This window comes from Lygodium microphyllum, chromosome 22 (genome assembly GCF_053477565.2).
Source record: "Lygodium microphyllum isolate KBCC chromosome 22, Lygodium_microphyllum_v1.1.10, whole genome shotgun sequence".
NCBI lineage: Eukaryota > Viridiplantae > Streptophyta > Polypodiopsida > Schizaeales > Lygodiaceae > Lygodium > Lygodium microphyllum.
The window spans coordinates 68,418,712-68,490,800 of NC_141156.1; the positions used below are offsets into that span (position 1 = coordinate 68,418,712).

General features: G+C 41.4%; 1 protein-coding gene across 2 annotated transcripts; it reads right to left on the minus strand.

The window, feature by feature from the left end:
- Positions 1 to 4,294: 4,294 nt before the first annotated feature.
- Positions 4,295 to 34,555, minus strand: LOC148017260 (autophagy-related protein 18c-like). Of its 2 annotated transcripts, none has more exons than XM_087662516.1 (4): positions 33,546 to 34,553; positions 33,105 to 33,366; positions 5,093 to 5,219; positions 4,295 to 4,892 (listed from the first exon to the last, which is right to left on the minus strand). In XM_087662516.1, exons 1-4 carry the CDS (start codon positions 34,278 to 34,280, stop codon positions 4,760 to 4,762), a joined length of 1,257 nt encoding a protein of 418 aa, XP_087518642.1. In that variant the 5' UTR covers positions 34,281 to 34,553; the 3' UTR covers positions 4,295 to 4,759. The 2 variants fall into 2 exon arrangements, 1 of the variants encoding a protein (XP_087518642.1); XR_015687845.1 differs by lacking the exon at positions 4,295 to 4,892 and adding an exon at positions 6,285 to 6,385 and having other exon boundaries at positions 33,546 to 34,555.
- Positions 34,556 to 72,089: the final 37,534 nt, after the last annotated feature.

Here is a 72,089-nt window from a genome sequence, read left to right on the forward strand (position 1 = left end):
CCCAATACCTTTATTATTTAACCAGATAGTCAAATCTTGTTGTCTTACTTAAAGGTAGAGTCTACTCTAAATACTATATAAGCTACCTTCCCAAATCCCACTTTTAGATTTAGTCTCGTGGTCAAATATTTATCACTTATTTAAAAATAAAACTTAGGAAATTTCCAAATTCTCTAATATGGTGTTCATAAGGCTTGTATCAAAGCTTTAAAGGTTTAACTATCCTGGATGATCCACTAGCATGGCAATTTTCCATAGGTATACACATTGTGTGGGTTCAAAGGTCAATTGAAAGAAACATGGGCTATTCTATGAGATGATAAGGAACCACACATGAACGAGCTATCTTGAGCTTGCAACTAGTCACTCCTTAATCTTCTTAGCTAAAACCAACACCTTCACCTTGAGATCCTAAGAATACATATAGTATTGCCTGAGAGTCCATAAACTATGATTCACGCACTTAATTTCACAGGTGGCCTAGCTTGGAGCCTTGTAAAAGTCTCACATACGCATAGCTTTGCCTTGAGAGTAAGTGCCAAGTGCTCCTAAGATAACCTTTGAATCCAATTAGACTGAATCCCACATCCATTTCAAGGGGAAAAATTAAAGTGAGTGATACAATTGCATATTCCACAAGTGACAAGAACTTATAGGTTAGCCTACGGCCTTCGACCTTATTAAATCACTCATTCAAAAGGATATGCAACACAATCCTTGAATCAGAGACATTAAAATGTGAGAGAAGGTGAAGATACTAGCATGATAGCAATCTCAAACCATTGCATGACAGAAAAATTGGAGGTCATAGAATTGGTTCACCAATGCAAGGCATTTAGAGTAACTTGTTTGATATTACACATAGAACCATCACAACACATGCAAAGTGAGAGCTAGGACAAGAATCATCAATTTGGCAAATATACCTTATGCATTCATTATTGGTAGCTTCATGTATGCTATGGTAGATACATATCCAAACATTGTTTATATAGTGAAATTTATTAGCATGTTTATAGAAAACCTTGGCACAAAGCTTTTGGAAGCAATGATGAGTATCATGAGATATTAAAATTCATACAAGAGCTATATGAATTTTCTTTAAAAGGAAGATTGCATCTATTCTTGGATATGCACATTTAGATTTTATAGGCACCCTATCATAGATTTTGTATTCACGTTCACAAGAGGTTTTCATTGGTCTCTAGATTGTATCCATGTTTGCGTCCTTGACTATCACTAATGCCTAATATGCTTTTTCCATTAATGCATACAAGAATTTGGCTTACTCATCTTGTAAGAGATTTGACCCATTTTTCATAATGTTAATAGTGCCATTCAATTGGCATGAAAACTTATCTTTCATGCAAAGACAAAGCTTATTGAAGTGAAGTATCACTCCATATGGAAGTTATTGAGAACAAGTATATTAAACTTATCAAAACTCACACAAATAACCAAGCAAATCTTACAAAGAGCTTACCCTCTTCATATACTATAGCATGTTGAGACAGGTATCAAATAGTATCTTCATTGGTTATCTTTTAAAAGTGCATCAGCTTCTAAGTAGGAGGTTATTGAGGTAAAGGCCAATGGCCTAAGGCTAGATACGCACCCCTTATATATGTACACAATATACATTTATATACAAGTGGAGATAATAGAAAATAAGGATAATTGAGTATCCACAAATCCTTCTTTGTGCTCTCTCTTATGCTCTTTCTCTATCTTACTTGTGGCTCCTCATCCTATGGTGAGAGCAACTAAGGACATTTCACTAGAAGTTTGAGTAGATTCAAAAGCAAGGCTCATGGAAATCACTCCCATTGAGAGTGTTGGTTTGTGGGAGTAGGTCACTTGTGATTTGTGCAAGCTTTGAATAAGGATGCCAACCTTTGGCGCCTGTCATGTGTTGCCTACTATGCAAGAGTAATATTTGGCACCTATCATGTGTTGTCTACCATGCAAGAGCATTCCAACTCTCTTGTTCAATTAGTCTTTTGCTTATTTGCTTACTTATTTCATGTGTAGAAGTTAGTTTATGATCACTACCCTTTACATAATTTTTGGATGTTGACTTTATAGTCTAGATGCACTGTGTGTTAGATAGTGTTAAAACTAAAAGCACTCAAATTGAAACCTCACAAGTCTACTTCAATTTGGAGGGTCTATATGGAGATATTGTTGGTAGCCTTTGAGAGGAAAAGAGTTCATTTTGGAAACGAAATTTCTAATATTTTGGGTCAAAAGGAGATACAATGCACCAAATAAGATAAAAAGATACTAAACAATACTAATTTCATATAGCGAATTAAAGTAGAAGGCAAACCCTACTTCAAAAAAAGGATAGCCAAGAAAAAGCTTTCATCATGAGAATTTTACAAGGACTAGTTTCTACTTAATTATAAACCCCCAAATAATAAAACCATTTACAAATGTCTCATATGTTCATTTATAGATTACACTAGCCCTAACCATAGTATTCTTTTATGGTTGTCAAAAGGCAAGTCTTCTCATCACAAAAAATTCTAATATCATGTCCACTTTAGTATATATGTCATATCACATCTATCACGATCATCTTAGTATACATCTCCAATTCCTAGTCTACATCAATCATTACATTGGTTGAACTTAGGGCTACAAAAGATTCTCATATATATTTACAATGGTTGCTTTACAATACATCTTGTGTATTGTCTATCATGGTTATATTGGCATATACATCTTTAAATCCTAGTTTAAATCTATCACCACCTCACCTAACCCAAAGCTTACTCTAAGGTATTGATACATTTGCAACATTCCACCAACATTGATCTATACTAGTTGAATTGAAACAAATTATTTGAAATTCTCCTATACACGTCTTGTTTTTATTGCCCTTATCAACCCACCTTTATCCTTTCATTTTGACCCTTAAGCATAATTGAGGTAGCTTTAAGATTCATATTCCCTTCTCTTAACATGGATAAACACCTTGTAAAATGTCTCAAACAATCCAAATTTGCAGTAATAATTAGTCAATAATTATGAGTAATACAAAAAGTGGAACATCAAGATGGGCATCCAATCCAAATATGAGGAAAAAGACCTACATCATATCGTAATGAATAATGCTCATATCCCTAATAACAAACAAAACCCCTATTGCTATCATACACACAACCCAAAAATGCTTTCAATATAAAGCTTTGAACTCAAATGTATTTAAAATAATTATTAAAATCAAGCAATTAGGCATGAGAATCTTAACAAGATCAAAGAGGACACAAGGCATGGCTCAAGCAAACTAGCCACCTCCTTATGCACAATATCCTCAACTGACCATGTAATACACAATATCCTCAACTGAGCATGTAACAAAGTAAAAAATGTTAAGCTATACCTTGAGCTACCTCTTTATCCTTGCACTAGTGTGCTCACAATAGGTGACCCAAATAAATTCACTCATTTATCTTTATTCACTCATTTTGTGGTTAAATAGACTTTGTATAGCTACATGCATGAGATTAGCAAATATGTTGTGTTAGAGGCCACAAAGTAGAAATGCCTTCACATCTCTTATCCATGATCAAGAACAAAAACTTGTAACAAATAGCCTATATTATGAATGACCAACCCAAGTTAAAGACAGAAGAGACATATTGAACCATATTGTCAAGGAGAGGACTGAGGATAGAAAAAGAGGAGAGAGAAGACTGCGGAAGAGAGAAAAGAGAAATAAAAGAGAGAGAGAGTGACAAGGAAAGAGAGACAAAAAATGAAAAAAGGAAGCCATGAAAGCGAGAGAGAGAGAGAGAGAGAGAGAAAATGAATGAGACTTGTTATTATTATCTGATGGAAAAAAAATATCAAGTCCCTTACATCTTATATACCCGCCAGTGTAACATGTATTTTTCCTCCATTATTTTATTCCCGTATTTTCCCTTGTATTCCCCTTCTCTTACACATATGGCAAGTAAAGCAAGAAGAGCCATCACATTACTATGCTATACAATTGCCCACGATAGAGAGATTGCTAAGACAATACAATCAGATTGGGAAATGCAATGTCCTAATTATGCACATAAAAGAGAAATCTAAACTTATGCATATGATATTTTACAATTGCTTCTTGAGATGTGACACTTACACACTTCAGCAAAACGGTAATTAGACCTCGTTGCATGTGAATGTGAACAAACTAACTTTTTGAATTTATGTATACTGAAGGGGGGAGTTAGAAGCAAAGAATTAGCATTAATTTATTTACACCATTTTCCCTCATCATGTACCACATATCACACCTCAGTTAGGACTGGGAAATAAAATGGACGGCTCACTTTTACAGCCTGTGAATTGAATCAATCATAGCAAGGGATGACAACATACATTCATGCAGAATTATGGGTGAATTTCTTAGTTACAGGTAAGTAAATCCACAGATATCAACAGTCCGCTTGATGCATTAACTAACTGGACCTCACAAAATATGCAAGGCTCAATTATTGGGTCATAACCAAGGAATTGAAATCATGATTGAAACGATACAGCCTTTGATACCTGGACAAATGAGGCTCACGTTAAGACTCGAAGTATCCCAAGTTGAACTTAGAAATGCAATTAACAGGTGTTGATGGCCATATATACTGCGCTGCATAGTCTGACCTTAACAGAACACAACAAATCTGTGCGCTAGATGCAATGTCCCCTTCCATGGGTACCCTTGGGGATAATAATCTGGCAGTTACCTATGAAGTTAATTTCAACTCCTGAATTATTTTTCCGACATTACTGGTTCAATTCCACCAGATAATGAGACTGGATTGGCATCAGGCTTCAAGAATCTTGCAACTTCCTGCTGCTTCATTGCTCCTCCATGGATAGGATCAAAGGCACACTTGTAAAAACTGCACTTGCAACACCATACACAACATGTTTTACATTTCACACAAAAATAATCTAAAGCAATCGGACACAAATAAGAGAAAATTTAATTAGCACTATTTATCTACTGCTAGAGGAGCTCATAACCAAGCAATCTTTACACATCATAATGACTATCTCAAACTATCGCATGAGTAAGATCTTGGATTCAGTCAACACTTACCTTCCATCCAGACCAACAATGACAATTGTTGTCTTGTCAGCTCCAAAAGCCACCAGAGTTCTTACATCCTCAGGCAACCGATACTGAGCAAAAGACCACTCTGAACTAAAATAACTTGGAAGCACACCTGAACAAATCAATAATCATCACCTTCATGAGATTACTGCATTTCTAAGATGCAGTGCAAAGATTCAAAATTCCCAACAAAAAACTATGTAAAAAGCAACTTAAACAAGGCAGACAAATTTTTGAAAATTAAACATGAAAATTTCAGAGACCCTGCCAAAATGATGGAAAGAATGCTAGTAATGAGCGACAAAGCAAGAGAAGGAAAGGAGGAGAGCACCAAGATGCGAAGAGTAATGCTCGTGCTTGCATGTGTATGCGTGTGTGTATAAGCTTAAACTCAAAATACAGTAAGTAAACGATCTGTTAAATCACTTCCGTGAAGTCAAATTTCTTTGCTCCTATGTCCAAGATGCAAAAATGCAAGCAGGGTCTTTCTTCAAATTTTGTGCCAAAAAATGTGGATGTATTTGTTAGAATTGCCTGCTAAGGCATATGCTTTTAATGGTATGTTGGCATGGTGAATCATCATTCCAAAATTTCTCGTAGTTAGAGTTAAGAGCTGGTTTAGTTCAGTTTAAGAGATCACTTTTTTGTTAGTCCTCATGTGTTACACTTCTCATGTTCCTCTGTAGCTCTGGTATAAATGCTCCTTTATAAATGGGCACTTTTCACATTCTAGCTGGAGAAGATTTTTTTCCCATGTGAACACACATCAGTGGGTGTGGTACTTTAGTACCTTAGGGATTGTACATTGATTATCATTCTTAAATTAGTGGATATGATGTTCCAACAACTCTCTCCTCTCTTGTTGTTCACTTGTTCACTATGAAAGTGTGTAAGTGTATGTGCAGCCAAATCCTAACTTATGGTGCTATCAAAGCAGTCGTCGGCTATAAAAACCTCACAGAAAACCCCCCCTAAAAACCACAAAAGAAAGTTCAACATTTGTCAAAATTCAAAACATACCTATGCATAAGGTTATGCTTGGATAAATCTCAATTCAGAAATGATTTTTTGCATAAGGTTATGCTGAAGATTGTCCGATTATCAAAAAATATTTGAGGCTTTTGTGAAGTTTGTCTAATTCATAAAAATTGAGGCGAAATTCATAATGTAAAATGACCTTTGGGGACATTGGAGCAGCCTTTTCAGCTATGAAATCATCAATTGTGCACAAAATTGTGAGTTTTTTGAGCTTTTCCTTGCTTTTTCATGTTGTTGCACCTTCACATACACATTGAGCAGCATTAGTGTAAACATTAAAACATACACAGCAAGCAATGACAACATACAATGTCTTGCTAAACATGTCTAGGAATTCGAATAAATTGGATGGCACAAATTATCCAATGTGGGCATATAAGATGAAGCATGTTTTGGTTGTCAAATAACATTGACCTATTGTATCTAGTTTCGAGGTTAGCCAAATAGGCCTTGTTGCACAGAATGTTGCAAGCTTATCCAATTCATCCACTATCACCAACTAGATCTTCAGCTCCTACTCCTACTGCAACTCCCACCACTGATCAATTGAGATGGCATGGGAGAGAGGCCCATACACATCCTTTGATTGCATTTTTATGCAAGAGACATGTTATTCTGCATATCCAATCGTGCACAAGGATGCTTAAGATAAACTTGCCTCTTTGTATCATGTGCACAATGAGGCTCATGTAGCCTATTCGCATACAAAGCTTGAGATGGAAGCACATGATAGAGGATGCCTACATTGCAGGTACGAAGGACCTAACAAAGTAGCTTACTAACATTGATGAGATTACATCTAATGCTTCTCTTGTTTCTACTATCTTGGCTAGCCTATCTGAGTCATATGTCATAGAAGAATCACTCCAACATGAATATGGAAAATCAAGCATTTACAACCAACAATAATAACAAAGGAAAATCATGATAGCCATCAAACCCACAAGGTAAAGGCAAATTAGCCCATTCCACAAACTCTTCAAGGACCAAAGATGTGGGTACCAAAAAGAAGAGATGCAGTTGTTGCAAGAGAAAGGGACATGTCATTGAGAAATGCAAAAAAAGGATTGCTAGTGAAAAGAGGCCATTAATAATTGTTACTGAAAATTCAGTAAGACTAAAGGATGCAGAAGCACATTTAGCAAGTTCGGATATTGGCCAATCTTATGCTTTTTTTGTGTGGTGTTTCTATGATCATTCTTTCCATGCATATGGTTTGTCAATGACTAAAAATAGCAATACAAGGTATTTTGACAATGGTGCCTCAAAGCACATTACCTCCTATTATAACTTGTTTGTATCATATACACATGTTCAAAAGGCAGAGATCAATTATATATGCTAATAATGCTTTGTATGCAATCTAAGGCATTGAATAGATTCCCATAATGGGAAAATTATCATGCTTCAAAAGCTCAATGTATATGGCCTAGCATAAAGAAACACTTGCATTCCGTTTCAACCATTGCATGTTGGTTTTGTAGTTTAAATTTCACATGGATTGATACAATGTTTATGCCCACAATAATAAAGATCTCCTCACTGTCACTAGCACATTTTATAACCACCTATATCAGCTTCATATGTATGAAAAAAGAGCATCAAAGGATGCATCACATGTTGATACCACTATTATGGATGACACCGAGTTATGGCCTACTCAATTTAGTCATCTCAACTATGGCAATTTGCTTCATTTGAGGGTTAAAAAATATGGTGCTTGATCTTCCTCTTTGAAAGCAACTAGTTAATATATGTTGATTGCATTCTTGGCAAAATGCATCATGATTCATTTTTGAAAAAGGAATCTATGCATACAGATCAAATTTACAACTTATACATAGTAATGTTTGTGGACCCATGCGTGTCTGATTCATTGAAGGATCTTGTACTTTGTAACCTTCATTGTTGACATGATACATCTTGTTGGGTGTATGCATAGAGGCACAAATCAAAGATATTTGCTTACTTTAAAGCTTTCTTAGCCATGGCTAAAAATAGCAGTAGTTGCAAGTTGGTTACTCTCCATACAAATCAAGGGGAGTAATACATGTCACATAAATTCAACACACTAATGGCTAAAAGAGCCATTATACATTAGTGTACTACGCCTTATACACTTCCAAAAAATGGTGTGGCTGAAAGAAAAAATAGAACTCTTATGGAGATGGCAAGTTATATGCTTACAATAAGTTGCCAGCAAATTTTCGCTTGGTACTATCTTGTGTACAATATATGTACTAAATTGCAACCCCACAAAAGCTTTGAGTGATTGTATACCTTATGAGGCTTGGCATGGCCAAAAGCCAATTGAGACTCACATATCTTTAGCTACCTATCATTTGCATGGGGACAATATAAATCTAGCAAATGCATTTTCATTGGTTACATTGCAAAAAGCAAAGGGTACCATTTTTATCAACCATCTACAAACAAAGTTTTTGTGAGTAGAGATATGATGCTTGTTGAAAATGCAAGTCAGTTCTTTATTAATTGCAAAGATTAGTGACTTGTGGACCAATACATCCAAAATTTTGGCTCGATGTTATCATGTGCAATGTATATGCTAAATAGAGCCCCACAAAAGCTTTAGTGATTGTACGCTAGTCCTCCACCTGAATTTAGCTGAAATTCACCTTAAGCCCTTAAAAATCCAAGTCTTGGAGCCTCCAATTTCTGGCACGTTTCTCGAGGCTTCTACTAAACCCTAATTTCTACTGTAAATTAGAGTTTACAACAGAGAAATTTGCAATTTCTCAACCTCCAAGGGTCCAAATGCTGAGATCTTTGGAGCAAGGCTGTAAAATGGCTGGGAGATGAGAGAGAAAGCTGTAGAGAGAGAAAATTCAGAGTTTCTTCGCGAGGAATTGAAGAAAGACTGTCATTTACCCCTACTACCCTGTCTCAACAGCCTGTAGATGCAAAGAACTGAAGAAAATCAATCATTTATTGCTGTCGCCCTGTCTCAATAACCTATAGATGGTGTCACCTGCTGTTGATTGATCTTCTCCAGCCCCTTGCCGCCTCAAAAGGTCCTCCCAATGGCTGCAAATTAGACCAGAGCATATCCTCTCTCTCTCTTGCAGATTGAATACGCTAAAATGCCTCTCCAACCTCTAAAAACGTTTTTCAGTCTTACATGGGCATTTTTGACAAGTGACAACCTTCCCAAATGATTTTTCCAGCCTTATCCATAATTAAATATTAATTTTAATTTTCAACCTTTAATTACTAAAAATTAATCTAATAATTATTTCGATGCCCAAAAAAATAATCTGACAAGCCAATAATTAAATTGGCTAGGCATCTTCCATTTTCGAGTATCTCTGTGTCATCTTTGACCATCAAATTGACGTTAGGTACCATTAAACGCCGCTTCTCTAGTGTCACCAACCGACACTTATGGTCAAATGAATGACCTAGACCAACAACTGGCACCAAATACCACCAAGTACCTGTGCGACATTTAAGTATCCAATCCCAAGAATAGATGAGCTACTTGACAGGCTGCAAGGGGCAAAAATCTTTTCCAAGATTAATCTCTGATCTAGTTATTACCAAATAAGAATTAAGGAAGAAGGTATCCCCAAAACTACCTTCAATATCAGATATAGTCATTTTGAATTTCATATAATGTCTTTCGGTCTAACTAATGCCCCTGCTACATTTAACAAATTAATGCATGACATTTTTTTATCTTATCTTGATGAGTTTATCCTTGTCTTCTTTAATGACATCCTAACATACTCCAAGAGAGACGAAGACCATGAGCGGTTAGCCTCAATATTGCACTAACTCACACATACACACACACACACAGTTATGGATATATATTTTTGAAACCTCACTTAACATGTGAATTGATTTTTAATCACATGATTAAGTAAATGTTGCACAAGTGAGGTGCAACTGGGATTAAAGTAAATTTACGAGCCCGGGACCTAAGGAAATCATGGGATGTCAAAGGCAATCTGTTTATTAAAAGTTTTATGCTTTTTTTTTGTTCGCACTCAAGACTTTTATTATAGTAGAGAGAAGTGATCGCAATTTGCCACAATCTTTTAGAAGTGATCGCACTCAAGACTATGTTTTCTCTATGCAAAACCTAGCATATCTTCACATGGTATTAGAGCCGCTACTCTTTAGTATCCTATGGTATTGTGGAGGCTTGGTTTGTGCGAGATACACAAACGACATGTAACCATTCCACAATGTCTTAGACTTCTCCCCCTTGAGATCCCACTATGCCTTTTCAGGCTTCTCCATCACTAGAGGCCCTAAGGAGCCATTATGGACTCAACTTAGCATTGCACTCCACTTCTGCATCCAACACATTGGAGTTGGGTCTTACATATTTGCTCCCATTTCCTTCTCTTTCCCTCCACCCCATTGTTGAGCTCAAATATGCATTAAATGCTGATTAGCCTCTTGAACAGCCCCAAAAATGCTTATTAAATGAAAAGAAAACCCTAGAACGGCAAGCGATTCGAGAGAGTTAAAACAAGGAGAGATTCTAAACTATTGAGGACCCAAAATTTTTATAAATAGGCATGCTACTCTCCATTTAGTCTCAATATTGTTTTTGCACATTTCAGGTGATCTAGCTTCACTGCCCACACCCCATTCACGAAGAACGTCTCTGCCGAGGCTGCCCGACATTGTCTCCATCCATCCGACACCTGTTTCCAACCTCTATCGTGCAATCTACATTAATTTCTACAACATTTGTTGATCAGTCACATCGTCTACAACTGATGACCTAGTGAACTGTTGCATTTATGATCCTTTGTTGCCGTAAGGATTGCCACATCATCATACCTACGTTTTTTCTGTTGTTAGCCTATCCGCATCATCAAACCTGTGTTTTGCTACCGTTAACCTGCCACATCATCATCAGTAGCTGCATTTGCTAATTTTCTCTCTGCTCTACCTATCTGACACTCATCCAGCATCATCCATTACTGCGTTTGCTGATGTCCCTCTAGTGACCGAGAGGCACGAAGATCGAGACAATCGGTGTTCGTTAGCAGCAGCGAGACAAAGAGTGAGAGAGAGCAGAGTAGAGAGTGCACGATTTGTGGGTACAAATGACGAGTGTACCACTTTAGGTTTTTCAGATAGATATGTATGTGTAAGTACAAGTGCTAAGGGTATGTTCACACCCGAGTACATTAAAAGGCACGAGGATCTTTATTTCCAGCAACCTCCCACCTAACGATAATGTGCCTTAAGAGGAGAAAAGAATCAGCTAAGTCTAGGTATGTACAAAGCTGAAATACATATATCTATCCAACTCCCATCATTTGTCGGCAATAAACAAACCGCTCTGCTGAAAGACCCTTCATGAGAAGGTCTCCCGGATTATCATCTGTATGCACTTTGACAAGCTCAATGCTCTTGCTGTCAAGTACATCTTTAATGAAGTGGTACTTCACCTGTATGTGATTCATCTTCACATGAAAGACGGGATTCCGTGCTAGCATGATAACACTCTGACTGTCACAATGGAGAACAGGTAACTCAATAATGCCAAGCTCTCCCACCAAACGTGAAAGCCATAAAGCCTCCTTGCATGCCTCAGTGGCAGCCACATACTCTACCTCTGTAGTACACAATGCAACACACTTTTGTAGCCTAGAGATCCAAGAGACTGCTCCTCCTGTGAAAGTAAACACATACCCAAAAGTGGACTTTTTGCAATCCGCATGACCAACATAGTCTGCATCCGTAAAGCCAACAACAGATGCCTTCTACTTTCCAAAGCAGATGCACAACTCCTTTGTGCCTTTAAGGTATCTCATAATACCTTTCACTGCTTCTCAATGCTTTTTACCAGGGTTTGCCATGTATTTGCTAACCACTCCCACTACAAAGGCAATGTCAGGACGCGTAGCGACCATAGCATACATCAAATTGCCAACAGCTGAAGCATATGGTATCTAAGCCATTTCAGCCTTCTCATCATCAAATGTAGGGCTATCCTCTACACTGAGTTTCACATATGGAGGCAATGGAACGCCAATTGTTTTCCCCCCCTCCATATTGAAATGCTACAAAACCTTGGAGATATACTCCTGTTGAGATAGATAGAGCAATCCTTTTGACCTATCTCTGAGTATTCGCATGCCAAGAATGTGATTTGCATCACCAAGATCCTTCATAACAAAGCTGCCGTGAAGACTTTGCTTCTGTGAGTTCAAGACATGAGTATCCCTGTCAGCAATCAACATGTCATCAACATACAAAACCAAGATAATCAGACTGCCATCTACTACCTTTTTAGTGTACAAGCAGTGATCCACTTGACTTCTATGGAAACCTTGAGATTGCATAAATGTATCAAACTTATAATACCATTCTCTTGGCGCTTGTTTCAGCCCATGCAGACTCCTTTTAAGTTGACATACCATTTTCTATTTCCCTTTTTCCATAAACCCTTCAAGCTACTGCATATATATGTCTTCATGCAGATCACCATGTAAAAATGCAGTCTTTACATCCATCTGTATGAGCTCCATATCTTCAGCTACAATCAAGCCCAAAAAGGTTCTCAATGTAGTCATTTTGACCACGGGAGAGAAGATTTCATCAAAGCCAATTCCATGTTCCTGCTTGTACCCCTTCACAACCAATCTTGCTTTGTACTTTGGTGAGAAACCAAAAGTGACCTTCATCTTGTAAACCCATTTGCATGAAAGTGTTTTCTACCCTTTAGGCAATTACACCAAGTCCCAAGTGCCATTTTCTCAAGAGATTCCATTTCTGACAACATGACTTTATACCATTTCTTGTTGTCCTGTCTGTCTATTGCTTCCTTGAAGCAAGACGGTTCACCACAGTCTGTCAACATGACCTAATCAACCACATTGTTTGCACCAAGAATGAATCTATCAGGTTATCTAGTAACCTTAGAAGATCTCCTAACCCAGTGATCATTGTTTGCTGGCTATTGAGCATTTTCAGCTTACTATCCTGGCATTTCAGCCTGCAAATCAGCATTAACAACTTGTTGTCCTGGCTGTTTCTACACATGTAGTAGCTCATTATCATGGGCAATAGCTGGCTGATCATTTCCAACATTATTTTCTGCATTCACAGGTTCATTTACAGCAGGTATTTGCTGCTGTACAGCGAGTACATTTTGTTGTCCAAAAGGTATTTCTTCCCGGAATACAACACTATGGACCTCCTCAATCTTTTTGGGCTATTTATGCATGCAATCTTCCTGGAAAATAACATCATTGCTGCATACTAATTTCCTTTTCTCGGGTTTCCATAATCTATATCCCATTTCACCCTCGTCACCATATCCTAGGAAAATGCATTTATAGGACTTTGGCTCAAGTTTGCTGCGTTTTTCTTTACAAATGTGCACAAAAGCCTCGCAACCAAACACTTTCAAGTGAGCATATGAAGATGGCTTGCCCGACCACGCTTCTTGGGGAAATTCCCCCCCCCCCCCCCCCCCACAAAGACCTATTTGGTGACCGATTAATTAAGTGTACGGCTATCATAACAGCCTCTGCCCAAAAGCCATGGGGTAATGCAACATGAGATAGCATCGTACGAACCTTATCCTGTATGGTCCGATTCATACGCTCTGCAACTCCATTTTAGGGTGGATTATGACGGGCAGTGAGCTCCCTCTTTTTTCCTTTGCTGTCACAAAATGCCTAAAAGGCCTTGGACACATACTCCCCACCATTGTCAAAGCGAAGACACTTAAGTATCTTATCAGTCTGATTCTCAACCAATGCCAAGAATTTTTTAAACTTGTCAAGCACTTCATCCTTGCTACAAATAGGATAAACACATACCTTCCGTATAGCATCATCGACAAATGTGACAAAATATTTCTTTCCCCCTCAAGATAATCCTGGCATTTGACATACATCGGAATGTACTAACTCTAGAGGAGAAGATTTCAACGAAAGAGACTTTTTATGAGACATTTGTGCATGTTTACCATAAATACAATGATCACAATGCTCAAAATCAGCATAATGAAGACAAGGTAAGTAACCCAAACGAGAGAGCACTTTCATTCTAGTTTGACTCATGTGTCCCAACCGGCCATGCCACAAAGAAACACTTGGCTGCTCGGTCACGGCAACAACATGATCACTCACACTAGATACATGGAGAAGATACAAGGTATCACTTTTACAACCTCTGACAATCACTGTAGATCCCTTACAGATCTTCCATTTCCCATCACCAAAGGTGGTATGAAATCCATCATCATCTAGCTGCCCTGTGCTAATCAAGCTCTCCTTGAGCTGAGGTACATGCCGTACATGCTGAAGTGTGAAGATACAACCATGCTGAAACTGTAACTACACACGGCCAATACCTGCAATGTCACATGCATAGTTGTCCCCAAGATGGACAACACCATGTCGACCCTCTGTATAGGCAAAGAACCACTCACGATGAGGGGTGACATGAAAGGAAGCACCTGAATCGAGAATCCAAGTATGCATGTCATCATCTATATCTACAAGTAAAGCATGTGCACCAAAGTGTGAAGAGACCAAAAGCATGTCATTCCCACCGTTGCTGTCATGAGTGACTACATTTACCTCTTCAATTTTGACGCTACTCTTCTTAGATTGACCCTCTTTCTTCTTTTCCTTGCTATCATCTGTCTTCTTGCCCTTTCTTTTCTCTTTCTTCCATTTGTAGCAATCACGTTTAAAGTGACCCTCTTGCCACAATGATGGCATTCAACATCTTTGCCACGTGATTTACTGCGTCCCTTGCCGTCATATTTGCCCTTTTGCTGTGATCTACCCCTAGTATGCAAAGCACTGGAAGACTTGTTGGATGCATTGTTCTGCCGATTCATCTCTTCCATAAGTAGAGCTGTAAACGCCCCGAACAACGTAGTATGCTTAACAATTATGATATTCGCTTGTTTTCGAGATCTATTATAAAAGAGAATGAACACTTAAAGCTGAAAATGAAAATTACTCACAAAATTACAGCCATGAAAATGTAAAAGTAATGGAGACAAGATTTGAGGGTTGAAGATGGGCAACCCCCCTCTCCCCCCCCCGAAGGAATGTATTTCTGCTCAACCCAAGTCCCTTAGGGAAGAGCTCAGTTACAATCAACCTGAGAGTGAGGAGAAGTAATTCTCACTCTCACAAGGTCATGCAAAGATGTACAAACACACATGCATTATCTATTATGCAATGATAAGAACTGATTTCTTTACAGTATGAGAGAAGAAAGAGGGAAAATCAGCCTTTCTCCATCGTTGAACAGCAGTACATGGATAGGGCTTGCTTCTTGTTGCTAAAATGGAAGAAAGAGCTTGAGAAGGAGGTGTTGTAATGAATTTACAGGCTTTCTGTCCTGTAAAACAGCAGTGATAGAAGAGGAAATATGGAGGAATTTGATAATGGAAAAGTGGGGGATGATAATGGGGATGGATGGGGCCAGTTTCTGGCTATCTGTGGGTACTGTACATGAGTTTACAGCAAAGAAAAATTATGCCGAATGAAGAAAAACGAGCTCTTATTTATAGAAGAGGGAAGAGCTAGTACAAAAGGGGAAAGTGGAGTAGCACAAGACAAGTGTCCAGCCACATGTCATGAGATGTGACAAGTGGTGGGACACTTGGAAACTTGTGTGATAAGTGTCTTGACACTTGTCTCTTCTCTATGACCTTTCTTTTTGGGCTGAATACTGTTAAGAATAGAAACAACCAAATTTAGTAAGCACAGTCAGAGTACAGAACTTACTATTTTTAGAATGACATCCCTATTTTTTAGGACTAGCATTTTTAGGCTAATTCGAGGCTCCTAAAATTTAGGGACCTCCTAAAATTTAGGAGGCCCCCCAATATGGGTGTCATATGAAAGCTTTTTCCATGTACATCGCAAAAACGGTATCAGAATCTTCATGTGACTTTCCTATGCAAAGAAATGTGCATTTCAAGCTTTCAGCCCACACATGCACATTGTACAAGCATTTTATGATCATGCCATCTTGTTGATTGTAACTGTCTGTTCTAGCGGATCTAGCCCACACTTCAAGGCATCAATCCTTTCTGTGTGCGAGTCTAACCTTGATATGCGTGAGTTCTGGTCACAAATGCCCAATCGGGCCATATAGGTGGAAGTATGAACTATCTTTTCTCTAACCCACCGCGTAGGTCCACCATAACCTGTGACCACTCATCAGTCGCCAGCTCCAATGCACTTTTCTTTATATCTAATTAGTGCAAAGGAAACAAATTTAATAAATCATTATATAGACAAATTAATGAAAAAGGATACAAATTCTGTTTCTATAGAGTTGTGACAGCCCTCTGGCTTTTATTCAGCTGTCCTTAGCTGAAAAGCTTCTTGATATGGCTGAAGAATGTCCGGGTAATCCTTCATGAATTTTTCATCTACCCACTATGCATCTGTCGTGGGTAGATTCTTGAATTTTAGTAAGAATTTTCGTGTCACAAGGCCACTTCTCGTGGTTCGATCCTTGTGAAACAAAATTTGTTCAAGTTCCAAGAGTTGCTTTGTTTCTTCAACTTCTGGGGGATCTTCAGTAATGGTTTCCTTTGGTTCTGGTCTTATGTAAGGTTTTAGCAAACTTACATGAAAAGCATTGTGTATTTTCCAATGAGCAGGAAGCTCAAGTCGATAAGAAACTTCATTTATTTTCTCAATCACTTTGAAGGGCCCAAAGTATCTACTGGAGAGCTTTGGAAAAGATGAATTTTGACCGGAACCTTGTTTGAGCCTGCTTTTATCAAATTTTAGCAAGACATATTGACCTTTTTCAAAAGCCAAAGGTCTTCTTCGTTTATCTGCTTGCTTCTTTTGTCGCTCTTAGGCAACTTTGATAGTGGCTCGAACTTGATCCATTGCTGTTTTTAAATCTAAAGCAAACTCATCAGCAGCAAAAATCTTATCTTTAGAGCGAATAATTGGAGGAGGAATCACTTTACCCTGTACTATTTCATTTGGAGCTTTCCCTATGGATGAGTGCACTGTATTATTGTAAGCAAACTCCAATAATGGAAGATATTTCTCCCATTGTGACTTATGTTCACTAACATAAGCTTTCAACATATCCAAAAGAGTGAGATTCATCACCTCTGTTCGGCCGTCAGTTTGAGGATGAAAAGCTGAGGAGAACTTTAAAGTGGTTCCCAAATTCTCAAATAAAGCACGCCAAAAGTTACTTGTGAATTCGGAGTCTCTATCTGAAATGATCTCAGAAGGCATACCATGTAATCTGAAGATATGTTGAATGAAAAGTCTTGCAGCTTGTGCAGATTTCAATGTTTTATGACATTGAATAAAATGTGATTGTTTGCTGAATCGATCAATTATGACCCAAATCATATCATGACCTTGAGGTGTTCTTGGAATACCTGAGATGAAATCCATTGTGATAGATTCCCATGGATCTTTGGGGACTGGAAGAGATTGCAACAATCCTAGAATCTTCTGCCTATCATACTTGGATTTTTGGCATACCAGACAAGCCTCAATGAAGTTATATATATCTCTTCGTAATGTCGGCCAATAAAAGTAGCGCTCAATTGCACTTAGAGTGGCTGCCCTCCCTCTATGCCCTGCATAAGGGGATTCATGACTTTCTTTAAGCACCTTTTGTCGAACAGGAAGAGTGACACAAAGGCGATTGTTCATGAGAAGGTAACCGTCTTTGATGAAATAATCTGGATGAGAACCTCCTTGCTGTAAATTTGACCAAATTGCTGCAAAATCAATATCTTCATCATAAGTATTCTTCATCGTTTGAAAATCTTCATGATGAGCCACAGTAATAGTTGCAATGTGAGGCACTCTAGAAAGTGCATCAACAACTATATTTTGTTTCCCAGGAGTGTACATAATTTGAAAATGAAACATAGACAAGAAATTTTCCCATCTTGCATGTTTCTCCTGCAAATGCTTTTAAGTCTTGAAATACTTCAAGCTCTGATGATCAGTTTTAATAAGGAATTCATTGCCTAAAAGATAATGTTTTCATATCTTCAAAGCATGAACCACTGCTAAGAGCTCCTTTTCATAAATGTCATACCTTTTCTCCACATCATTTAGACGGCGACTTTCAAAGGCTGCGGCATGGCCTTCTTGATTTAGCACTGCACCAATACAATCACCGCAAGCATCTGCTTCCACCACAAATGGTTTTACCAAATCTGGAATGATAAGAACAGGTCTAGAAGTAAGAGTTGTTTTCAGCCTTGTGAAGGCTGCCTTCTCTTTTTCCTTCCATTGGAAAGAGATCTTCTTCTTTGTAAGGTCATGAAGTGGAGAAGCCATATGTGCAAAATGCTTGATGAAGCGGCGGTAATAAAAGCGTAAGCCAAGAAACGATCGCACCTCATGTACATCATGAAGATGAGGCCATTCTTGGATTATCCTGATCTTTTCAGGATCCATTTGAATCCCTTCAGAAGAGATGACATGCCCAAGGTAATTTATTTTATGCATGAAAATTTCACTCTTTTTACCATTTACCAAGAGTTGATTTTGTTGAAGTAATTGTAGAACAATCTCCAAGTGTTGATGATGCTCCTCTTCATTCTTGCTAAAGACAAGAATATCATCAAAGAAAGTACCGACATATTGTCAATGCTCTCTAAAGATGCGCTCCATCATTCGATTAAAGGTGGCTGGTGCATTGGTTAATCCGAAAGGAACCACCAAGAATTCATAAAGACCGTATGAAGTGCGGAAAGCAGTTTTGTATACATCTTGTGGTATTACCCTAATTTGATGATAACCACTCTTTAAATCAATGCGGCTGAAAACCTTTGAGCCTCCTAGATGATCCAAAATGTCGTCAATTCTGAGGAATAGGAAACCGATTCTTCACAGTGATTTTGTTGAGGGATCGATAATCAATGCACATCCTAAATGTGCCATCTTTCTTTTGAACAAGAAGAACCGGTGAACAAAATGGTGAGCTACTTGGCCTAATTAGCCCACGGTTGAGTAGATCTTCGACTTGCTTTTTGATTTCTTCTTGTTGAGGACGGCTCACACGGTATGGTGCTATGTTAGGAGGAGAACTGCCCGGAATAATATCAATATGATGGTCTTCTGGCCTTTCTGGGGGAAGCTGATAAGGAAGATCTTCCGAAAAACAATCTTTATACTTTTCCAAGAGCTGAAGTTGCTCTTGGTTTTCAGCATTCATATTATCTTTTACATCAGTGACATAAAGCAAACAACATTGAACACAATCCTTAATTGCTCTAGAGACTTGCATATGGCTTACCATAGGTATGGTGTCTCCAGAAACTCCAGCTTGGATCTCGTACTTCTTGCCTTTGTTGGTGAGTTCTACCTTCTTTTTCTGAGAGAAGATGGTTAAATCTACTCTATGATTCCAGGGCATGCCAAGAATCACATCGCAACCATCAAGGTCTCCGATACAGAAGGTATCTTCGTCACTGTAGCCTTGAATTTGAAACTTGAGCTTGCCAATGTAAGGTGTCACAGTCTTCACTGTGTCACCTTCATCGGCATTTAAAGCTTGGCGAACTTCTGCCGGAGTGTCCATCTCTTCATTTTTTAATCCAAGCTCTTTAGCTAATTGCAAGGAAATGACATTTTCATTCACCCCAAGATCTATCAAGAATAGTGCTTGCTTACCTTGCACCTGTCCCCAAGCTTTTAATCATTTGCGCATCTCTGGAGTGTGAGTTGTATTTGCAACTACATCACTGATAGCATTGATTTTCACTGGCGACTTAGGCTTGTTGCCAGAAACCTTGCTTTATCCTTTGTTTGGACATTCCTTCGCTATGTGGCCTGTTTGTCCACATTTAAAGCACTTTCCTTCTTTCATGAAGCGTTGCCTTTCTTCTTCGGAAAGTTGCTTTGCTTGTGGGTATAGATTGGAGCGAAATTGAGGAGCATTAGGAGGTGCATAGGGCTTCATCTTCTTTTGATTTTATGGCTGCTTTTGCCGCTGTTTTTGTCCTTCATTTGGGGCTGAATACTCCTCATCATCAGCTACTCTCTTCTTATCATTCTTTTGGAATGATTTGTTGCCATTGTGCTCCATTTCCCATGTCTCAACATGGTCAATGAGTTCCCTGAGACTAGAACAATGATAATGATTAAGAGCAGTACGAAGTTTAAAATGCAAACCTCCTTGAAACTTCCTAAGCTTTTCCGAACTGCTGATCTTCTTGAAATGTTGGACCTTCAAAAGTAACTCCCAAAATCTCTTGGTATAGTCACCAAGTGACTCATTTTTCCTTTGCCAAAGCCGATCCCATTCCATTTTTACATCTCTTTTGAAATGAATAGGAAGAAATTGGCTTTGTATCATGCGAACAAAGGACCGCCATGATTTTGGGACAGCATGATCATATTCCAACCCCGTCCACCAAGTATGGACTAAGTCAGTTAAATTTAAAGCTGCAAACTTAATCTTTTCTTTTTCTTTATACTTGTCACGACCATACAAAATTTGAAATTGACGAATAAACTTCAGAAGAAGATCAGGATTAACTTGATCTTCTTTTCAAGTTGAGATAGTGACTTAGTCTTCTTCTTCTTCTTATGCCTTCGTCCATGCCCGGATCTTGAGGTTGAAGATGATGAAGTGCTTGATGGGGATGAAGATGGAGACGAGGGTGAAGAATGTCGACGCCTTTGACGATGATGAGGTCTTCTACGAGAAGGGTGTGACTCTTCGTCACTAGAAGAGGGTCCATCAGAGTAGGCGCCAGATGACTTTGAAGAAGAGGATGAGCTTCGACGCGATCTCTTTCTTTGTCTTGAAGTAGAATGGGACTGCCTCTTAGAAGTAGTTGGACTTCTTGATCGGCTCCTTTCATTGGTATGGCTTTGTCTCCTTGAAGCAGATGGGCTTCTTTCCTTGAATTCTTTGGGATTCTCAACTTTTTCTAGTTTGAGAAGTTGGTCACGAATTTGCTAATTCTCCTCTCTAAGACTTTGAATGGCTTGAAGGATAGCACTTGACTGATCCATTGAGATTCTAAGAAAAATATGCTCAAGCACTCAATGCAAGGGCTGAAAACAAACAAACTTATAATTGTAAGCACTACCAGTGTTGGGGTGAGGACCGAGCCAAAGCTCTGATACCACTGTAAACGCCCCGAACAACATAGTATGCTTAACAATTATGATATTCGCTGGTTTTCGAGATCTATTATAAAAGAGAATGAACACTTAAAGCTGAAAATGAAAATTACTCACAAAATTACAGCCATGAAAATGTAAAAGTAATGGAGACAAGATTGAGGGTTGAAGATGGGCAACCCCCCTCCCCCCCCCCCTCCCGAAGGAATGTATTTCTGCTCAACCTAAGTCCCTTAGGGAAGAGCTCAGTTACAATCAACCTGAGAGTGAGGAGAAGTAATTCTCACTCTCACAAGATCATGCAAAGATGTACAAACACATGCATTATCTATTATGCAATGATAAGAACTGATTTCTTTACAGTATGAGAGAAGAAAGAGGGGAAATCAGCCTTTCTCCATCGTTGAACAGCAGTACATGGATAGGGCTTGCTTCTTATTGCTAAAATGGAAGAAAGAGCTTGAGAAGGAGGTGTTGTAATGAATTTACAGGCTTGCTGTCCTGTAAAACAGCAGTGATAGAAGAGGGAATATGGAGGAATTTGATAATGGAAAAGTGGGGGATGATGATGGGGATGGATGGGGCCAGTTTCTGGCTATCTGTGGGTGCTATACATGAGTTTACAGCAAAGAAAAATGATGCCGAATGAAGAAAAACGAGCTCTTATTTATAGGAGAGGGAAGAGCTAGTACAAAAGGGGAAAGTGGAGTAGCACAAGACAAGTGTCCAGCCACATGTCATGAGATGTGACAAGTGGTAGGACACTTGGAAACTTGTGTGACAAGTGTCTTGACACTTGTCTCTTCTCTATGGCCTTCCTTTTTGGGCTGAATACTGTCAAGAATAGAAACAACCAAATTTAGTAAGCACAGTCAGAGTACAGAACTTACTATTTTTAGAATGACATCCCTATTTTTTAGGACTAGCATTTTTAGGCTAATTCGAGGCTCCTAAAATTTAGGGACCCCCCCCCCCAATATGGGTGTCATATGAAAGCTTTTTCCGTGTATATCGCAAAAACGGTATCAGAATCTTCATGTGACTTTCCTAAACAAAGAAATGTGCATTTCAAGCTTTCAGCCCACACATGCACATTGTACAAGCATTTCATGATCATGCCATCTTGTTGATTGTAACTGTCTATTCTGGCAGATCTAGCCCACACTTCAAGGCATCAATCCTTTCTATGTGCGAGTCTAACCCTGATATGCGTGAGTTCTGGTCACAGGCGCCCAATCGGGCTATATAGGTGGAAGTGTGAACTATCTTTTCTCTAACCCACCGCGTGGGTCCACCATAACCTGTAACCACTCATCAGTGGCCAACTCCAATGCACTTTTCTTTATATCTAATTAGTACAAAGGAAACAAATTGAAAAGGATACAAATTCTGTTTCTATAGAGTTGTGACAAGAGCACTTTCTACATCAGCATACAACAAGATTACATTAGAATTGCTCATAGCAGTCCTAAATGTATCCCAACTCTTTGGTAGAGAGCAAAGCAAGAAAGTAGCCTTAAATTCCTCATCAATCATGAACTTCAAGGCAACCAGCTGGCTGAAAATGGAGTTAAACTCACTCAAGTGAGTAGACATTGATGTACTCTCTTTCATACACAAATCCATAAGCTTTTTCAGCCAATACACTTTGCTTGCAGCACTCTTCTGTGCATACAGTTCTTCCAGTCGAGTCCAAATAACATATGCATAATCCAAACCTTCAATGTCAAACAACAAGGCATCAGAAAACGATAGCTCGACGGTTGAGCATGAAAGCTCATTTTGTCAGAGTGCTGCGGTGCGGAAGCGTAGGACTGAGAGAGAGAGAACGCAGAGAAAGAGAGGAGAGAGAAAGAGAGTGGAAGATGAAGATCTGCTGTATAAAGTGTGTTGTATACAAAGATATGCAAATATATACACGGGCGCAGTGCGCTGGACTGCGTGTCTTCACCTCGACGATGCAACTTGCTATCCACCTCAAAGTCCACTACAGTCTGCACTGTCTCCTGTCTGAAATTTGTGAACAGAGACGGAATCTGCGCGTGCCGCCAGTCTGTAACCTGCGAGTAGAAAAGTGTGTCCAGACTGCAGAAATCTCGGCTATAAATAGCCAGGAAACAGGCGCCAAAAATAGGCTTGTCGGCTGCATTAAATGCAGCCGACGTGGCAGTCCGACTGCGCAGGATCTGATCTGCTAACACCCCCTCTCAGAGCCTGGGCGGGGCAGAAGCCTGAGGGATCTGGAATGTCTCCGAAGTAGAGCCTGGGGAAGGGCCTTGGTAAACAAATCTGCAAGATTATCCTCCGTCTTGCAGTACTCCACGATGATGGTCTCATCCAAAAGCTTCTCTCTGATGAAGTGATACTGAATCTCTATGTGCTTCGTCCGGGCATGAAAAATAGGATTCCGTGCCAAGGCAATGCAACTCTCATTGTCGCATTGCAGCAAAGTAGGACGAGTCTGGGGGCAACCAAGCTCCTCCAACAATCTCTGAAGCCACACAGCCTCACATGTGGTGGAAGACACGGCCCGATACTCCGCCTTAGTAGACGAGAGGGCTACCGTGGGCTGCTTCTTGCTACTCCATGAGATAACACCTACACCCAAGGTAAAACAGTAACCTGTAGTAGACCGCCTGTGGTCCACATCACCGGCCCAATCCGAGTCGCTCCAACCTGCAAGTACAAGATCTGAACCACCTGTGCCTGCTGGATAATGAATCCCTAAATCAGACGTCCCCCTCACATACCAAAGTATCCTCTGAGCAGCCTGCCAATGCACCGTCTAAGGTTCACTCATAAACCCGGCCAAGAGCCCAACAACAAAACAAAGATCAACACGAGTGTTGAGGAGCCAAATCAATGAGCCAATCAACGGACGATAGCAGGAAGCATCCGCCATGGGAGAAGCTGAATGGGAAGTGGCCTTCCAGTTCGGATCCATAGGAGTAGAAAGGGTCCGACAATCCTCCATCGCAAAAGAAACCAAGAGCTCCTGTACATATCTCTGCTAAGAGATGAAGATCTCCCTCTGAGACTGATAAATCTCATGGCCCAAAAAGAAATGGAGTAGACCCAAGTCCGTCATCTCGAACGTCCGATGTAAAGCTGCTTTTGTCTCTTGGACCTTCTGTGCATGATCATCTGTGACAATCAAATCATCAACATACAACACAAAAAGCACACAACCATCCTCGGAAGTGTGTACATAAAGCTGCGGATCGGCCTTAGAACGCCGATATCCCAACTGTGACTGAAGGAACGAATCAATCTTCTCGTTCCATGCACGCAAAGCCTGCTTGAGGCCGTACAAGGCCTTCTTCAACCTGTAGACTTTCCCATCTGAGGATCCAAAGCCAGGAGGCTGCTCGACATAGATCTCCTCCTTCAAATCACCATTGAGGAAGGCCAACTTCACATCCAACTGGTAGACAGGCCATCTCCTATGGCCAGACAAGGCAAGAACAGCTCGAATAGTCGCCATACGAGCAGTGGGGGCAAAAGTATCATGACAATCAATCCCTGGGCGTTGTGCAAAACCTTTAGCAACAAGGCGAGCCTTGTGCTTGTCCAAAGAATCATCGCTAAGGTACTTGGTCTTGAAGACCCATTTGATGCCAATCATCTTCTTATTCGGGGGGCGTGGCATGAGTGACCAAGTGTCATTCCTCTCAATAGCCTCCAACTCGGCTTCCGTAGCTTTCTTCCATGGTGCGGCCTGTAAAGCCTCCTTCACGGAGGTGGGCTCTCGATCCTGCATAACAAGGGTCATCAAACAATAGTTAGAGCAAACAAGCTCCGTAGAATGTGCCTGGTGCCTCCGTGACCGCCGCGCACCATCTTGCAGTCCCCACTCCTCAGGGACCCCCTCGATCCCTGAATCACGGAGTGTGTCACGGGCCCAACGCAGAGGAGGGCGGACCTCTCCTCGTCTCTCTCCATCAGCTGAAGACTCTGGGATATCCACCGGTGGTAACTCCTCGGGGGTGACCGGTGGAACAGTAGACTCTATATCAGAAACAGAATCTGAATCAAAAGGCACGCGCTCCAAAGGAACGGTAGCGCGAGCCCAACTCTCCCCTGGATCTCCAAGAACGGGATGCTCCTCACCCGTTGGTATGGCCGGAACCTCCACAAACCGAACATCGACTGGTGTACACATCCCACTTGACGAGATCATACAAACGATAGCCTTGGGACTGGGAGCTGTAGCCAACAAATACCTGTCTTTGGAAAGCTGCTTCAAATTTATCACGATGAGCCTTGGGAATGTGAACATAGGCATCACACCCAAAGACCCTAAAATAAGAAACATCGGCCTTCGTCCCAAAGTAAGCCTCAAAAGGTGTCATCCCATCAACGGCCGAAGTGGGGGAATCGATTAAGGATGTGAACTGCAGTAGCCACAGCCTCGGCCCACGGAAACTGAGGTGTCTGTCAGTGCTCCATCATGGTGCGCGCAATCTTGATCACACTGCGGTTTTTCCGTTCAAGAACGCCATTTTCTTGAGGAGTGTTGGTATTAGCAAACTCCTGGTGAATACCTTTATCTGCACAAAAACGAGCAAACTCATTAGAAACAAATTCACCACCCTTGTCGGATCGCAAGGTCTTCAATCTCCGGCCTGATCGGTTCTCCTCAAAGAGAAGCCAATCCTTGAAGTGGGAGAAGGCTTCGGACTTCAATGCCAAAAAATAGGCCCATGTCATCCTGCTGTAGTCATCTACGATCAACATGAAGTACAAGCTCCCACACAAGGACTCGTTCCTCATAGGGCCACAAAGATCCGTAGATACAAGCTCCAGCGGTGAAGTAGACCGCCGTGAAGCTTTGTGGGAAATGGCATCCCTATGCTGCTTCCCACGAATGCAGGAGACGCAAGGCTGCTGGCTCACCACTATATCCGGCAACCCTCGAACAAGCTGTCCACATGACGCCCTCCGAAGATAATCATAGTTGAGGTGACCAAACCGAGCATGCCATAGCTCTGACTGTGTCTGAGAGGTAAGAAGAAGAGTAGAGAGAGCGGTGGAAGACTTCAATTTATAGATGCCGTTCTCCTCATATCCGGATGAGAGAACCTTCCTTGACCCGCGATCAAGGACTCGCACTGAATCACTGTCAAACTCCACCAAAAGTCCAAGGGAGCAAATCTTATGAGCTGAAAGAAGATGATATCCTAAACCTGGTACATGCAAGACCTCTCAGGTATGGATACCGCCGCGTCCATCTAGAATAAGCTGCATCTCACCCCGTCCTGCAATAGACACCGAAGAGCTATCTCCAATGAGAATCTGCCCACGCGAAGGTCGCAATTGAGCAACACCATCTGATGAAGGAGTCATGTGCCGGGAGGCACCACTGTCAACGATCCACTCTCGAGCCTAGGGAGCCGTCATCGCAGCATCAGAAGCATTCGGTGTAGAGTCCTCAATGACAGCTAGATGAAGAAATGCAGCTGATGAGGGTACAGCCACCGCTCCAAAATCCTTCGTGTCCTTGTTGGTGTCCTTCTTGTCTTTGTCAGGGCAATCCTTCTTCCAATGGCCAGTCTTTCCACAAATATGGCATGTGGATTCTTTGTCCTTGTCCTTGTCCTTCTTTGACTTGTTATCCCCCTTCTTCTTCTTTTGGTCCTTCCCCTTCTTCTAAGAGGCTTGACATGTCAGTGCCTCCGACTTGGAAGCATTCTATCCCTTTAGTTGTTCCTCTTGGTCCAAGACCATAGGAACCAACTCTTCCCACCAAAGAGTGGACTCCCGCCCCGAAGGAATAAGGACGGAGTAAAAAGTACCAAATCGTGGCAACAACTGGGACAAGAGTGTGATCGCCATATCTTTGGAGGAAATCGGCTTCCCCGCATTCTGAACCTGCATCTGAAGCTGTCTAAGCTTGTTGATGTGCTTCCGCAACGAAGAAGACTTGTTTACGGACAAGGTCTGCATCTGTACCTCCAAAGAAACCCGCTTCATAAGGGTCATCCGGTTATACATCTAATCAAGCTCCAGCCATATCTCCCGAGCCACCGTCAAGTGCTCGATGTGAGCTATCACGGCTATAGTACAAGACAGAAAAAGAAAGGAACGAATCCTGACATTCAGTTTGTCCCAGTGAGACTGTGCCTTGGCCAACTCCGCATGAGCATCGGAAGAGAGTTTGGACTCATCTCTTACCGAAGGCCGGTCGATCTCCTCCTGTACAAGCTCCGCCAAATCGTAGGACTCAAGTATAGCCAACATCATCACACGCCAGATGCGGTAATTGTCGCCATCAAGCTTCTGATCTGCGGGAAGAGCCGGTAAGACAGGCACCTTCCGGTCCATAATTGTCTGGAATTCCAAGTCAATCTCTGTAGACATCTCCACCTGTAATGCCTTCACAAACGCAAAAGCAGCCCCCTCTGACTGTAAAAACTCAGCCTGCTAAGGCTCTTCCGCATCCCAAAACTTCTTCACCCGCCGGAGGCGATGAAAAAGCAAAACCTGCACTTGAAATCCGAAAACTCAACTTCCTCCTTGTCAAACAGCAGTAAACAGCAGCAAATCCACCACCTGGACTCCTTTCCTGCGCGCCCACGCTCACTTCAGCCTTGTTCCGAGGTGCAACCCTCCTACCTGCCCTCAAACACTGAAAACACAGCCGTTTGTCGCGATAGAAACTCCTCTTCAGGTTGGTTCTGCACTCAGTCAACCCTTCACCACTGCTCTGATACCATGTCAGAGTGCTGCGGTGCGGAAGCGTAGGACTGAGAGAGAGAGAACGCAGAGAAAGAGAGGAGAGAGAGAGAGAGAGACAGTGGAAGATGAAGATCTGCTGTATAAAGTCTGCTGTATACAAAGATATGCAGATATACACATGGGCACAGTGCGCTGGACTGCGTGTCTCCACCTCGACGATGCAACCTGCTGTCCACCTCGAAGTCCGCTGCAGTCTGCACTCTCCTGTCTGAAATCTGTGAACAGAGACGGAATCTGTGCGTGCCACTAGTCTGTAACTTGCGAGCAGAAAAGTGTGTCCAGACTGCAGAAATCTCGGCTATAAATAGCCAGGAAACAGGTGCCCGGCTGTGCAGGATCTGATCTGCTAACACATTTAACTCATCCCAATCGTCATGTTCCATATCTGCGGGTTTTGCCCCTTTTGTCTTAATCGACTTTGCCTGCTTCTTTTGCAACAAGATATTGTAGCACTGTTTTTGCCAGACTGCAAAGTTATGTGCTCCTTCAAGCTTCTTTAAGTGCATAAGATTACTGCTGTCACTGCTGCCAATCATGATTTTCAGCCCAAATGTGACCAAAAAATTCAACAAATGCAGGCCCAAACTCACACAAGTGACCAAGGTACAAACAAGTACCAACCAGCAATAAATGACCACGTAGAAGCAGAAATTTCAGATCTGTAAGTAAATTTTCAGAAGTACCAAATCATGTGCTACAGCATTCCACAACTGATTACAGCTGTTCCAAGGGCAAATGCATCACATTAAATGAAAAGTCTCAAATTTTAGTTGCAATTTCTGTTGTACATGTATCCACAGGCATAAAATTTGACACGCACGGTCAAAAGCCCCAAAATTTTGGGCTCAAAGCATCAACCACACATCTGCATTGTCTCTGTCATGCATAGAATAGGCCAATTTTGCCAAAATAGAGCAATTTCAGCAAAAAAAGCCCCAAATTTTCGGAGTGCTAGATGTCCAAATTGTATGGAATTAAGCCTCCATGTACATAAAATGACCAAATGGTGCACAAATTTTGCCAAAACAGCAAAAGCCCCAAATTGCACGGGATCCAATGTGCATCAATGTCGAGAAATTTGACACGCACGTCATGAACACTGGTTCCCTAGTCTGGTCGCTGCCCGCTAGTCTTCAACGTGACGCTGATTCCCTAGTCACTTGCTGGACCTGCCCATTGCAACTATCACTTGGTTTCGCTGGTGCCTAGTCAGCTGGACCCCGCTGCCCAATTGCCACACACCCTAGGTCGTTTTGAGCACGACCTAAGCTGCAGAGGCCTTTTTCGTGACGACCTATTCAATGGCTCCCTGCACGACCTGTCGGTCTTGTACCATAAGCTCTGATACCAGTTTGTAGTGATCGGGAGGCACGAAGATCGAGATAGTCAATGTTCGTTAGGAGCAACGAGACAAAGAGTGAGAGAGAGCAAAGTAGAGAGTGTGCATGATTTGTGGGTACAAATGACGAGTGTACCACTTTAGGTTTTTTAGATAGATATATATGTGTAAGTACAAGTGCTAAGGGTATGTTCACACCCGAGCACATTAAAAGGCACGAGGGTCTTTATTCCCGACAATCCCAACATCTTGGAGGTTACCTTGCTGTGATTCAAGATCCATCAGAAGTACGACACGCTCTCCTCGTTATCTTTGCCTCAATCCTCCAAGAAAAAGTTCGAGGTTCAGTATTCATTCATTACACAGTTTGTTTGTTGCATGGGCATTATATATTCAATATTCATTTACTTTTTGATTCAATGTGTTCATTACCTTTGACTTATCATAGCACTAATTGTGTTCTATGTTGAGTTTATGCTTTGTCGTACGTTTTTATTTGCGTTTCTGCATGAGGGTATTTCTTTAAATCGTAGGCAAGTACTCTCAAAGAACCTTTGACCTTGATCTAAAAGCTCCTCGCAAAAGCCAACACCACAGTTTCACCACATCATGATGCTCTCAAACCTAGCACATCGAGATTCAAGCCAAAGTGGGTCACACAACCTGCTCCACAAAGATCCAACATAGCTGGAGAATCATTAACTACCATGGAGTCCCTAGAACTTATGAGATTACAAGAGCTAAGTATGTACTATGATCTTATCTTGATGCATTGTGCTCAACGGTACATTGAAGATAAATTTGATTTTTTCCCGTTTGATTCAATGCACCAAACTAATGATTTTGCAAGAAGAACGAAAGCTCGCGGTCATCCTAACACGGAAACTAGTATGGAGTGCAAATCTTTCATCTCTCTACCACCTTCATCTCCATCTCACCTCTTTTATCTCTTCCATACACATCTCCATCTTTCTTCCCTCCTATGTCAAATATCCAAAATAACATCTTTTAAATTTACTTCCTCTTTTTTACAAGCTATCGGTAATGCTCAAGATGAAGGAACTCTTCAAACCACATATTGGTTCATAAGCCCTGAAGAAGATATATTTCTCCATTTGAACATGAGAAAAGGTAAGCAAAAGTTGCATGATTCATTGGTGAGAGCTCCTTCTTCATCTTTTCCATCCGCTTTTACATCTCACGGTCAATTTGATATTGGTGAATCATCATTTGCATTTAATCGACAAAAGAAACCTAACTCATTTTCCACTATTATACAAATTACAAATCCATTTAATCTCCCACCCATCCCTCCCTCCATCTTCCACTGCACACTCCTTTCAACCTTCATTAAGTGCACCTCATTCCATTACACACACCATAATAGCCCCGTGTATCATGAGGACATGTATTTTTGAAAACCTCCCTTAACATGTGGATTAATTTTTAATCACATGATTAAGTAAATGTTGCACATGTGAGGTGTAACTCGGATTAGAGTCAATTTACGAGCTCGAGACCCGACAAAATCACGGAATGTCAAAGGCAAAAGTGTTATAAGTTATGTTGCACAGGTACTTGGTGATATCTGGTGTCAATTGTTGGCCTAGGTCATTCATTTGGCCATAAGTGTCAATTGGTGACACTAGAGATATGGCGTTTAATGGTACCTAACGCCAATCTAATGGTCAAAGATGGCACAGAGAAACTCGGGAGTGGAAGATACCTAGCCAATTTGATTATTGGCCAGTCATATTATTTTTTGGGCACTGAAATAATTATTAGATTAATTTTCAGTAATTAAAGGCTGAAAATTAATATTCAATGATGGATAATGTTGGAAAAACCATTTGGGAAGGCTACCACTTGGCAAACTTGCCCATATAGGTTGGTAAAAGGCTGAAGAAGAGGAAAAACGAGATCATTCTGGCTGCAGCAAATATGGGAGAGCTATGAGCAGCCATGGTCAGCTTATTTTCAGCCATTGCAACCAGCCACGAGTGAGTTTTGAGGAGGCGATTGCTGATTCGAACCCTCCACAGTTGGGCGATTGCATCTAGCTACAAGGTGACAGCTGATTTGGAGGTCTCAGCTATTGGCAACAACATTTAATGTTGTTGTGGCAGGGCAACAGCTGCATTTGACTGATTTTCAATCATTCTTCGTGACAAAACTCTGAATTTTATCTCTCTACAGCTTTCTCTCTCATCTCCTAGCCATTTCACAGCCTTGCTCCGAAGATCTCAATATTTGGACCCTTGGAGGCTGAGAAATTGCAAATTTCTCTGCTGTAAACCCTAATTTACAGCAGAAATTAGGGTTTAGCAACAACCTCGGAAAGCGTGCCAAAAATTGAAAGCTACAAGACTTAGATTTTTCAAGGGTGAAGGTTAATTTCAGCTAAATTTAGGTGGAGGACTAGCCAGCCATTGAATTTGGGGCATTTCCATCGTCTATGAAGTGGGTGAAGGTCAATTAAGTGCCCAAATCAAGGGGCAAATCAGATTGAAGACTTGCTGGTCACTTTGGATAGCAATAGGAGTTTGGATTGCGAAGGGGATTGAAAAAATCCCATGGTAAATCAACTTCTTCTTCAATAAAGCTAAAGAAATACCGAAAGGGGCGCCAATTTTGGGGCCAATTGGGTATGCATTGTCCAAGATCAATAGGTAAATATGTATTTTCAAATTTGCATTTATTGTTTGCCGTTGTAATTAAGTTGTAATCAATGATTTACCACCCATCCACGGAAGGAAGGTTGGTTTCACCATGACATAGGACCGCAAGGTTCTACAAAGAGGAAACCACGCTACTTGGATTGTGCAAACTTGTCGAAAGAATCAGCCATTTAAGAAGGGGCTACATAATACAACTGCCCATTATTGGTGGCAACCTTCTACAGTCCAAGCTTCATCAAAGACAACCCTTCTTGCACTGTTTAGTGTCTTCCTCAACATTTGAGCAAAGTATCTACACCTTGTGCTGCCTCAATGTACCCAATGCACAAACAAGCATGTTTAGTAGAACATCTACTACTCCCACTATGTTTAGGACACATGGTATTGGCACTAGCCTGTCTAATGTGATGTTTAATGCGGGTCATGATGCAAAGATAGCAAATGCACCCTTTTGCAGCAACTGACTTATGATAATATGGCACCCAAAGGCAAGATAAAGGACTTCAATGAAGATGGTATGACAATGAATTTTGATACCTTGAGCAATGCACAAGACACGGCACCAATTACAAATAAGATCGGTCACGAGCAGAGCACTACATATGCAAGTGCCAATTGTACTATAAGATCAAAGTCACTTGCACTGCCTGTTCCCAGAGAGGGATTCACACCACTATCCAAGGTGATGGACTTTCCAAATCAGCATTGCCTTGGACTCTTTCATTTGGAGCTGCGCTGACATAGAGATTACCTCTTATAGTCCCAAGGGAGGTGTTGAGCTAAAAATTCAGTTGGAGACTAATGTGAATCAATAATACAGTCACTTGTGGCCTAGATTGCACTTTTAAAATATACAAAAGCACTTCATTCTATACAATGGAAAAAAATTGCATGTAACAAATCTGGGTTTCTCTAGTTGACAAAACAACTTTACTTTTCTGTGCTTCTACCGTCAACTTTCACAACTACAAAAACATCCAGAAATAGGATCAAGGATTGCAAAATCTAGTTCAGCCACTTGCAAAAATTTCAACAACCTACTACACTTATTATGCTTGAATCCATGTGTATGTGGGCAGAGAAAAGAGCTTTGGCCTAACCTTTCATGAAGGATAATGAAGAGCTAGTATTGCTGCTAGACAGTGCCACAGGACTAAAACCACCACTGCCTCCAGGGCTACTGCTGCCACTCCCACTTCCATTTCCTGGCAACCATGTGGATCCATCTTCACTAAGCATTGACTTCGAACTCCTTACACTAAACACATGAATAGTGCCCTTGTCACTGGACAATGCAAGCCACTGCGCATTTGAGGAGAAAGCAATACTGTAAATCTCCGCCCTGTCTGCTCCACGTCTAAGCTATAACCACAACAACACATTCCGTTTAGCCTTTCTAAATTTGGAAGATGCAAGTTCTAGATATTTTAGACCACAGTCAACTCGATCAAACATCACACAGTCAGCATTGAAGCTTATAATCCTGTCAGGTCCAATAAACTGGATGGGAGAGACAAACAGATTCTGCTTATGGCTATCACCTCACAAAGCCGAGTGCCATCAAGTGAGCTGAAAATCCGAACCAGAGTCCCTTTGTAGCTTGCAGTTGCAAGAAGTTGACCATCCATTGTCAGAGCAAAGCAGGCAAGATGTGACTCGTGTGCAGGAATAAATTTAGTCTTTTTCAAGCCATAATGCTCCACCCTGACCTGCCCACGATGTAACCCCAGGCAAGCAAGCACTGTAGAGCCTGATGCTGACGATAAAGCACACAGACCCCGAGGGTTTGCAATGGTCTCAATCTGATGAAGTAGCTTCAAGTCAAAAAAATTGTACACATAGATTTTGTGCTCCAGTACAACGACAATTCGATCACGTCGTAGGCGCACTGCACGGACTTCTGACCGAAATGAAAGCTCTCCAATGCAGCGATTCTGGTGATCGTCCCATATCATGACTTTGTTGGGGGGGTATCTTGGGTTGGCACCACCACCGACTAGGGCCAGAATGTTGCAACGGAAAAGCATTTCGACCATGCCAATCCCGCCATCATCAAAGTCACGCTGGAAGGTTTTCTTGAATGGGTCACAGTTGTAGATCATGAAGCCCTTGTTGGTTGCACAGGCGAAGCAGCCATAATCCTGGTTGAAGGACACAGAGAGGAGGTCGTTGTCCCCATTGAGGAGCCCAAATTCAGACAAATGGGGAAAAGCAAACCCTTCGTCTGATATGCGGCTGTCTACCAGTATGGAATCTGGGTCTGAAGGGGGGGACATGATTCGATGACGACAGGGGAGCGATGGCAGCCTCGGAATTGACTACGCCATAACCATAACCATACCCAATGGAATGTCATTCATTCAGTAACATATACAAAAGGGGTTGTCGATAGCTTCTCCTTTCGCCTTCCCTTCCGGGTGAAGATGCCTGAACGCCTGAAAATCTGTAAACCCTCTCTCTCTCAGAGAAAAGATTTCTTTTCAGGTCTCTGTCTTTCAATCTCTCTCTCTCTCTCTTTCATGGCCCGCCCATCGTTAACATAGGGCATGTTCATTGTGGTTGCACAAGTCATGTTTCTAGAACTAGAAAGCGTAATGTAATTTTATATAATATATATAACATTTATATTTATTATATCTTGTCAACTTGCTTGTATCTTTGCGGCCTCAAACCTCCCACAAGCTCTCCAAACCTTAAAAGAATTCTCAAAAAAAATTCAAACCTACCACAATGTGATTTTTTTTAAAAAGATTTGGTGTTCTTTGCTTCTTATTATTATCATTAATCATGCCACCATCGTATCTGCGTTAGCTACACTCAGTCACACACACACACTCTCTCTGTAACATACCGAACTTCCAATAGCACGCGTGAACCCCCTTTACAAGTAGAGGGGATAATAATATTGGATTTGGATAATTTAGTAGGCTAATGGCAAAATTTTTTTTACTATTCCCTCCTTCCCCTAGCCAACTGTCGTGCTGGGGGAGAGGGAGGGAATGGTGGATGACTAAGCATCCTTGTGGGATGCTCTGGAGGGAGGAGGCTCATGCGTGATGCCACGCAAGAGAGGGAGGATTCCCCCTCCCCTCACCTATAAATACATGCGTAGGTGGGAAGGAAAGAAAAAGGAGGGGATCATGCTGCAAATTGGGGAGAGTGAGAAATTAGACGTCGCCAGGCTGAAGGGAGAGAGGGGATTTTGAGAAGGGTAGACTAGGCCAGCTGCCGCCATTGAACAAGATAGGGAGGAGGAAAGGAATACGCGAAGCCACCGCCGTGAGGTAGTCGTAACAAGGAGGAAGACGCCGCCTGTGCCGAGGGACTGATCGTGAAGCAGCCGAAGCAGAAGCAAGATGTCGCCATTTCAATCGTCGTCGTCTTGTCCACGTGCTTCCCCCCACAGAAGCTTCTTGAGGCTTCTAAAGGCTCTTCCAAAGCCCCCCTTCCCATGGGGTTTTTTGTCCTCCACGAGATTTCTTAAAATCACTTAAGTCCCCTTTCCTATGAGGCCTTCATAAGGCCTTCCCTTGTGGGTTTTTATATAACCCCCCCCCCCCCCCCCCCTTCAAAAAAAAAATCCCTCCTAAGGGCCCCTTAGGCCCCTTTTCCCCCCCTTGCAAAAATTCCCTTTTTAGCCCTTTCATACCCTTTTCTTTTTCCCCCCACAAATTCCCTCATAAGGACTCCACAAGCCCCCTTCCCCCCCCCCCCCCCCCCCCCGACATTTAACTTGAAGGGTCTTCATGTGTTTTTTCTTAAAACCCTTCTTTTTCCCCCATACACAATCCCCTATATCCAAAGGGGTCTTCTACACCTTTTATGTCCCTTCCTTGTGAGTCTTTAAAAAGGCCATTAAGCCCTTTCCCGTGGTTTCAATGAGCCTTACTCGCGGAAGGTTTTAAAATACCCCCTTTCTGGGTTTCAAACCCTTTCCGTGGTTTCTCCCTCCTCCACACAACTATCCCTTCAAGAGCTTCTATGAAGGGAAGGAAAAGAAACTCATAAAGGACGGTGGAATTTAAAAAGGAAGTTCGCAAAGCTACATCCAAGACGGAAAGGTTGCATTCGCGATAGCTCCTAAGAAAGCCCAAGGCACAACCGCAGGAGGATTGTCTCCTAGCATCCACATGGACATCTCACCACAAGTCCAGGTTTTCCTTCCTAGTTTTTATTTTACATCGTTATAATTAGGCGTAAATGATTTTTGGAAATAGGATGCATTTTTCGTCTTAAATGCTTTAGAAAAATTAGCTCACGACGGAGGAATTCAGTCATTAGTATTTTTAATAAAACGAACAAAATAAAGTGAACGGAAAATTGATATGCATTTCTAGCAAGTAGTTTTATGCATTGCAATAAACCGAACTTAGATTAACGTCCATATTTTAAAAATGGAATTAAGATAGTGCACTCCGTTTGGGCATGGAAATATAAATTGCATGTCTCATTATTAGGACATATCTTCTTCGTAATGAGTTATTAAGGAAAGTGCTAATAATCCATGCGAAAAAACAAGGCATGAAATGATTCTTAAGTTACATATCTCTAGTCAATTATCGTTTTTCAACTGCATAATTATTAGTAAAAGGTTGCTTGTTTAGCATGAATCTTGTTCGCAAGTTAGGATGATTAATTGGAATTAGGTTATAATCTAACCTATGCTTTATCTTAAATCGATAAGTTAGGGTTGAAAATTAATTTACGCGTAGACAATGAGTTATGTGTTTATGGAAATGATAGTGTAATTATCTTCAAGAATTAAACAAATTGGCATAAACCTAAAACATCTAAAACCGCGGAGTACTTGTTTTAGAAAGAGTTAATTCAATTCCAAAGAACTCACTAGGATTTAATACATGACCTACTCGCACGTATTGCTAAAACTGAAACTCCTATACCCTAAAAACTTGCCCACATTCATAGAATGTAGGGACAATGGAACATACTTGAGAAGTGATCTAAGGTTTGTCCCTAAGAATCTTTCGCTAAAAAGATGGAACTTGGGACTGACGACATTAGCCTAATGTAATCAGGAACAGATTGTTTCGTGACTCCATTTGATGGGTAAAATAGTCCCATAGTTCGATGCAACACTTGTGCATCAAGTGCAGAGTCCTATGATCTAATGATTGGATCACAAGGGAATGGCCAATTCTCGGAATGGATTGGCAGATTCTTATGCAAGTTATCTTGTAAGAGGATGGATAATCGTCCTAATATAGTATCTTCTGGGGTAAAGATAATTGCTTGGAGCAAAGGACAAACCAACAAATTGGAATAACATATGAACTTAAGGTATTGACCAAGTTAGGTTAATAGGGTACGGCCCTAACCCATGATATAGGAGACCTTGCCAAGTCGAAAGTCATCCCGGATAGAGTGCTGGATGCATTCGAAAAGAAGGATTCATTTCTTAGCAGTTGGCCAACAATAAACGACCAATGGAAATGTTTGTGCTTGTTACAGATTTAAGAGCACTGTTTTGCTTTGTTTTATCAATGAATTAAAGGATAAATGGATATCTAATGCTTCAGGTTGAAGTCCTAAAGGGAGAGGCAGCTCAGTTACCCCCGACTGCCTGCCTGACCCTAACCAAGGGGGTTGTTAACCGTGCCGGGAAGGTGGACCGAACCCGCAGCGAGAGGTCTCTCTGTTAAGCGCTACTTGGAGCAGGAGGACGCTTGGGTGCCAAGGGGGGCTCTAGCCATAAATCCCTCGCCTTCCGAGCCCTTCACAAGAGGCTAACGTGACTCGGGATTGGATCTTGAGGCTTGCATACTAGTCGACGGGCGGAATCTTGGATTAGTGATCCCTGTGGATTGCTGGATAGCTTTCGACGGATTGTGGATAAGCCTACGGGCTGGACTTTATGTATTTCGAAGATAAATATGATAACTTGTTAAAAAAGAACTTGTTTGACATTGCTTTTCTATGTCAAGTGATATGATTACGTGAAGGAACCAGTGCCTAACGGGCTAATTAAGGAAGTTGATTGATACATGTCCAACTAAATATGTTAGGTAATTAAATAACTAAAACAACCCGAGGAAAGTGCAGTGGATGGGCCATAGGTCCATCCTACGAATTGGTGGTCTCGGTTGGTCAGGAACTTTTCTCAATCAAGATGGACAGCAAGAAGATCGTTCAAGGAACACGAACAACAAGAGCGTTGACCTAGAGTTATAAGTTGATCCCGATTTACGCTATTTTAGGGGAACGGAATGGGACTATACCTTATGGCAGAGAGGTTGAGCTTCGCATCCCTCTCATTTCCCATTCTCCTTGAACCAAGTGCAGCATGAATCCGCTTTGGACCTGGCGTTTCTGCGTAAAGTAGTTCGCTTGGGTTCGACGCTAGTTGTCGTTAGGAAATTACCAATAGGGAAAACCCTAATTCAGGTCGGTCCTAAGTGGGAACGGCCGGAATACTTCCGCTACGTGGCACACGCGGAAAGTCCTAGATCGCAAACCCCGTAACATTCCATGGGAGTGCCAGGCGGAGCATTCTAGACATCCTTTACGATGGGCTGCTAAGACGTGTCCTGAAGATATGAGTGGACACGTTATACTCTCTCTTATGTTTTGTGTCTTTGAAGACAAGGACATGTGTTTGACTTGCGGTTGGTCTCTCTTTCCTTCCTCTGGCAATTCTCTCTCTCTCTCTCTCTCTCTCTCTCTCTCTCTCTCTCTCTCTCTCTCTCTCTCTCTCTCTCTCTCTCTCTCACACACACACACACACACACACACACACACACAGGTCCTTTAGATCTGGCTTTATTGCTATGGCACATTGTTTGCTTACAAGGTAAAGCACGTGCACGCACGCACAAGCTCTCTCTCTCTCATGTTTTGTCTTTGAATACAGACATGTGTTTGACTTGCAATTGAGCTTGCGATTGCTCTCTCTCTCTCTCTCTCTCTCTCTCTCTCTCTCTCTCTCTCTCTCTCTCTCTCTCTCTCTCTCTCTCTCTCTCTCTCTCTCTCTCTCTCTCTCTCAACCTAAGAATCGCAATATCTCTCTCTCTAGCAACTTGAGGGTAGGGCGAGAGTTCTATTGAGGAGTGGAAAGAGTTTCGTTGGCATCTGAATAGTCACAAAGAAGGGTGATGTTCGTTGATGTCTACACATTAGCTTATAAGTAACACGATAGCAACAAGCCTCAGCATAGTGGTGTAATAGTAGTAGGCATGGTCAAAATGTGGCAGAGCTACATCAACAAGAGGACAGACATCTAGTGTAATGTTCCTGCCATAACACTTCATATCAAGAAATGAATTCAGGCTTGAGATGTTTTAAAAATTACTTGTCGAGTTATCACATAAGTGACCGCACGTATTTTTCTTAATTCTGCAAACCAACACGAGAAGATGCCTCAATGTTCCTAGCCAACAAGAAGCAAAGACGCCTCGTAAATAATATTGTGATGGCTTGATCATAATTTTTCTCGCATTATATTTGATTTAGCATTCCTGATTCCATTTAATGCGTCAAAGATCGCATTGATTTTGTAACTGTAAGACAAATTGCAAAAGCCTTAATCGGTAGACAAAGAACGCGCAAGAACGAGCATGATATTGAGTAAGTTAAGTATCAAAGAGTATGGCATGACTTTATAAACTAGATAAGTCATAAGGTGACTTGGCCAAAAACTACCATATGAAATCTTTTTGAAAAAAAAAAGACATTTCTTAAAAAATAAGCAAAAAATCATGACCTTTTTTACTCCCGGAGGGAGAGAAAGCATTTTAAAATCATCTCCATGCCACCATCCAACAGGTAAGCAATCAAAAAGTATTTTTTATAAAGCTTACTTAGCTCTTGACAAGTAGCCAAAAGAATGAGTCAACTGCATACACCCCCTCTCTTTCACAAAGAAAGCAAGAAGGAATACCTCCTAATGATGGAAAAACTTCTCTGCTTCTCTTTTCCATTCTAGCTTGAGCCTTAAAGGAGGAAAATACCCCTCTTCTACCTAATTTCCATTTTCTCTACCCCCTATTATGCCTCCCTTCCATACAGCCATATCGCTAAGCAAAACGCTGACAAAAAATTTTTGGATGACCACCAACTCTCCTTGAACTACCACGTTAATTTCGCCTGACATCCATGGCTCCACGAGGTTGCAAAAATAAGCCCATTTGAAGTAAGAGAAGAAAGAAACGCAATCAATGGAAAAAATGACATAGTCGGAATTGGCGAAACCCCCGTTACTACAAACTTGTTAGAGGTAACATCTCGTCAATTTAGAAAAAAATAATATTTTATAAGCTTATCGCTATATTTGGCTTTAAATGATTATAAACACATTCTAAAGAAAATGAATATGAACTGCCACTTAGGAAAATAGCCTAAGTAATATAATAATCAACTATCCAGTGAAAATACGCTTTCACTTGGAAAATGATTATATGTCTGTCATTAAAAAAATATCTTAATTATGGTTTATTTCATGATATTTATTATTATTCCATCAGTGACACATAATAACTGAAAAAAGGTAGATGTTGTTAGGGAAGGGAATATTTTATAATTTTTCCCTGAAAGTGGCTATCTCTATTTCATTTTGCTAATGATAAATAGATGCATATGAGTTTTATAAAAAATCATTTAGATAATATCATTAAATAATCAATGCATTAAATCACTTAGGACATAGCAAGATGAAAATTGATATTTCTAGTTAACGTTGAAAGTTTGACAAATGGTCGAACATCATCGATTATACCATAGAATATGAGTAGAATAAAATAAAAATTATTTTATTACTGGAAACACAAGTGATGTTAATATTAATGGTTATATTAACGAGAGCATTAATATCATGAGTTGACCCATGTATGAATCAACGAGAAAACCTTACCTAAAATATTGAGAATGTTGAAGCAAAAATAACTATAAAATACTCGACAACCCTAAAACTATCAGTATCAGGAAATTAAATAAATATTGAAAGTCTGTAGAACTTGTTGGACATTGATAAGAATTTGTCAATACAAATTCTAAAGTCTAAACAGACTTGGAAAATCATGAAATCCTGTTAAGTGCAGGATAGGGCAGGACAGTGCATGAATTGCCTACCACAGGTATAAATGCCCATATTATCTTTTACAACAAAAATACCAAGTTTTCATAAGGATAAAATAGACTTCAAATTTGCGAAATAACTTACGGATCCGAAAAAAGAGTTGCAAGTAAGAAGCAAAACCCTAAGAATAAGGTGGGACCTTAAAAGAGAAACCCTAGAATTGGGGGGGGGGGGGGGGTACTTCCTATGCTAAAAACACTTGCTGCTGTTTGTTTTTTGATTTGTGCATGCATTGATGGTTGCACAGGAAAGATTGATTGTGCTTGCAGCAGTTAGATCTGATTGTAAATATATAATCAAGATAATAAGAGGAAAGATCGTGCTATGCCTCCCCCGTAGCTAGATGGAGAACCTTGCTCCAAGGGGGATTGTTTTGTACCGCCACGAGGGGCTTTGGACCGCGGCCCTGACAGAGAGAGGTCGCTCGTTGAGGAATTTGTTAAGCATGAGGAGGCGGGAGTGCCATGGGGGGCTTTGGCCGTAAATCTATTGATCGCTCCTAGGAATTGCCTGACCCTCATGCGAATCAAGATGGGATCCTAGAGTCCCCGGTACTAGTGAAGGGACGGAAATCTTGGAGGGTTTGTTTTTTTCTACGCAAACAAAATGGATTTTTCAGTGAACGAAGGTTTATCTTCTACATAGGCAGAAAGGAAAAATCATTGTAAATATCTTTGCAAAATAACAAATAAATATATTTTAGCAAAAGACTATTTTCTATCTCTTTGTGTTGTGCCGTAAAATTATGCGAATGAACATATGATAACAAGTTAATTAATGAAGTTGCTTTCATATGTCATAACTTAATGTGATAAGTAATTAGAAAACTAAAGAAAACCATTTGTGGGAAGCGGGTGGGCAAGATCCCTGACGAATCCGTCCTACGGATGGGTGGTCCCCATAAGCTGGGAGCTTCTTTCAAGAGATTGAACGAAACGTTAATTTGGCTTATGGGTGATGTGGTAGGCCTCAGTAGTTGTGGCAACAGTAGGTGTGGTTAGAAGGTGGCAAAGCTACGTCAGCAAGCATAAAAAACTAACATGGTAGCAATAAGCGTTTGCACAGTAATGCAATAAATATGTTCACAGACATGGTGGAAGCAGCCATCCATAATCATGGTCAACACTATAGTCATGTCCATATCATACGTCATACGTGTCCATCGCTCTTATCTTAGCCCCTGCTAGTCACAACATGTGCGTTTAATCATCTTGACATCCCCACCTCTACCAACTGCCCTTGTTCAACCTCCAACAAATGCATTGCATAGCTTCTTCTCCCCTCTCCCCCTAAGTCACTCAAAAAAGAAAATGAGCAAGTCAAGAGTTCCACCATAACTTTCAAGTGCAACCAAGGATCTCCTTCATTTAAGAGGAGGTTGCAAGCTAGGCATGCTCCTTCAAGGAGGATGCTCAAACATGACCACTTGATGCAAGTTCCCAATCAAGAGACTATAGGCTCTTCACTTGAAAGTCCTGTGGTAATGTTGAGGCTTTACAATATTTGCAAACAAAACTTAAAAAAAGCAATTGCTCCTTTCTTAGCCCAAGCTCTATAGTAAGTTCGTTCACTTGTAGGTATGAGAAGATAGCTTTCTAGAGTGTCGTGGATCCATGCATCAAAATTAGTGACTTTGCAAGTTAAAGCCTCCAAGAAGGGAAATTTTGATATGCCTAGGGTTTAGGAGATAATTTGTTTATGTATAAATGTATTGTGCTAAGACCGGAATGCTTGGGAGTCTAGGGGTTGTTTGTGTGAACATCAAGCCTTTGTAGTGATCAAGCATCTGTAGTAGTGAACATCAAGACTATGTAGCTTTGATGGCCTCGGGTTAAGAGTGCATTTTACACCTAGAGATTGAGACTTTAACCATAGAGATAAAGTGCCTAGGAGTTGTGCTTGAATAAATAGGCCCTTCTTAGAGTATAGAACCACACACACACACACACACACACACACACACACATGTGTACACACATGTATACATATGTAAATGTGTGTTCATACATGTGTGTTCTATCTTTGATTTTGAAGGAATTGGATAATGCAATGAGCCTAAAAACACACACATGCACACATATAAAGATGTACACACATGTGTGTGCATGCGCGACGTGTGCATGTTTTTTATCTTTGATTTTGAAGGAAGTGGACAATGCAATGAGCCAAAAAACCTAACCCTTCACCCATAAAGATAAACCATCTATAGGAGTTGTACTTGAATAAATGGACCCTTCTTGTAAACTACCTAGGATTTGGACACTGCGATGAGCCTAAAAACTTAACCCTTCACCCATAGAGGTATGCAACGGCATGCATACATATGTGCATTAGTTAAAAATGGCTGTCAAAGCTTGCTACATCCCTTGAAGATTTAAGTTATTATGATGGCCACTATGATAAACCTTTGGTCCCAAAAGCAAACCCTAAAACATTGATTTTTGTATTTTCTAATACCCTTAGGAGTGTGTTTCTTAACCTAAACTTATATCCTTGCATATATGTGGCAAGATGGCCTGTTAGTATGCACATTCATCTATATCCACACACGTGTGTGCACTCACATGTATGCATGTATACATGTGTATGTATGTGTGTACATGTGCATGTGTATGTGTTGTATCTTTGATTTTGAAGGAATTGGACAATGGAATGAGCCAAAAAACCTAACCCTTCAACCATTGAGATAAAGTACCTAACTAGGTGTTGTACTTAAATAAATATACCCTTCTTAGAAAATAGAACTACACACACACAAATGTGTACACATATGTATGCATATGTATGTGTATGCCTATATATGTGTGTTCTATCTTTGATTTTGAAGGAATTGGATAATGCAATGAGTCCAAAAATCTAACCCATTTTTGATAGAGATAAAGTGCCTAAGATGTTTAGAAGTAAGACACGCTAAGTCATATCCTATGTATGCTTAAATAAAGTAGAAGTTGTGTGAAGTGACTTAAAGATCAAAGGTACCTATCACTTTTAGGGATACTTTGTGTGCACTTAGTTGACAATGGAAATAAGAGAATGATGATGATGATGATGATGATGAACTCTTCTTGAGCCTCCATATCTTGTGTCGTTGCTCCTTCCATTATGCACCCACTTCTGTTCTTGTCATTTGGTATCATAGCAAGAGTATGGGATTAAAATATTGGATTGAGGAACATGACAAATTAAGGTATACATCGAATTGAAAGCTTGTTGTCCACCATTAAATCATGTACAAATCCTCATCTAATCCATCCAAAATAGGTATATCAAATTGTAGAGCTATTGGAGCTTGGATTTTGGGCATTGGTGCTCACTAATGCATTTTGAGAACCATGGAAGACTTCAAAAAGATATATGAGAGCAAGATTTTGATGGTCTTTGGGTTCAGATCGATTCATGTATTAGTTGCCAAAAGCAAGCGAGTTTTTTAAGCTTAGGGTGTGCTTGAGCAAGGGGCTTGCATATGATTGACAAGCACAAGGGTAGCTTGTTAGAAGCATAGGGTCTGCTTAGTTAAGAGGCAAGGACCTTATTTTGTCTAACACTGAATAGAGTCTAAGAGGAAGAGAATATTAGTTATCCTTGAAAATTGATTGCCTTCCTTAATAGAGCTTAAAGCTCAAAATTCATTTTCGTGGACAAGAGGACATTGATGGCACAATTGATCACATTGTTGCATGTAAGAGGCTTGTTGAAATTCACACCATCAACAAATGGTGTAGGATTGAAAGTATTAGCTTAAAGTTTTTTTAAATTAAAGCATGTTCAAGAGGGGAGGCTCTATGCCTGATTTTGAGTAGCTGATTACTTTGTTGCTTATGGAAGAAATTAAGTTGGGTCTCAATGCATCTAGTAGTGGAAAGAATGTAAATCAAGATAGTTTGTTCTATCATCACTATGAGGTCGTGATAGCTCATCTAGAGCTAGAGGATCATCATATGGTCAAGAAGATAGCTTTGCACATGGTCATAATACCTTACAAGTGGTGATTTTATGCCTAGAGGTAGGGGGAGATCTTACTCTAGAAACAAAGGACATTCTAGTCCATAGAGAGCTGGTGTATGTCATTATTGTGGGTAGTTTGGTCACTTTGAGAAAGTGTGCTTTTATAATAAAAATGCTATGTTTAGGGGTCAAGAAAGGACCTAGTTTGGGCATTATGTAGGTGGATATAGTGGTGGTGGCTATGGTTCTAGGGGTGGTTCATCCCCTAGAGATCATCTCTTTGCTTATGAAATATGTACTTAGTAGTATGGTGCACCCTCCTAAAGAGGATAACCGCTTTTTGGATTTAGGTGCTACAAACCATATGATACACTATAATATAGAATGGTTTGATAGAAAGAAAAAAATGTAAATTGAAGAGTATGTAGCTACAAGAGATGACACATTGCATAAGATAACACATATTACCAGTGTTCCTTTGCTTACTAGAGATGGGATGGAAAATAAACTTGGTCGTGTCTTGTATGTACCTACTATTATTAAAAATTTTGCTTTAGTTGATCAAGGGTTGCAAGTAAGGTTTAACAAGTATGGTTGCTTCATTGAGGAGTTTAGAAATGGGAAACCTAGCAAGCTTATTGCTTGTGGTAAAAAGAAAGGCAAGTTCTTTGCTTTAGGTGCAAGAACTCCCATCATATAAAGCTCTATGTATATTGAGACAAGTCATGGACAAGATAAAGATGTAGAACTATGGCATAGAAGAATTAGGCATGTGAATTTGAAAAGGCTTAAATAGATGTAATCTAGACATGTGGTTTGTGGGCTTCCATAGTTTGGATATGTAAATTATAATAATGTATGTGAGGCTTGTTAATTTGGCAAGCAGTCTCAACTCCCATTTCCAAAGAGAGGGAGAGTGAGCAGTTATCCTTTGAAAATGGTGCATTTAGATATTTGGGGTCCATGTTAGAATTTCTCTTTGAATGGAAAATATAGGTTCTATATCACTTTCATTGGATGATTTCAGCAGGATGACATGGGTGTACTTTTTACAACATAAAAGTGAATCATTTGAAAAGTTTTTGGAGTTTAAGGCCATGGCAGAAAAGTAATTTGGGAGCTACATAAAATGCTTGAGATCAGATAATGGAGGAGAAATCATGTCAAATGAATTCTCTTACTACTCATCACATGTCTCCATATGAGAAGATGTATGGAAGGACACCTACAGTAACATACCTTAGGGTGTTTGGTTGTGCATGGTATGTACATGTCCTTGGCTATTAAATACATTTTTCTTAGTCATCCATGAGAGGAAGGGCTACAAATGCTATGATCTTGTCAATAAAGAGGTCTACATGAGCAGAGATGTGAGATTTAGTGAGTATGATTGTTGATATAGACCGAAAGCTGCAGTTGATATGGATGTATATGAGAGCAATGATGATGGTGGTCGTAGCAAATAATGGCCAAAGAAATTTCATGTTGATGATATATTTGGACCTCAAGGCCATGAGGAAAGTAGTGACAATTATAGTCCATGGAGTGATAGGTTGAGGAGTGTACAAAAGAGGGAAGAAATTGCATAAGGAAATAAGCTTATGGGTGAAAGTTTTGAGGATGAGTCCACGCATAATGAGTTTGGCATACCACATGTTAGAACTCCATGGATAAACACTACAGGAAAGCATATTCCACCACATGCAAGAACAGTTGAGACACCCATAGAAAGAAGGGAAGAGAAGGGCATATGACCGAGAGATCACTTGAGACATTCTCCCTTGACTTTGTTGCATGGTATTAATGGTTACTTGCTCAAAACTACTACTTTTCTATATTAAGTTATTGTTTGCTTGTATTAGGTTAACTGTCACCTACAACGGTGAACCTACTGCCTATAGCAGTAAACTTATTGCTTCTTGTAGCAGTGAACTTACCACTTGCAGTGGTAACCTTGTTTTTTGTTGTTGTAACCTTGTTTCTTGTAGCATTGTTGTGGTCTCCTGCATTAGGATTGTAATTGCCTTCATTAGGATTGTGTTTTCTTGTAGCAAGAATGACATCCGTTTTGCCCTTTTAAGACAATTAAATACTACTGAAAACATTAAAATATCACTAACATAAGTGCAATGAAATATTGTCAAAGTTTGAAAACTATTTATCTCATAAAATTGGCAAACGATCATAATATCCATAGAATTTCACACTGCTTCTTTAGGCACTACAGCAATGACTTGCATAAATTTGATTCCCACAACTTGCTAAACTTGTGAATCCTTTTGTGGCTCATCATAATCAATTTGAATTAGTATTCGAAGCCTAAATCCATTAATTCTAGTGTAACAATGTCTCCTTGCAATATGGCTAGAATGAAAGTAACTTCAAAAGGTAATGAGCCATAGTCTATAGTACAATCATTTCAATGCAATATGCTAGGACTGAGAACTTATCATATACAATGACATCCATAATATATCATAGAGAATGAAGATAGAAAACCATAACGGAATAAGTAGATCACTGCTCCAATTGCAAAGAATAACCACATTGACTTGAAAATATGTCGATGATGATCTAGTATTTTCATAATAATAAATGTATGGCAATGTACCACAAAAGTTGGATCTTGAATAAGATATTGCATCCTAAAAGAAGTATGTAAGATAGTCCATAACAACTTATATCTACTGATATTCAAGTTCTTAGAAACAGTGATCATCATGGTGTTATCATATTTGCTATTTTTGAGGTTGTTGTAGCACTTCGTGTTGTTTTTCAACTTGCTGTAGCACTTTTTGCTATTGTAGGAACTGCATGAATTTAGCTTGCATTGTACATACTGTAGAAGTTTAGCTTGTTGCTATAGGAATTGTAGAAATTTAGCTTGCTACTATAGGCACATGAAAAATGCAAGTTGCTATTGCAAAAATTTCGGTTGCTACTGTAGGAATTCAAGATAGTATTGTAGGAATGTAGGGTACTACTGCAAGAATTTAGAGTCTCGCTACAAAAATTGCTAAATTTTAGGTTCTTGTAGATCTTCATGCAGAAATTTAGGTTCTTTAACATTTTGTAATCCTATTGATATTTTTAGCAGACCTGAATACTCCTAATTTGTTGAAATCTCTTGCAGACTTGAAAAATCACTTTGCAAGTAAAAGAATATATCACTTTTTTATATGAAAAATTGTAACATACTCTTGCTACAAGCATCCACCGCATACAAAATAATATTCTACTACATAATAACTATTGGTGATTTGCATAGTCAATTGCCATTTTTTCATGCTTCAAGTCAAGATGCGATTCTTGAGGATATCTATGCATTGAATGATCAGGTTGTTGATGTTTCAATTTAGACTAATATTTTTGAAGTGCTTGAGCACTCTAATCAGTCTATTATTGAAGTTGAAGCATCTGGAAGTACATAAGTACCTACAATGGATATTTATGCACTTCATATTATAGCAAGAATGGTTTATGTTATTCATGTTGATTGGTTTTTCAGAATGAATGCATTCTTCACTTGAGAAACCTCTTACTATAGTAATGCCTTCTCTTCTTAAAGCCAATTGATAACAAACAAAGCTTCAATTGCTGCAATGTTTGCCACATTTCTCTCATTTTCAAACTCAACAAAAAGCCAATAAATAATCTGTTAGAGATTGAATCATAGAGTGCACCTCATGCAAAACTTAAAAAAAAAACCATACAAACTCATTATGCAATTCTTGATACTCAACCAACTCTTGCAACGGAAATGTAGTGCCAATCTTGCAATCCTACCCTTCTTACAGAGGAATTACAATGGTAATCTTGCAATCTTGCAATTCCTATAGTAGAACACTAACTTGTTCTTCAGATCAAGCAATGTAGTGACCTGAAATATTATATTGCATGTTGAAAACATAGGTATCCTAAATAAATACATTCAAAGATGGTGCATTTTGCACTACGGCTAATTGCACTTCGAGTTCTTGCAAAGTTCCTAAATGGAAATCCAACTTGGTAGCTGCATTATCTTCCTTAACATCAATAAAGAACAAAGAAAATCATCCACAATGACATGTTCATTGTGAAAACCATAATTCTCAAACTTATAATCCATAATAGTATTATCTTCTTGAATACATAATGGTCTTTTTGATCACCAATTTGATCATCTTCATTGTCGATACCTTTTTGCTTGTTTTCTTCTTGATTAAAGTTGATTGGAGATTGATTATGATAGTTTGCAAAATATCAAAAATTTGAAAATACCTTGAGATTATTGATGCAAATTGTGTGATAATCCACTCTCTCATTGGCAAGTTGCTCTATTGGGTTTGGTGCATTTGAGGATTCTTGGCTTCTTTGGCTCTTGCTCTCTCTTGCTCCTTTACTTCAATCTTTGGCAAGTCCACAAGTAAAGAGTACCAATCATCATCATCATCATCTTTTGAACTTGAATTGGAATATGAATCTAAAACATCTTCATATCTTTCCTTGAGCTTTTCAATTGCTGTAAGCAATCTCCTAACATGCTTAACACTTGAGAACTCCCACTTATCTAGGGAGCAAGCCTTGTGAGGTTTGTCAAACAAGGCTTTGTCCAATGTATTCATCACCCTCAAAGAGGGTAATATAGTATTTCCTTTTGAACTTCGATCTTTTTATGATGACAGGTTGTTCATGTTTGCTAGAGACTTAGATAAATCTAGCTAAATTACCTACCATAAATAACCAATTATGACTTAAGCAAAAGACAATGGACGTGCGCGTGCGTGCGCGCACACACACACACGCACACACGCGCACACGCACACACGCACACACACATATAGAGAGAGAGAGAGAGAGAGAGAGAGAGAGAGAGAGAGAGAGAGAGAGAGAGAGAGAGAGAGAGAGAGAGAGAGAGAGAGAGAGAGAGAGAGAGAGAGAGAGAGAGAGAGAGAGAGAGAGAGAGAGAGAGAGAGAGAGAGAGAGAGAGAAGAATTTCTTAAAGAGAGGGATAGGTTAGCAATTAGTATTAGAAATTAGGTCTTAGTTAGTTAGTGCAAGATAGTTAATCATTAGTTATTATTAGTTTATTTTTATTAATTATATAATATATTTATTTTAATAATATATTGGCATATTAACATTAAAATATATAATGTTCTTTGGTTAATAATGAAAGTAATTATTATTAGTATAAAATTTTCAGTATTAGTAGTTAGTTAGAAATTAGTACATTGTAATGGTATTAGTAAGCTAGCATTTCAAATCAATGTTAGAAATAAGTATTAGAAAGTTAATCATTGATTGTTATTATTCCTAGATAGTTAATCATTAGTTATTATTAGTTTATTTTTATTAATTATATAATATATTTATTTTAATACTATATTGGCATATTAACATTAAAATATATAATGTTCTTTGGTTAATAATGAAAGTAATTATTATTAGTATAAAATTTTCAGTATTAGTAGTTAGTTAGAAATTAGTACATTGTAGTGGTATTAGTAAGCTAGCATTTCAAATCAATGTTAGAAATAAGTATTAGAAAGTTAATCATTGATTGTTATTATTCCTTAGTATTAGATAGTTAAGTATTGGTTCTTATTAGTTCATTAGTATTAGGTAAAGGTTTTGAGTTAAAGGGTCGCAATAACACTAGTAAGAAAAATTAAAGCACCACTTAACAACTAACAAATGGGAGACTTGAAATTTGGACTTTCTTAACCTTCATCATTGCACTTAATGAAGAAGAGACAAGATTTTGAACATAGCTTGGGACAATGGATCAATAAGTTAAGTAGCAAGGACCCTAATGTTTATAGAGAAGGGAGGCAAGGAAGAGATATAGAGAGAGAAGGGGAGGGGAGGGAGAGAGAGAGAGAGGGAGGGAGGGAAGGAGAGGGAGACAGAGACACAGAGTGATAGGGAGAGGCATATGGTATTGGGATTCTTTTTCACCAACAAGGGGGTCACCAACATCCCTATATTTGGCTAAGAAAAATTATATCAAACACCCTCCCCCCTTCTCTCACATCTTTGCTGGCATGCATTTAATGCTCCACTAACTCGAAGTGGTTATATAAAGCCACCCCCTCCTATGACCCCCCACATTATTGTGGACTCCAACATTCGGATAGAAGACCCCCTCACCCCCCCCATAGGTCAAGTATTCCCATAGGTATGTAAATCTCTCTCTCTCTCTCTCTCTCTCTCTCTCTCTCTCTCTCTCTCTCTCTCTCTCTCTCTCTCTCTCTCTACACACACACACACACACACACACACCCCTCTCTGTATGTATGTAGATTGCACCCAAAATGGATCCATCATTTTGTGCCACATATCAAAAGCTAGCAATGAGTTCCATATATTTGTAGCCTCTGTAATTCCAAAGCCAGTAGTGCATTTTACAAACATCTAGTTTTTAATGCTAAAGGAGAAGAAGATTTGCATTGGTAAGAATGGATGTGTTTCTACTATCACCCATGCGAATGGTTAAATACAAGCCATAATAATCTATTGCAAGAGTAACCAAGAAGCTACTCAATTATATATTCTAGTTACTTTGTTTTCAAGAGACTATCTTGTCAAGCAAGTTAATGGGGCTACATCACAACCATTCCCTAACATAGGCCTCACTAGAAGCCCATGGAACATAGAATAAGCAATGATCAATATGGAAGGTTCACCAACCCTTGATATGGAAAAAATAAGACCAATATAATCACACTTGACATGGAAGATAAGACATGCATGGGGATAGAGGCGAGCACTCAATTGACAGGTGTTGTTGAGTACATCATGTCTTCAAGAGGGCGACGTCAAGTTTTAGGTCATTTGCTTCAGAATATGAGTGTCTTAGAGAGGATAGAGGATATCCTAGTTTTGTACAATGGCAATGGCATGCAAGATTCCAACAGTGGTAGGTAACATGCATCCTATAGAGGGTATGGAACAGAAGAATGATGGCCATTGTTGGACAAAGCCCGCATTAACATCGATGTCATTCTCTAGCATGGTTTGTGAAGGAAGTGCATCAAAGAACTTGAGTGCCCATAAAGACATTGCTTTGGTCATTTGATCTCAGGATTACCAAACTATGTGGCATGGAAAGGTGCACCACTCTTCATTTGCATGGTTTTTAAAAGAATTGTAAAATAAATTCCTACCTTTTGTATCGTATTACTACTAAGTTCAATGAATTAACACAAACTTCTTGCCACATAGGGAAACTTAATACCAACATACTAGTTGTTGGAATGTTGTCTGATGGTCTTTAAAGCCTTGGATGCTTCTTCTACAAGGATACCCCCTTATTTGCTCTTCATATGCGAGTGTCTATTGTATTATGTGATGTTAGTGAGTACAAAGACAAGATTGTTCATCCTTCAAGGGGTGCATAAACATGAGGTACAAAGATGCTCTTGTAGAACCAATGTGAAAGATTGTCGAAGAATTGAAGAGTAGAGACTATACTGCAACTAGCTCTTGGCACTTACAAATGATCGTAGCTAAAAGAGTAGTGACCAATGCCTTGATTTATGAGTAAGGTCCCATGTTTGACATTGAACTCTCAAAAATACTTGAGAGATTACAACCACATGATCAAAAGAATAGATAACATATGCTTCTAATCAAGAATAGGTGGCATATGGTAGAGTATCCCAAAGATAACCCAAAAGTTTATTCCATGCATGTAGATTCAATATATGGTTCAAATAGCCATAGAGAGTGACCAAGGGATGGAATCTCGTCATTTGAAGTTAAAACAATACTATGCCTTTAAATTTTTCCATGGTAGCCTATTTCCTAGTCAAGCTATTTGACAACGGTAGCAAGTGCTTCATCTCCAAAATGTCAACGACAGGGCCAACATTAGTGGTTGACAAACATTTCCTTCAATCATAGTATATAATTCATTTTCTACTACACATTAGTGGTTAACGTAACTATAGTTTGCTAAATACATGATTACTATTACACGGCCATGTAGCCAATTAAGCAAGAGTGGGCACAACTGTCTGACTCAAATTTTAGATCCAAGTGGCTAGTAAAGAAAACTCAACCTCTATTGAGAGTTGCCAACCCAAGCCTTGGAGAAAAATGATATTACTAAGTTTTCACCTCTCAATAGTTGCCAGTCATGTATATATATATGAGACTAGTTCAAGATGATAGTGTTTTTTTCCAATTCAAAAATGGTATCATGCTTAGAGTGGGGGTTGGAGACTGGAGGTGTTCTAAACAAGGAGAGAATATATACATTGGCATCTTTGAAGTTGAATGAAGTTGACCATATCAAAATATTAAAGGCCATGGAGAGTTTTGATAAGAAATTTTGAGCATTGATAGACATGCCCAAATGTAGTTAAAGCTAAATGCATAGCCATTTGAAGGCAGAAATATGACTGAGTAGATAGAAATGTATCATTTAGAAATTGGATCAAGTAGGAGACATGTTGGACCATGCTCCAAGATGGTGAAAAAGATATTAGTTCCAAGTTGGGAGAACTACTACAATTATTTGAGTTGATAAAGATTTTTTCTTCCAATTCACAGAGGAGATAAAGCAAAATCATAGAGATGACATGTTTTGGAATGCTTTAATTATTTTAAACCAGATGACAATTCAAGTCTCAAAAGGCATGCAAGTTAGCAATATGGAGACTTCTCTACAAGTACAACATGACATTCTTTTAAAAAGCATATTTACAATGCTCTCTTATTTTTGTGTTTTTCATAAGAAAGTGGACCATGTTTGGTAAATTGATGTATGGATAGTTGGGGAAGGGAGTGTTGTATACTTTGGTAAGGGAATGTGAAGTCTGGGTGGACTTGGAGGATGAATAGTGTATGTATGAGGATTATGAGATTGAGCAATGGTGAGATGAGGAGCTGTACAAGACCCTACCTTTTTTTACTACCTTGAAGGAGGATTTTAATCTAGTGTATATCCAAAGCCATAGTAAGTATATATAGTTGGATTTTATAGATATTCTTTAGAATATGTGGCACTTGCATATCCCCTTCTAATGAGAGTGCGGCTAATCATCATAGAAAGTAAGACTAGTAGTGTGGTTGTTGAAAGAGGGAAAGAGAAAAGCAAGCAAACATTGAGTATTGACTAAGAAAGAGAGAGTAAAAATCATCCCTCATCACTAATCAATCTAGTTTCTTCGATACCTAGAGGTTTGATATATTCTCCATTGGCAATCATCAATTCTTGTCTACTATAATGAAAATATGTTTTCAACCATAATCTATGACTATAATTTCTATGGGATCTACAAAGCCAAAAGTCAAAGATACAAACATATCAAAGAATTATATGATGGAGCGGGTGGAGAGGGACAACTAAAACCACCAGAGACCAAACTATACTTCCACCAACACATTAAATCCGATAGGAGAGTAGCAGATGTATAGAAGTTGTTCATTAAAAATTTGCCATCTTTTCCATATTCGTCCTAGGTCCAAGTTCCAAACGTCTTATATGAGTTTCTATTTATGTTTTTTTTAATTAGTATTAGAAACATCAAGTGAAGAAGTGTGTATCCTTGGCATGGAAAGAAGAAGGGAGGGAATTCTTCCAAATCTTGCAATAGAGATGCTTATCTACCATGCCATTGTGTCAAGAGGCACAACATTAGTGGGGAGTATAACTTCACTAAGATGATAGCTCAAAAATACCATATATTCATCAATCAAATTGTTGTACAATGATGCAAAATCAAGGCATAAATCCCTTTGTCACAAACAAAACCTACATATACCTAGATTTTATTCAAGACAAAGCAACCTATACAAATCCAAAAGCCCTATGCTCAAGCTATTGAGAAAGTCACTTATTTCAGCCCAAAATAAACTATTGCATCAAGAGCTTCAAGAGTAAATCAAGAAATCTTCAATTCTATCCATACATTGGAATAGAAAAGAGAGAGAGTTACACCCTCAAATGTGTCTCATCCTCCTATGTGTTTCTTATAGTTCCTTGTCAAGCGACACTTGGTGGTGAATATCTTTAGGTAGGCAGCCTATGTGGTGTAGTATCGATGATCATTCTCATTGATATTAATGACCCATCAAATTTGATTTACCAACTTAACACCATAACTAAATATATGATGCAAAAAAAAGAATATATTGCATGTTGTGAATTTTGTGTAAATCTTGTAGATCTTTGTCTCTCTCTCTATGAATCTATGTATCACACACACACTCTCTCTCTCTCTCTTTCTCTGTCTGTCTGTCTGTCTGTCTCTCTCTCTCTCTCTCTCTCTCTCTCTCTCTCTCTATGACTTAAAACAATTAATGGACACTTGTACCATAATAAGACTTGTGGCCTGTAAGTCTCAAAACACCATTTGAGACAAAGGAGGCTTCCATGAGCTCTTTGACTCTAGTTTCACTGTTGAAATGATTTCGTTCTCCTTTTCTTTTTTTCCTCTTTTTCAATCCATGAGGACATCCCCTAGCTTCTTCTCTCACAATAAATAATTTTCAAATTATCTCATGTATTAAGATAATTTCACAGAAATCTTGTATAGTGTTTCATCGCCAAAATAATGAGTCACCACTGTCAAAGGGCAATCACATTGTGCCACAAATTTGCAGAGGACACGAAAAGAAGAAAGATGCAAAGCAAGCAATTGGCTAGGTCTATCATGTTTGTTGATTCCACCTCAATGTGGGAGTTCCATGATAGAATTTGATCCCCCAATCCATACATGACATTGTTACTCGGTAGACAAACCACCATAATGTCACAGACACTATTTGTGATTTCTTCATTAGCCTCAAATAGTTTGTGTTAGTTGACCTCCACATTTGACATCATTAAATGGTGGAAGTTAGTGTCTTGTGAAGGTGCTTTCATATCAATAGTACATGGGCATTTGAAAATAGAGCCAAATATTAGCTATATATTGCTCTTTATATATTGCCATGCACAAAGTTCAAAAGTCATATTTGCATACCTATATGTGCAAGTGCTACCTCCTTTAGCAGTATGGCTTTATTCTCTTGATTTCTTTCCTCTTGTGTACCTATCAAAACATTATTGTTGATTATATAAGAAAGAGATAGATTTAAAAACTCAAACATTAGGTGATTATGGCACATTAAACCTTACTAGCTATATACTCTAAACTTTGCATTTGAATGGATTGCAATTTTTTGTCCTCAACAATTCCCTTATAGTGCAAGAATTGATGGAAGAGAGTTGTTTTTGATGACTTTTATGGCAGTTAAAGAGGGAGCTATAGAAAGCGAAAATGGCTAAGGATGATGCAAAACAAGAAAATAAAAAGGTGGTGGAGTTGGCCAATGAAGTAGCAAGGGTATCACACAATTATGAGCAACTCCAAAACCAATTGGCTTTTGCAACAAAGAATGAAGCTATGTCAAGCTTAAAAGGACTAGTGTTCTCCATTAGAAATCCTAAGAATATGGCAGAATAGAGGACTAGATTTGGTGAAGGAAAAAATGGATGCATGGGAAGAGAAGAATGCAACCCCCATGCTTGACTTGGCCTTGAAACTAGCACAATTAGAGTGTAAGTGGATTTGGGAAAAAGAAATGGCAAGAGTGATGGACCAAATGATGCAAAACAATAGCAAAGTTTTGCAATATCCTATTGGAGATGATAGAACAAGGTGAAGGGACACAATTGAGAACCTTAGAAGGAAGCTACAGTGCACTAGGAGAGCACTCAAGAAAATTATAGAAACAACCATGGCTCAATCAGAGTACAAGAGGACAAAGGAGGATTATGTGCTACAGTTAAGGAAAGTGGGGTTCTCTACAAAAGACTTAATAATGATTGGCATTCTAGTAGCTAATGAATAATTTCTAGCCACACAAGGACAACCACCCTCCCCTCCACTGCTTGAGGTTGAACAATGGGACCCAAAGGAGGCTAGGGGATCAATGAAACAAAAACTACATGCATGAGTCTAAATGCATGGAAGAATTGTTTATCGCAGCACAGAGGAGCGGGAAATGGAAAAAGAGAAAAGAAGCACAAAGGAGCGGGAAATGGAAAAAGAGAAAAGATGGAAAAGGCACCTTAAATGGCAACTAGACCTGGAAAAAGATTAAATGCACGGGCATGATCCTCAAGAAGTCTTGGAGTCGCCCAAGGAGAGTAAAAGAATAAAAAGCGCACCATTAAGTGCGAAAACACTTCCAAAACCTTGTAAAAGAGCGCCAAGCTCACTCCCATGCAAATTGTATGCATTAGTTGGGGATAGGATAGACTAGAATGGTGGGAAATGAGGAAATGGGCCTAGGCTAATGGCCGGCCATGTAAAAAAGGGGGATGACCGCCCATGGAAATTAGGGCATGTATATAAAGTTGAAAAGTGAATGGGAAGCTCATTCTTGTGTGTGGCAAAAGCTTTTTTCTTCTTCTTCTTCTCTTGTTTCTTACCTTCTTGCTCGTGCTTGAGAGAGGGATTGAGAGAGTGTGAGGGAGTGATTGTGTGAGAGTGAGGGATCTTGGAGAAGAAGCTCTCCATCTTCTCTCTTCATCTTCCCCTCCTCTCTTCTCTTCTCTTGTCTTGCGCATGGCTATGGAGGATGAAGCTCATGGGAGAGGGATTGAGGTTGCTTGAGCTTGCCTCAAGGATCATGGAGCTACCGGTGTGCAAGAAAGAGGAGGGCACTCGATCGAGCATCAAGGTAAGCTCACTACACCCGTAAGGTAGGCATTGCGTGTTAGCTATCTGAGAGGTAGCCATGGCTGCTCGGTTCGAAACACTTGAGCAATAAGTGGTCCGTAGGTCTCGGGGTAGAGCTTGAAGCTCCCCTCCATTTTGGTTTCGTTGCCGAGATCGACGGAATCGAGCCTTGAGTGCCACGCACATCAGATCGAACATGGAAGTAGGGTTTGCAGCCTGAATCAGTGCTCGAGATAACTAGGAGATTTAGGAGGTTTTAATCCATTGAACAGGTAAGTATTTGGGTTTGTTGGAAGCATTAGATTAGGATAACTGTTCTGCATTTCTGTTTTTCATATTGCCTGCACTAGATTAAGGTTAGGTTAGGGTAAGAAAAGAGAAAACATGGGTTTTGGCTGCTGCTGGAAATAGGAAAACAAGGGCCCAGATTCAAGTTTTTGGGTGAAACAGGGATAGGGAGCCGGCTGTAAGGTTTTGCAGTGCTAGGAGAGGACCTTAAGAGGCTTGGGAGGCCAGGACAGACCTCATTTCTTTAGTTGGCCTTGTGTGTGTGTGTGTGTGTGAGAGAGAGAGAGAGAGAGAGAGAGAGAGAGAGAGAGAGAGAGAGAGAGAGAGAGAGAGAGAGAGAGAGAGAGAGAGAGAGAGAGAGAGAGAGAGAGAGAGAGAGAGAGAGAGAGAGAGAGAGAGAGAGAGAGAGAGAGAGAGAGATTCTAGTTCATAGGACGAGGAAACGCGATCTCGATTCTAGGTGCATTTGATTCGTGCTGCTTCAGGTGAATCCAGTGTGTTCCATTAGTGTTCTAATCAGTTGTGGGAAGTCTGTGGTGATTGAGTGTAGTAGCCATTAGGAAGGATTCGAACACGCCGGAATCGCGCCCGCTGCCGACACAGTCGGACCAACCCGCAGTGGTTCGATCCCCAAAATTGGACCACCCGAGGTTTGGAGTCGGACCGTTCGACTCCCAGAATCGGACCTCCGACTGAGAGAGAGTCAGACCAGACTGGTTCGATTGCCGGACGTGCCACGTGGCACTCGGATTGCTCATTAGAATCGAACAATCGTAGTTGGACCATTGGGGCTGGACTCGGACCAGTCCATGGTCGGACCACTTCAAAAGTAGGACCATCCTCCTGGTCCGATTCCTAGAATCGGACCACCAGGGATGGACGATTCCCAGAATCGAACCAACCCCGTCCGACTGTTAGAGTCGGACCAAACCGGTCCGATTGCCAGAATCGGACCGTCTGACTCCCAGAGTCGGACCAGCCCTATCCGATTCCCAGAATCGGACCATCTTGCCAGAACAAAAAGATAAGGATCTTTTGTTGACCTTGCCACAGACCTGACCCCAGGACGCAACCCTGAACACCCCCAAGACCCAGTTCGACCATTAGGACCACAGAGACTAATCGAACTTATGGTGCGGAAAGACCGTAGGATAGCCGGGAACCGAGTTGAAAACTCAAATTAGGCTAAGAACGTGGGTAGAAACAAGGTGGAGTTTGCATTGAATGCTTTCTGCATCGGCATTTCACTTTTGTGCTCCACTAAACCTGCACAGTAAGAAAAGAGAAAAGCCTGTTTTCGCACCAAGCACCACGAACGCACCAAGCACAACGTGTGATAAGGATCGCCGCTGCTTTCAAATAACAAGGAACACATTTGGATACCTAATAACATTAAGGAATCCACTAGGAGAAGACCCCAAGACTTAGATAGGTGCCTGAGTGCCCTACTAGTAGTACCTGGAGAAAACACGAAGACACAGGAAGCAACAAGATAGAGGAGTGGAAGCTGCCAGAGCTGATTGGATTCATTGACAATCTCGTGGAGCTGGAAGCAGAAACAATGTCGGGATCAAGAGGCGACCAAGGGGAAGACCAATTAGACTTAGGAGAATTTCCAACCTCAGTCCAGGAGAACTGGTCCACGACTATGATCTACTCACCAGGACTGTGATCCAAGGTAGACCTGTAGAGGAAGTAGTGGCTAACCTGGAAGAAGAGAGAAGAGCTATCAAGAGAGCGTTGGAAGGCATAATTGCCTACAACCATGAGCAAAGGGCTAGAAGGCTGCAGCAAGATTTGGATATGTACGAGGCTAGACGAGTACTAGACCTAGCTGGGGCAGCCAAGTCCCGACCGGATGTAGAGAGGGAACGGGCAGTAGAGGCTGGCATGACGTTGAGTGAACTAGTGGCAAAGAAACTCATGGACAATACATCCGTGGAACAGAGTGCTACTGCCCTAGCCACTGTGCTATTATTAGGATTGGGAGTCACGCAAGGGGCTAAGGGGTAGGCTAGAATCCCCATAGTAGCAAAACAACTAGCTCGATATGAACCTAGCAGTGACCCGTACAACTTCATGGAGTAGTTCGAGCAAGTATGTGAGGTGAACGGTCTTACTAACCCTGCGCAGCAAGCTCAAGCCTTCGGCCTATGCTTAGGCAACAAGGGGAGGACCTGGTACTCTAGTCTGGATGACGCAGAACGTATAAACTTCGCTCGCCTTAAGGGCCTCTTCATCAAGAGGTTTTCGGAGGTAGGGTATTCGGATAACCTCATTGTTATGTTGATGAATATCAGTCAAAGGGAGAAGGAGGAGGTTAGGGATTACATTACTCAGGTGCGTAGCCTCTATAAGAGAATCCCTGCCAATGAGCGACCTATCGAGAGGGCAGTGCCTACAGTGTTCATGAATGGGATTCGGAGTGAGGAGCTCTACAAGGCTTTGGCCAGTAACTCCACCTTACAACGAGACGTGCTAGCTCGAGTCTTCGAGGAGGCAATAAGCGTAGATGATCAACTTAGGGAACGAAGCATGAGGGCTACCAATCGAGATAGTGCAGGCCAGAGGGACCTTGAGAGATCAACCATCTTAGGGGAAAAAGTAATTGCTAGCGCGCAGGACAAGGGAAAGAGTATAGACCACGACCAAGGGATGGCAGAGATGAGAATGGAGATTGCGCAGTTGCAAGAGCTCGTTAGAAAGCCTGTGAGATTGCATGTACAATGTGTGTACTGCGACGGCAATCACCTCCCAGTGGAGTGCGAAGATTCTAGATCTCGGCCGTGCTCAAATTGCGGTAGATTCGGACATGATGCAGCGCATTGCAGAATGCCGAGGAGATTCCCATACACACAGCAGTACAACCCTCCATACTTAGGTAATAGGCCATCTAATTTCTTTGGCAGGGAAACTCAGTTAGCTCTTCTAGCACCAACTGACTCAAGACCTGTTGTGCCTAGGCTGGAAATGAACCCAACGGGTATACCCAGGCCACCAGGGCCTTTTGTGACTCACCCACCTAGCGATGCTCCTGTTCACTTTGTGGAGGAGCCTAATGAGGAAGAGGCATATGTCAATTCGTATGTATCCTACGACGAGGAGGGCAACCCAGTCCTGATGGACTATCAGCCAGTGCTGGTGATGGCTTTAGGAAGAGGACGAGGCAGAGGCTTTGGAGGACCTAGCCAGGATCCAGTCACATGCTGGACTTGCGGCCACCCAAGCCACATTTCATCACGCTGCCCAGAGTGAGAACAAGCTAACAAAGACAAAGCGGATCTCCGATGCACAGAGTGTGGAATCACACATCTGTTTCTTGACTATCCTAGGCAGAAACCGTCAACGAGCGCTGCCAACATGCCATCGATGCCTTTGGGGCTCTTTGGAGTGGAAATTTTTGGTAGTGAGGATATGCCCATCCCGCTACGTGCTATGACATGAGCTCAGACGAAACAAGCAGTCATCTCCTTGCTAGGGCCAAGTAACCTTGATGTAACCTCAATAGGGAAAAAAGGCCGGAGGAGACAGAAAAAGAGAACCGATGGGAAGATAACCCTTAAAACTAAGGAAACGACTACGCTGGTAACGGGAAAGAAGGTCACAGATGCAGAGGCAGAGACCTCGGCTCCTAAGACATCAGAGCTGGGGAGTGCCAAGGTGGGGGAATATCCCCACCCAAATGGCAACTTGAGGCTATAGCCAAGGTCAAGGAGTGGGTCAAGGACACCCAAAAGCACCTCAAGGATGCTGAACCCATATTGGAAGACCCTATAGATGAGTTCTCCAGTGTTAGCACACCAGTCTCACCCTCAAAACCAAAGGCTGGGAGCATACCTGCACCACTAGGAGCGACTCAGCAGCAAGGCCGGGGGGAAGCTTACCAGGGCAGACAAAATGTATGGCCTAGAACTGTTAGCCTCAGAGGAAGACAAGGGTCCAGTAGCCTCCTCACAACCTTGCTATCCACCCCAGTAACTCTAAGCTTGGAGGATCTGCTTAGGCAAAATCACTCCTTGTGGCAGGAGCTAAAAGACTCGATCGAGGGACACACAGGACTTGCTGGTGCTGATCCGCAAGATCATGATGCAGTTACACGGATCCCAAGTCTAACTCTACACTCAGAGCCTAAGTCTTTGTACATCAATGCTTTTTGGGAAGGCATTGAAATGCATGCAGTTTTGCCCGTCCTAGCCTTAGGAGACATGACTCGAAAAGGAATTGTAGACACAGGCGCCGCTGTTAGTGTGCTAAACCATGCGGTCCTAAAGGCATGGGGAAACCCTCCTGTAGAGACTGCTAGATTCAATGTCACACTAGCAAATGGAATGAGGGTAAGACCATTTGGGGTCTTAAAGAATTGGCTGGTAAAGATTACCGGTGTGCAATTTTCGGTAAACTTCATTGTCATGAAGGGAGTGAATTACGACATACTATTAGGCCGACCTTGGATGAGGAATGCACAAGTCATAGAGGACTGGGGCAATGAATTGATTTTCCTAGGGAACAGAACTAGTGCAGTGAGGGTAGAGATGGACACTTGGACGACGACACCTGTTGACCTTGCTGCCATCTCGGCTATGCTAAAAGGCGATACTCAAATGACCAAACCTTATGGATCGCTCACTAGATATATTCCTTGCCCTGAGGATGAGAGGGATTGGATGCACGTTTTGGCAACCATTGAGCTACCATTCTCGGATGAGGAAGGACCACATCAGCAGGCTGCTAAAGCCGCAACCATGTCAACTGAGGAGCCAGTTGTGCCGCTCTGCATGATGGCATGAAGCTCACTCAACCCAGGCAAACCAACCTCGTCCAGCATCCCCAACAACAAATTAGAGCTTTAGGAAATCGTAGAGTATCTGACCGATAAATTGGACGGCGATTTGGCTGCTAACTTAAAACCTCTACGTGACCTTTTAGCTAAATCAAAATGGAAATGGACCAAGGTCCACGATCTGAACTTGTTATATAACTGGGCCTTAGTTACTGACGACAAGGAGATTGAAGAGGGAAGCTTGGGGGATGGTGAGCAGTCAGAAGGACAGGACCCGGACGATGAGGAGTATGAGGACTGTCACTCTACGGGAGAAGAGAGTGAAGAAGAGGTAGACGCGATAGAGTACGACATAGAGGGAAAAGCGATAGAGCAAATCAGGGTAGACTTAAGGCCTAGAAAAGAAGGGATCAGTCGAAACGAGAAAGGAGTCATGCTAATGGAGTGTGACAGATCCTGGCTAGAACGAATAGGAGCCATGGATTACGAGCAAGCCCGAGTAGCACAACCATGGGTAATTCCAGTGCTCATGATAGATTCACCTACGGAACTACGACCCCCTGGGGAAACACCTTCCTCAAGTGAGGGATGCGAGTTCAACTCAGAGTCAGAAGTTAGCACTGAGAGTGATCTTGAGATACCGCAACCCTCTGAGGTCAAACGCACCAAGGGAGACTTGCCAGTCCACCTGAGGCACAGGAGGCTAAAAGAGGAGGCCAGGAAGCAAGCAAGGGACTCAGAAGCGGAAAGGCAGAGGAAACCACAGGTTCTACCCAAACGGTTTACAAAATTTAAAAAGGGTGACAGAGTAGTGGTTTTGTTAGGTGCAAAAAGACAAGGTCAAACTAGTGAACCGATCGAGGGACCGTCAAAGTCAAAGAGGTTAACTTGGCTGGCAAAGGGGAAAAGCCAAGACCTGTGTTTGTTGCAGATGACTTGGGGGAGAAGGAAGAGACCAAACTTGTTGCGCTCCTGCAAGAGTACGTTGACGTGTTTGCCTAGACATTGGACGAACTTAAGGGAGTCGACCCTAGGGTCGTGACTCATAACATCCCAATGGTTCCACATGCAGTGCCAACAAAACAACAACCTTACCCCATGAATCCCAAGCACGGCCATGCAGTGAAGGAGGAGATTGATAAACTCATGAGGGTATGTTTCATATATGAGATCGAGCACACGGACTGGGTATCACCTATCATGATTGTCATGAAGAAAAATGGAAAAATCCGAGTGTGCGTAAACTACAAAAAGGTGAATGCCGCTACGAAAAGGGATAACTATCCTTTACCATACACCGAGTACATGCTGAAGAGGGTAGCAGGGAAGGAAGCCTACAGTTTTCTAGATGGTTTCTCAGGTTACAATCAAGTGCAAGTGCACCCCGATGACAGGCACAAGACTGCCTTTGCCACGAAATGGGGCGTGTTCGCCTACATTGTCATGCCTTTTGGGCTAATGAACGCACCTGCAACTTTCCAACACCTAATGTGCACTATCTTTAAGGACATGCTTAGGCGCTAACTGGAAGTGTTCATAGACGACCTATGTTTACACTCTAGTTGGGCCGAACACTTGGAGAAATTGAGAGCTGTCTTTGAAAGGTGTAGGCTGTACCACCTCTCGCTAAACCCCTTGAAGTGCCAGTTCTGGGTAAAACACGGATGCATCTTAGGGCACGTAGTGTCAAGGAACGGCATTGCTACTGACTTTTCCAAAGTCAGAGTCATTGTTGACCTGCCGCCACCCTACAACTACAAGGGAGTTCAGTGCTTCTTGGGACACACTGGATATTATCGACGATTTGTGCTAAATTATGCATTAATAGCTAGACCTTTGTACAAGCTATTGATAGTGTTTGAGTGGACGGAGGAATGCCAGCGCGCATATGAGGAGTTGAAAAAGGCTCTTACGATTGCACCAATCTTGCGAGCCCTAGACTGGAACGTAACATTCCATGTGCACATAGACGCCTCTAAGTTCGCTATTGGAGCCGTGCTATGCCAACCTGGTGAGCATAACTTGGATTACTCGGTGAGTTTTTCCAGACAGGCAGCTCACAGAGATTGAGATGAACTATTCCACGACAGAAAGGGAGGGGTTGGCCATGGTATTTGCAGTAAAGAAATTTAGGCATTACCTGTTGGCCACTCCCTTTGTCTTCTTTGTTGACCATCAAGCCTTATTGTATCTTGTGAACAAGCCTTGCGCTACGGGGCGCATAGCTAGATGGTTACTCCTTTTACTGGAGTTTGACTTCTCTGTGGTTGTACGCAAAGGAAAGCAACACTACATGGCTGACCACATGTCACGCATACTCACAGGAGAAGCCGCTGGGCAAGGCGTGCCTGACGAATTGCCGGACGCCCATCTTTTTAACTTGTCTAGTGAACGAGAATTATTTAAAGCGGATCTGACACCGTATTGGACCGATGACATAGTGCAAGTGCTAGAAAATGGACTACCAGAGCGACCCATTGAGAAGGCCAGGCTGAAGAGACTTATCTTGAAAATTCAGCCATACCAACTGATAGTTGGCCAACTCTACAGGCTAGGACAAGACGGTTTATTGCGCATATGCATATGTGAACACGAGATACACGATGCATTGAACGAAGCACATGGTGAAATCGCTAGAGGACACTTTAGCGGGGACACAATAGCCCAAAAGGTGCTACAATCCCAGCTATGGTGGCCCACCGTATTCCGCGATGCAGCTAGATTTATAAAGCACTACGATGAGTGCCAAAGGACCAAAGTGCCTGTGCGAAAGGACAAGATGGAGTTGACTCCTGTCATCATAGCCCGACAACCCTTCGAAAAATGGGGCATCAATTTTATCGGACCTATCAGTCCTGCAGCACAGTATTCCCAAGCTCGATACATCATAGTGGCGATCGACTATCTAACGAAATGGGCAGAGGCACGAGCCACGAGGAAGAACGATGCTAGGACCACCGCAAAGTTCTTGTGGGAGCAGGCCATTTCACGGTTTGGCTGTCCAATCGAACTTGTAAGCGACCAAGGCACACACTTCATTAATGAAGTGATTGCCCACTTGCTCCCTACCTTCCTAATAATTCATCGGAAGTCCTCTCCCTATTACCCTCAGGCTAATGGCCTAGCCGAATCCACCAATAAAATCCTAGTCAACGTGCTTACAAAAGTCGTGTCTACTTCGAGAAGTGACTGGGACAACAAGCTAATGGCGGCCTTGTGGGCCTATCGCATAGCTTATAAAACGGCTGTAGGACAGATGCCCTTTAGGCTGACATATGGAACTGAAGCCATTTTGCCCTTAGAATTCTTCATCCCTAGTTTGAGGCTAGCAGTCCAGGAGCGTTGGGAGGGAAGAGAGGCTTGGACCAACCGCTTGGTGGAACTCGAGCGCTTAACGGAGACCCGACTCCTCGCCACTCACTCTCTAATTTGTGAAAAGGCTCGACGAAAGATGTGGTTTGACAAGGATGTCAAGCAGCGAGACTTCGAACAAGGGGACCTTGTTCTGCTGTACTCGGTAAAAGGACGTAAACAGAAGATGAAGTTTCTGGGGCTAGGGCCTTTTAGAGTACGCATGATTGGTAGGACCGGGAATGTCGAATTGGAGACACTTGACGGTGAAGGAATAGGCTTTTTTAACGGCAGCTGCATTAAGAAGTACTATCCTCCTTCACATCCATTACATGAGCCACCCATGCTAGAACCCCCATTGAACATCCGCATGGCTACTGTAACTGACCTTATAGATCAGGATGAAGAAGCAGTGGCACTGGCATACCTGCGAATCACAGTCAAAGCCTTGATTGATGAAGGTGCCGACTACAACATCTTGATGCATGACCATTGGACATGCATTGGTCAATCGAAACTACAGCCCACTAACGCTAAACTCACCCCGTTTGGGGGTACTGCTTACCTACTCCTAGGGAAGTGCAAGGTGGTCATTTCCATTGAGTTTGAAAGTTAACCAGCCTTCTTCCATGTGTTACCTGACACTAAAGGAGCTAGTAATGTGTCACTATTGGGTCGCACTTTCAAGAAGCAAACCAACTGCAATGTGGATTACAACCTAAACCGTATACATCTTGCTATCGGCAATGTGCGCGTAGTGATGATTTTCAGCAAGGGCTGTCTTAATTCCCCCACCTTTACAAAGCCACTGGTAGAAACCCCTACGACCATGCTTCAGCCCGAGTCTGAATAGAAGGAAACTACGGCTTCGTGCCGGGATCTCGACCCCAGGCCTAAACCCACCAAGAGCGCTCACAAGGCCAAAGAGTCCAAGTTTCTATGGGTGCCAAAATGGAAAAAACCACATCCGGGTAGACCACCCAAGTATGATCCTAAACGTCAAAATTATCAACCGTCCCGACCCAAGAGGTAGTCTAGGCGCTATCGCCATAGACACACAACCACGCCGCGCTGGATTCCCAAAGATCTCTTGCGGACACAAGGATACTACGAGGGCAATCCCTGGATTTGGGTGCCTAAAAATGGCCAGCTAAGAAGCTCATCTACAAGCAATCTCACCCTAATGAGAGAGGCTTGCACAAGTGGCGCCCAGAACATAGTTAGCAAGCCATGGCCAGTTGTGGCTAGCAAGCCTTAGCTCATCTATCGACCAAAGCAAATGCCATAGGCCTTGAACCTACCTAATCCAAAGAACTTAAAAACCACTATGACTGCTCACTCAAAACCTAGCACAATCCCCACACCTCCGGAGCTTCCTACAGCATCTCAAAGTGCTTCAGAGTGCAAGACCCAACCCGTGACACCGATGAGGAAGTCACAACTATCCAGTCCAGTTGCACCACCCCCACCAGTGGGTCTTAAACCTTCATACGCAATACGACCTTTCCTCTCTTTGGCTAAGGACCTTGCCGCAACTTCTGGGGATGACTTAATAACCTGCATTAAAATGTTAGACAAAACTTTCACTACATTTGCTAGAAGCTACAAGAGGCTAGACCTAGGCCTTCTTGATGAAATGCTTGCTTCGACTGTTCATGCATTGCCATGCACTTGGGAGGAATACGAACTTATGACCACTAAAGTACCCAAAATTGCTGCCGAACTGATAGCAAACGATGAAATCTCGAAGGACCAAGTTGCCCTCAGAAGACTTATCACTTCATATTGTAAGCCTCCTCGTTCTGCTCCTGAACAGGAGTTGCAAGAGCTCACGCAGATGGCAAGCTCACCTTCTACATTCTTGCAGCAGTGGTTTACGCTAAGGATCCAATGGGAGAAAAAAGGTTGTCGAATAATGACCAATGCTGAGCAACGCAGGGCCATTAAAACTATCAAATATGACCCCACTTATGTGGCACCTATCTTGTTTAGGGTCTTGGCCATCACCCGTAATCAACACTTGGACGATCATGTGCTTGCCCACCCCTACATTGACCAATTCCTCACCGAAGAGAAATTACATGTTGCCAGTCGCCTCAATACGGGAGATCTCTTCCACGATGTTTTGACCTATATTTCCCAAGTCTCCATCCAACCATCTACTCTTGATTGTCATGCCCAACTCGAATATAATCCAAGCTTCTATGATTGGCTCTTGGCTAGGTAAGTCAACCCACGCGAAACAACGCTTACCCCGTCCTTCTTGTGCTAATCCTCGGAAGGATTCTTTGAAAGATCCCCGACGGAGGGGGGAGCAATGTGAGCAAGAGCAGAGCAAAAATGAAAAGTTATGCTATCTAGCTAGTAGATTGTTATAATTAAGTAAGTTTCTATGGAAGAATACTGCAGAGTAAAACAATAGCAATGGTCAAGTCTCTAAGCAAGTGTACCTATTTTGGGCACATACATTTTTCTCTCAAACTGAGTTTTGATTAGAAATAAGCCGATTGTTAGGCATTAATGTTGGCATGGTGTGTTGACAGGTCACCACCATGGCAGGATAGGACAAAGGGGGCAAACTCCCATTCTCTGAAGAGGAAATGAACAAATTCGGCATCAACATCGAGACGCGAGGATTCAGTCAGTTCACTTTCAAGCACACACTGAATCTGGACGAGGCCATCCTGGAGGAACTCACGATCAAAGATTTGGTGGACAGATGCCACCTCCACAAGTACGTGGAAAAGGTGGGGTAGGCTGTGGATTACAGCATGTGTGCGGATTTCCTGAGGAACTTCGACAAAAGCAGGAACTGTGGCACTGTCATAGTAAGGACAGGGGAGTAAGAAAGAAGAATCGAAGTGCCCCTCAATGCAACAATCATAGAAAAGGCCCTAGGGCTTGTGCCAAAGAAAGAGAGACGGCCGAGACGAGATGTTTACACCATGCTGGGGGTCAAGAAAGAAGCGGTGCACACCGTGGATGGAATCAGCTTGGCTGACATCCCGGACCCAACAGTGAAATTACAAGCAAAGATGATCCATACCCTCTTCTCGGGCCAACGGTACAATGCGCTGATGAACAGGATCGAGGTCCCACTGTTGGAAAGCATAGCAGTAGGAGTTCCTGAAGAGATAGATTGGAATGGATTCATACAGAAGACCATTTAAAGTTCAGTTGCCCTCCTCACTCCGGCAGAAGCACTAGTAGGAGGAGAATCCCCTGCCTCCACCACGTGCTCTGCAAGGAAGAAACCTGCATCAAAGGCAGCTACAATCAGATACGGGGGTATCCTGACATCCATCATAGACGAAGCAATAAAGGATGAGGGCGTCATGGATAAGGAAGCCGCGCATCAAAGCCCACCTCACCATGAAGGAGGGGAATCGATCGAAATAACAATAAGTGACAAGGGAGAGCAGGAGGTGCTGCCTCCACGAGCGAGCAAACCCGAAGAACAAAGCAAAAGTGATAGGAGATAGAAGGAGAAGAAATAGAAATTAAGTAAGGAAGAACGGGCTGACATCAAAAGGGCTCAAAAAGAGTCTCAAAGGGCTGAGGAAGAAAGGAGGAGGAAAGAGCAATAAGAGAGGAGTCGAAGAAGGTAGAAGAGGACAGGAAAAGAAGGGCGGAGGAAGAAGCCGAGGAGCAGCGACTAAAGGAACTGGCCAAACTGGCAGAAGCTACACGAAGATCGGTGGAAGAGACCCATGGGGGCGGAGAACTAGAGAAAGAGAAGGAGACATCAGTGGCCCTCAGGCTAGAAGTCTCAAGGCAGGAAACCGACAGAAGGAGAGAAATAAAGGCCCTGCAGGACCAGCTAGCAGAAAAAACCAAGGAAGCCCAAAACAATGAAAGCTGCCTTAGACAAAGGCTGGAGGACGAGGAGCAGAGCCTGGTGGCGGAACAAAGGAACCTAAAGCTACTGATGCAGCAATACAATGATCTACAGCAAAGGGTTGCCCAAGTGGAAATGCTCTACCGGGAGGTTTAGGAAGGCAAAGCCACTATTCCACAAGAACATGCCACGGAGCCCGAGCCATGGCAGGAGCAAGAAGAACATAATAGGTTAATAAGAGAAATCAGAAATCCTGGCCGAGGTGCACCACAGGCTCAGCATTGTCGATCAATCAAGAGGGATCACTGAAGAACAGCTCACTTAGAAATTAAGAGAAAAAAACCAGTTATGGTTTTATCCAATGAGCAGCACAACAGGTAGTAACCACCCTGGCAAGCCAGCTGGAGGAACAAAGGCAAAGGATGGAGGAGAGAGCCAAGGAGTGGGAAAGGAAAAACTTTGACATGGTAAGGGACTTAACTGAACGCCTTGCGGTGGCAGAATGCGAAAGAATGCTTGCCGAAGCTAGGGTTGAGGCTGTAGAGATAACCACTAAGACCCAGCGACGACCGACAGGACTTTCTCAACACGGTGCTCCACGTGACGCAAGCCAAGGGCAATGATACAGTGGAAAAGGTAAAAAGAAAGTTGGAGCTAAGCACCTGGGCTCTAAGATACGGTCTTCAAGAGCGGGAGCTTCCAACAAGTACAGGAATAACTAAAGAGAAACAATTCTACTACTTGTGCTGTACAGGCCTTTCCACTGCGGAGCTCAAGGAGTTAGGTTTTCAGGAGCAGGAGCAGCCACCGTCACCACCACCAGTCATTCCTCCCATGGTTGAGCGAAATGTCGGAGAGGGCCCGGACTTTGAGCAAGATGATGACGAAGAGCCACAAAGGATGCCGAGTCCGCCTCAACCCGAGATCCCACAAGAGGAACCTGCCGATGCCGAGCTACCTGAACACATAGTTGCAGCAAGGAGAAGGAGACAAGAGTTAGCTGAGGAGGCCCAATGCCGAGCATGCACACTTCCACGAAAACTCCCTAAGGAGCCCATGCCACTGAGGAATGATACACATCCTATAGATTGGCCCTAGGAGTTGGTCATCTGGCGCCAGCGAGAGCTACATAAGAGGCCGTTTGAGCTTTCATTTGCTTTTCCATGCTCCCTGGACCGGGCCTTGCCTCTAAGAGTCGTAGCCAAGATCAAAGATTTGGCTAACGAACTCGCAAATAGGTGGATGGAAGAAAGAAGCATGATAACGACTAGGTGGAGACAAGAGCCATGAGAGTACTAGGAAGACAAGGTCAATCTGGTTCCCAAATCCATCCAAGGCTACGAGGCACAGCCGAAATGGCAAAGGAGGATTTGGGACACCAATTTTGATACCTGGACCGCATTTTGTAGCTCCCTCCCCGAAGAGTGTAACAATCCCATCTACATGCCCTACCCCCGTAGGCATGGAGTGGACTACGACAGAGGTTTACATGGGGATTATGACTTCCCAAAAATCTATAATGTAAATGCTAGAAGCCCGGAGGAGTGCTTAGTATTTAGGGTAGAAGATATACTTCCCTCCATAAATCGTTTTCTCGTAGACTTCTCTTCCTGCCCCGATCCAGCATTCTTAACCACTTGTAATTACCTCCGACTTCTCAAATTCCTGCTACTCCAGAAACCTGCAGCAGAGGAAGCCTATCTCCCCCCACTCTTTTTTTATATTAACCTAGGAATAGATAGTAGAGCCATGACGAGGTTGATGATGCACGCTACTCTCCTCCCTGCCTTCTGCTTAGAGCTATTAGAAAATATGAGTGACACCCGTTTTGCAAGGTGTAATCACCCCTTCTTGTCCACCACTCCTCTGAGAGCTAAAGCCAGTATTAAAGAATACCTACAAAGTCACGCATTTTTATCACAATGCTTGTGACCGCCCCGTGACTAAATAGGTGCCACATACCTTGCCCAATGTACTCTCTCCCATTCGAAAAAAAAAAAAGCTTGCAGTCTTCCTTCACTATTTTGGTACACCACCCTCACTGCATCTAGAGTCCTCTCTAGTCCCTCCCCCACTTCACACTTAGGGCACATTAAGGGCAAGAATTTTAGACCTATCACCCTAAGTTTTGCACCG

Coding starts and splice junctions, on each gene's coding strand:
- LOC148017260 (XM_087662516.1), bottom strand. CDS start 34,280: ATGTCCCCCCCTTCAGACCCAGATTCCATACTGGTAGACAGCCGCATA. Junction 5,220..33,104: donor TTCATTATCCTTCATGAAAG/GTTAGGCCAAAG, acceptor TGATTTGTTCAG/GTGTGCTTCCAAGTTATTTT. Junction 4,893..5,092: donor ATTGTTGGTCTGGATGGAAG/GTAAGTGTTGAC, acceptor TTGCAAGTGCAG/TTTTTACAAGTGTGCCTTTG.